This window comes from Solanum dulcamara, chromosome 12 (assembly GCF_947179165.1).
Source record: "Solanum dulcamara chromosome 12, daSolDulc1.2, whole genome shotgun sequence".
Lineage (NCBI taxonomy): Eukaryota > Viridiplantae > Streptophyta > Magnoliopsida > Solanales > Solanaceae > Solanum > Solanum dulcamara.
Window position 1 is genome coordinate 48,316,538 of NC_077248.1, and position 72,089 is coordinate 48,388,626.

The following is a 72,089-nucleotide window of genomic DNA, read 5'->3' on the forward strand; positions in this document are numbered from 1 at the left end:
CGGCTATTTCCGAGAGACCCTCAACTCAAAAAAAGCATAAAAATAGGTCAAATAAGGCTAAGAAGTTCAACATAATTGATGAAAAACAAACAAAGGTCAAATCATTAGAATGTTGACTCAAGTCAACACTTTCAAAGGTAAACAGAAGACAAAATGCAACACCACAAAATCCACCCTATCACCTTGGATCCAAACAAAAGGTTGTTCTATACCAAACTCGACATTTTAAAGCTAACAACTCTGACTAAATTCTCATTCGATCATGTTTACCAAGAATGTTGACCAAAGTCAAACATTAGCCAAACTTTCACAATTATCTCATCTAACTGCTCAAACTCACATCGAAATCCTCGAGACCCAAAGAAACTATGCCACTAATTCAAAATGGACCTTTCGGAGTTGATAAAACTAATGGATATCTCATATGCATCAATGTTTTCAGATGTTGACTAAAGTCAGTATTTTCACTTTAGAACCTATAAAAAAGGAAAAACTCTATCCAATCTCTCCCAACTATCTTGAGAAGTCTGCCACCTATCCTAGCACTATAAAAAAAACTATAAGAGAGTTATGGAAAAGGGAAAATAGTAAACACCACACAAGGCAATCAAATGATCATGAACATCATTACAACATCCACTATTAAAAGGACTTTCATCCTTGAAAGTTAAAGAGAAGAATGTACCTGAAGGTTCAAAAAGGTGAAGATATATAGTCCTCATGTCTTGCTCAGCCTCCCAAGTAGCCTTCTTGACATGATGATGCCTCCACTTAACCTTAGTGATAAGATCTCCTTAGACCTCAACTTCCTAACCTGCCTATCTAGAATTATCACAGGCTCTTCCTCGAATGCCAACAACTCATTAAGCTAGACCAAATCCTACTAAAGCTTGTGAGACTCATTAAGAACATACCATCTCAACATAGAAACATGAAAAACAAGGTAAACACCCAAAAGAGATGGAAGTATGGCTAACTCATAAGCAATCTCTCCAATGCACCTCAAATTCTTAAAAGGGCCAATGAATAGGGCTAAGATCCTCCCAAACCTCATCACTCCTTTCATGGAAGAACTTATAAAAACACAGGTCGCCAACCATGAAATCTAAAAGTTGTACCATCCAATCTACATAGCTCATTTTCCTACTCTAAGAAGTATGGAGTTGCTCTTAGATCACACAAACACTATCTATAAAATCAAGCAACAAGTTGGTGACCCACGGTCTAACCTTGAAAGTATCAAACCTACCCATTAGAGATCGACACCTCCTACCATACAATGCCTCAAATAGATCCATTTGAATACTCGAATAGTAGCTATTGTTATACGTAAACTCCACCAAATCTAAGAACTGGTCCTACTAACCTCATGAATAAATAACACAGACCCAAACTATGTCGTCTAAGACCTGAGTAGTCTTCTTAGACCGACCGTTAGTCTGTGGATGGAATGTTATACTAAGCTTAACTCTTGTACCCAACTACCGCAGAATAAATCTCCATAAATATGAAGTGAACTGAGTATCACATTCTAAAATGATAGAAACTGACACCTTATACAAATGGATAATCTCTCAAATATAGATTTGAGCTAACTTCTCTAAACTATCGAAAGTCTGAACCAGAAAGAAGTGAGCAGACTTAGTCAATCGATCTATGATGACCCAAGTAGCATCAAACCTTTGAAAGGTACGTAGCAACCTATCATGCAATCCATAGTTATGTGCTCCCACTTCCAATCCATAATGGGTAGCCGCTCGTTCAAAAACAACAGCTCATACTTCACCTGTTAATAATTCAGGCACCTAGCCACAAATACCATAATATAACTCTTTATCCTAAACCACTAGTAGTGTTGCCTCAGATCATGATACATCTTTGCTGCACCTAGATGAATACAGTATTTAGAACAATGACACTCCTCCAGAATTAGCCTAACCAAATCTCCAACTCTAGGACACAGATACGATTCTCAATCCTCAAAACACCCTCACGAACTAAGGTCACTTCATGGCCTCACTGCTAAGCACTCTATCTCAAATAACCCTCAACCTCGATCCCTTAGACTATTATGCCCGAATCTGCTCCATCAAAGAAGATCTAGCCTTTATATAAGTAAGAACCCTATCAGGCTCAAAAGGTCATGTCGAACCATCCTATTTGCTAAAGACTAAATATTCAAAGCCAAAGGTCTCTCATCCACCGCTAAGAAAGCCAAGCTGCCCATACTCACCGCTTATCGGCTCAAGGTATCTGCTACTATATTTTCCTTGCCTGGGTGATAGAGGATCTGAACATTATAGTCATTTAGTAACTATAGTCATTTGCATTGTCTTAGGTTAAGGTCCTTCAAACATAAAAAGTATTAAAGACTACGGTGATCAGTGAATGCCTTACAATAAACTTCATATAAGTAATGACTCCAAATATTTAATACGAAGACTACTGCCATCAACTCCAAAATATGAGTGGGATAGTTCTTCTTGGGAATCTTCAACTGCCTAGAAGCATATGAAATAACTCTTTCCTATTTCATCAACACAAAAAGCATCACAGTAGATCATAAACCCATGAACCTTAACAAGAAGAGTCAGAATCGGTGTTGAAGTCAACAAGGCCTTAATCTTCAAAAAACTTACCTCACACTTGTCAAATCACTAAAAAGGAACATTATTCTGAATCAATCTAGTCAAAGGTTCCGCAATCAAAGAAAATGCCTCTATAATTTGCATAAAATAGCTAGCTAACCCGATAAAACTCTGAACCTCGATAGGAGAAGTGTGTCTAGTCCAATCACAAAGTACCTCTATCTTTGCTGAATCCACCATAATCCCATCCTTGGAAATCATGTTCCCCAAGAATGGTAGAGACTTAAGCCAAAACTTAAACATAGTGAAATAGGCATATAACTACTGATCTCACAAGGTCTTGAGTACAATCCTTAGATGCTGCTAATAATGCTCCCTACTCCTAGAGTAGACTAGAATGTCATCGATGAATACTATTATGAAAGAGTTCCAAATAAGTATAAAATACATGGTTCATCAACTCCATGAATACTACAAGAGCAATAGTCAGCCAAAAGACATGACTAGAAACTCATAATGGTCGTACTAAGTCCTAAAAGCAGTCTTAGGGATGTCCACCACCCTAATACTCAACATATGGTAGCCCAATCTCAAGTCTATCTTAGAAAAAATTGATGCACCCTGAAGTTGTTCAAACAAATCATTAATACACGGCGCAAGATACTTGTTCTTGATTGTCATCTTATTTAGCTGCCTGTAGTTAATACATATATATAAGGTGCCATCCTTCTTCATAAACAGGAATGGAGTACCCCATAAAGACACACTCAGTGTAATGAACCCTTACTCAGGAGGTCTTAGATATGCTCCTTAAGCTCCCCCAACTTAATTGAAGCCATCCAATAGGGTGGGATAAACATTGGTTGCATGCCTGGCTCAATAATGCTGAAGTCAATATCACGATCAGGAGTAAGACTAGGTAGATTAGTAGGAATGTTAGATTGGTAGGAATGATATCAGATAACTCTCTAACAAATAACCTGACTCACAGAAAGAAGTGTTGGCACTATTTTCATAAATATATGCATAGTGGGCTAGATACCCTTTTCCTACCAACTGTTGCTCTCTTAGAAATTAGATCACACCCCTTGGCATATGGCTATCTGTACTCATCCATATAATAAGAGGGATACCAGGCATACACAATGTAACAGTCTTGGAAAAATAATCCAAGAATGCATGATGAGGATACAGATAATCCATGTCTAATATCAAGTCAAAATCCACCATATATAATATAATTAGATCCGCCCTATTATTATACCCCAAGATAGACACCAAATAAGATCAATGCACTTAATCCATGTAAGACCCCGTAAGTTGAAAAGTTGGAACCAAGGAGAAACATCTCAAAATTTTGAGCCTACTCATGTGAACATGTCACTCTACGGCTCATTGAGCTTATAGCTCATAAAGTTGAATCGTAGAGTGACCTCTCCAAAATAAATGGGATGTTGCCTCAGGAGAGGTTCTATGACTTAATAGGATGAGTCATCACCCTATTGATGGGTCATAGAAACCCCTTGTAACCCTTGTTCAGATGCATTGATTCAAAGATTCCTTAAGGCCAAGTCTACAACTTGCTAGGAAGGGTCATAGAAATAATGACAGGTCATAAGAACCACCCATCACAAAACTTTAGAGACCCCAAAATTTACAGGTTTTTGGGACCTCTAGGACGAGCCTTGTGAATGATCGATAGATAAGTTGACAGGCCATAAACCTTACCCGTTCAAAAATCTTAGAGACTCAATTTAATTATCTTTTCTCAGACCTATAGAACGAGTCATTTAGATGACTCATCATCCTTTTGACGACCCGTAGGAATAGTTTTGTAGGCTTAAAATTTGAAGTTTAGTGAAGGACAATTATGTCTTTTTCAAAGTTTGGTTCAATAAACCTAGACACTTTTATGTCCAAGTTTAGAGTCTATAAATATTTCATTCTTTAAAATCCCCTCCTATTCAATTCATTCTTCAAAAAATTTCACAGGAAAAGAAATCAAAGTCTCTCATAGTTTCTCTCCAAATTCAAGCTAGGGTTTTTAGATTTCTATAAGGTTTCTTCTAAATCCTAAGTAAATTCACTCATGGTATGTGGGGATTGATTCATGGGCTTTTTTCACCCATGAAGTCCCAAAGATTCCTTAAGTTTTCATTTAGTTTATAATTAATTATGAACCCTAGTTTTAATGAATTGCATTAGGCTGATTTGATTTCATTTTTAGATGTTATCAAGGATCATTATATGCAATTTCTCATTTAAATTGCATAATTTTAAGTTAAATTATATATGCCCATGCATAAAGTGGTTTTCAAGATAAGATCATGAGTTAAAGATGATTTTATGAGTTGATCATGAGTTGAATGATTTTCAGTGTAAGATTCTATAAGCTAAAGTTGAGATTATGATTTTAAAGTTGAAGATATGATAATGATCAAATTTAATATCAAAGATGTTTTAAAAATGGTGATAAGGACAATTCTCACCAAAGTTATAGATTCTTATGAATCACTAAGTTAGATGAGCTATTCCTAAATATTTTAAAGATGGATTGATAGGCAGTTACTATTTTTCCTTATAATGCTATGATCATGTTTTATGAGTTTTCCGTTGGGATATTGACTAAGCACCGAGAGGACTTATGATGGGATTCATTCCGGTAACGCAGTTAGTTATCCAAGAAAATCCTAGTAGCAACCTAAAGTCCAAAACTATGTTTCCCGCGTAGGTTGCCTTTATGGCGTAGCTATTGGATCCACATATAGTACAGTTTAGTTAAGTTGAGTTATCTATAAAGTATGCCCTAGTAAGGTAGCCTCCCCTATCTTGATGCAGGAGTCATCAGATTCCATGTAATTGCTCAATAGTCTTAGATGTCGGTTAAAGGTCGTATCCCACACAAGTTGAAGTTAAGTTATGAGATGTTAAGTTATGAGTTTATGATGAAGTTTTATGATATGAATTGACCATGAATTCCTTATGTTTTAAAATACGTTTAAGCTCTATTAATGTTCATTATTATTGGTCATGCATTTTATGGCATATTGATTATGTTCTTTTACTTGTTCATGCATTCCTCACATACATAGTATATTCAAATATACTAACGCATATTTTTTCTACATTATCCCATAATGTAGCGACGGACAACACTCACAACCATCCTACTCATGGTTAGAGATTGCCCTAGATTCTAGAGAAGTTGGTGAGTCTTCATTCTATTAAAGACATGAATTTTATTCATATTTCTATTGTTTCAACTCTCTTATTTTGTTAGGGTGATCTAGGAGCTTATCCTAAGCCCCCATTAAAGATTAGACTAGAGGCATGATTAGATGGCTTATGTTGTAGTTCAGTTTGGATGTATGTTGAGTTATTTTTCCCATAGACCCATTCCGTTATGATGATTACTTCTGCTTGTCTTTATATTATTCTTTACCTTATGTATGCAATGTGTGTTAGATGGTTTATGGTTGGTTTCCCTCGCATTCCAATTGATGTATCGCAGCTTGGCCCTAGTTTGGGTCGTGAAAAACTTGGTATTAGAGCATAAGGTTTAGAACAGTCCTAAGGAGTCTAACATGCCATATTAAGTAGAGTCTTATTCATTGGTGTGAAGCATGCCACATCTATAAATAGGAGGCTATAAACAATCTTAGCAAAGTCTCACTTCTTTCACGATCTATGTCATGCGGTAGAGTGGTTAAGTATTTTCCCTCTAACGCTTGTTCTTTGCAATGTTTAGAAGATGCCTCCACAATATACCCCACTAGGAGGAAAGTGGTTGAAGAGGAGAAACAAACTCTAAATGATCCTAAGAATGATCAAGTTTCAATGTCAAGTTCTGAGCAACCTTTCAAGTGCTTACTCAAGCCATTACAACTCAAGTAAACCTAAGGTGGTGGCTCTCATAAACCCAAATATGGGTATGATAGTGACAAAGTTTTTTGATTTCATAAGGATGAATCCTCCAGAGTTTTGGGGTTCTAAAGTTGATGAGGTACCACAAGATTTTATTGATTGCATCCATAAGATTGTTGAGATCATTGAAATCATAAGAGTTAGCCCGGTTGAGAGGGAAGAATTTGCTACATACCAATTGAGGGGTGTTTATTAAATTTAGTTTGATCAATGGAAAAGTGAGAGGCCTAAACAGGTGGAGCCCGTGACTTGAGATGTGTTCAAGAAGGTATTTCTTGATCGCTTTTTCCCATTAGAGTTGAGGTAGGCCAAAGTGCAAGAGTTCATCAATTTTCAGCAAGGTGGTATAAGTATGACGAAGTATGCCTTCAAGTTTACTAAATTATCAAAATATGTTCCATTCATGGTTGCTGACTCAAGAGCTCGTATGATCAAGTTCATATCGGGAGTGTCGAATATGATAGTGACAGAGTGCAAAATAGCTACGTTAATTCAGGAGATGGATATATCTAGACTCATGAGCAAGTAAAAGGTGATAAATTAAAGATGAAGAATAGGAAGTCCAAAAGGCCAAGGACCTATGGTAGTGAATTCTCTCATGCTAAGCCCAAAAGTGGTGGACGTCCTCATTTTCATCAAAAGTACTCCGACCAAGGGTCTTTTAATGCCACTACTCCAAGATTTGACAAGGATAGGGTGCAGTATCCTAAGCCTCAAGGAGGTGCTCCTATTTGCCAAGTTTCTCCTACATGCAAGAAGTGTGGTAGGAACCATAAGGTTTATATCTAGCTGGTTAAATGTGTGCTACCGGTGTAGTAGGCCAGATCATCATGCCAAGGATTGAAAGGTCAAAGATGTTCGTCCTCAAAGCCAAGTTGATCAAGGTACCCAAGTGCAACCAAAGGGTGGTCAATGCAATAATAGGTTTTATGCTCTTCATGGTAGGCAAGAGATGGTGAAGACACCTCATGTTGTTACTTCTATGTGATGGGTCTTTCACTATGATATTTATGCTTTACTTAATCCGGGTGCAAAATTGTCTTTTGTTTCCCCTTATGTGTCCATGAGAATTGATGTTAGTCCCAAAATATTGTTAGAGCCTTTATCCATTTATACTCTCATAGGTGAGTCGATTGTGGCAAAAAGAGTCTATAGAAGTTGTCCAGTTATGGTTTTCCATAAAGTTACCCCATGTTATCTAGTTGAGTTTGATATGACCTGTTTTGATGTTATCCTTGGTATGGATTGTCTCTATACATATTATGCTTCTATTGATTATAGAACTCGAGTGTTTAAGTTCAAATTCCCAAATGAGTCAGTCCTAGAATTGAAGGGTAGTAATTCTGTATTTAAAGATCAATTCATTTCCTACCTTAAAGCTTGAAAATGATCTCTAAGGGTTGTATATATCATCTTGTAAGGGTTGGGGATGAGAATTTCGAAGCTCTTATTCTAGAGTCGGTCCCCATTATTAATGAGTTTATAGATGTGTTTCCCGATGATTTACCCAGTATTCTTCCCGAAAGGGAAATTAACTTTGATATAGACCTTCTCTCGGATACCCAACCTATTTCTATTCCTCCTTACCGAATGGATCTGGCAGAGTTAAAGGAGTTGAAAGATTAATTGAAAGACTTGTTAGACAAGGGTTTTATTAGGACAAATATATCCCCATGGGGTGCTCCCGTATTTTTTGTTAAAAAGAAGGATGGTTCACTACGTATGTGCATTGACTACCACCAATTGAACAAGGTAACCATCAAGAATAAGTATTTAATTCTGAGGATAGTTGACTTGTTTGATCAATTACAAGGGGAGAGTTACTTCTCCAAAATAGATCTTTATTTTGGTTATCACCAATTGAGGGTGAGGGAGTGTGACGTTCCCAAAACGGTATTTTGGATAAGGTATGACCATTATGAGTTTGTAGTCATGTCATTCAATTTGACCAATGCTCCCGCAGCTTTCATAGATTTGATGAATAGGGTGTTCTAACAATATTTGGACATATTTGTAATTGTGTTTATTGATGATATATCCAAAATAAGTAAGAGCAACTAATCACTTGAGGATTGTGTTGCAAACTCTACGGAATAAATAATTATTTGCCAAATTCAATAAATGTGAGTTATTGTTAAGAGAGGTAGCTTTACATGGTAACATTGTGTCCAGTGAAAGGATTATGGTCAATCTTAAGAAAATCAAGGTGGTTAAGAATTGACTTATACCATTATCTCCCTCGGATATTAGGAGTTTCTTGGGCTTAGTCAAATACTATAGGAGATTTGTGTAAGGGTTTTCATCGATCTCGTCACCCTTGACCATATTGACTTAAAAAGAAGGTGAAATTTCAATGGTCGGAAGCTTGTGAAAAGAGTTTTCAAGAATTAAAGGATCTTCTCACTACCACTCCTATCTTGACCTTGTCGGAAGGTTCTAATGATTTCTTGGTATATTATGATGAATCAAGGGTAGGTCTTATTTATGTGTTGATGTAACATGGTAAGGTAAGAGCCTATGCTTCTAGGCAACTAAAGGTGCATGAACGGAATTATCCAACCCATGATCTTGAACTAGGAGCAATTGTGTTTGCTTTGATAATTTGGAGACACTATCTTTATAGTATCCATATTGATGTGTTCACCGACCATAAAAGTTTATAATATGTGTTTAAGAAAAAAGCCTTGAACATTCGGCAAAGGAGATGGATTGAATTATTGGAGGACTATGACATGAGTGTATTGTACTATTCAGGAAATGTTAATGTTGTCGCCGATGCACTAAGTAGATTGTCCATGAGTAGTGTGGCACATATTGAAAAAGATAAGAAAGAATTGATTAAAGATGTTCATAGATTAGCACGCTTAGGTGTGCAGTTGGTTGACTCCGATGATGGAGGTGTTCTTTTTCATAATGGTTTAGAATTATCTCTTATGACGGATGTTAAGACCAAATAGGACTATGATCCAATGTTAGTTGAGTTGAAGAAGTCAGTTGCCAAAAAAGCCATTGAGGATTTCTCCCAAGTGGAAGATGGTGTGCTACATTACAAAGGTCGTTTGTGTGTACCTAATGTGGATGGGATAAGAGAGTTGATATTGAATGAGGCTCATAGTTCTCAATATTTAATTCATCCGGGTTCCACCAAGATGTATTATCACTTGAGAGAAGTGTATTGGTGGAATGGAATGAAGAAGGACATAGCGAAGTTTGTATCCAAGTGTCCAAATTGCCAACAAGTTAAAGTAGAGCATCAACGACCGAGAGGTCTAGCCCAAGATATTGAAATTCCTACTTGGAAGTGGGAAGATATGAATATGGACTTTATAAAGTGTTTTCCTCGTACTAAGAAGCAACATAATTCTATTTTGGTTGTTGTAGATCATATGACTAAGTTGGCTCATTTTCTACTAGTTAAGACTTAATATGGTACCGAAGATTATGCCAAGTTGTATGTTTGTGAATTTGTAATACTTCATGGTTTTCCCTTATCCATCATATTGGATCGAGGGGCATAATTCACTTCACACTTTTGGAAGTTATTTTAAAAGGGTCTCAGTACAAAGGTTAAGTTAAGTACAGCTTTCCATTCTCAAATCGAAGGTCAAGCCAAAAAAATGATCCAAACTTAAGAGGATATGTTAAGGGCGTATGCTATTGACTTTATGGGAAGTTGGGATGAACACCTTCTATTGATTGAGTTTGCCTATAATAATAGTTATCACTATAGCATCCAAATAGCTCCTTTCGAAGTATTGTATGGGAGGAGATGTAGATCCTTAGTGGGGTGGTTTGAAGTAGGTGAGATGGACGTAATTGGACAAGATTTGGTGATGGATGCTATGGAAAACGTAAGAATCATAAGAGAGTGGTTGAAGATGACTCAAAGTCATTAAAAGTCCTATTTCAATGTTAGGAAAAGAGAGCTTGAATTTGAGGTGGATGATTGGGTCTATTTGAAGGTTTCACCCATGAAGGATGTAATGCATTTTGGCCAAAAAGGAAAATTGAGTCCTAGATACGTTGGAGCTTATAAGATATTGAGACGTATTGGTAAGGTGTCTTATGAGTTAGATTTGCCACTTGAGTTAGCTATGGTTCACCCGGTGTTTCATGTGTCTATGTTGAGAAAGTTCGTGGGTGATCCAAACTCCATTGTGACATTGAAAGATTTAAGTGTTGAGGAAAATTTGACTTATGAAGAAGTTCCTGTGGAAATCTTAGACTGGTAAGTTAAGAAGTTAAGGAACAAAGAAGTTGTGTCCGTCAAAGTGTTGTGGAGGAATTAACAAGTAGAAAGTGTTACTTGGGAGGCGGAGGCAGATATGGTGAATCGATACCCGTACCTCTTTCCCTCTTCTCAAGCCTAAGGTAGTAAGTTGTTCTTATTCAAGTTAACTGAAATCTTACATATTCAATTCCTCCTACGTCATTCATATGCATGCATGTTTATAAAAAGGTTAATTTTAAAGTCATGATTTTATGTTAAGTTGAAGTTTTCATGTTCCATGCATTTTACGATGTCATCATGTTCATGTTGTGTTGCTAGTTCTCTTTCTGTGTCCTTCTTATGATAAGTTAATCTCATTCAAGGAGGAATTTTTCCAAGGGAGAGATATTATAAGATCTCCTAAGTCGGAAAGTTGGAACCAAGGAGAAACATCTCAAAATTTTAAACCTACCCATTTGAATGAGTCACTCTATGGCTCGTAGAACTTTCTATGGCTCGTAAAGTTGAGTTGTAGAGTGACCCCTTTGGAAAAAATGCGATGTTTCCTCAGGAGAGAATCTACGACTCAGCATGATGAGTCATCGTCCTATTGACTGGTCATAGAAAACCCTCGTAACCCAAGTTCAGAGGCCTTGATTCAAATATTCCTCAGGGCCAAGTCTACGACTTTCCAGGATGGGTCATAGAAATAATGATGGGTCATAAGAACCACCCATCACAAAACTTCTGAGACCCTAGAATTTTCAAGTTTTTGGGACCGAGAGGATGAGCCTTATGAATGATCCGTAGAGAAGTTGACAGGACGTAAATCTTACTTGTTCGAAAACTTCAGAGACTCAATTTTATGCTCTTTTCATAGACCTGTAGGATGAGTTATTTAGAGGACTCATCATCCCTTCGATGATCCATAAGAACTGTTTCGTAGGCTTAAAATCCAAAGTTTAATAAAGGGCAATTGTGTCTTTTCTAAAGTTTGATTCAATGAATCTAGACACTTTTATGGCCAAGTTTAGAGTCTATAAATATTCAAATTCCCCTCTTATTCAATTCATTCTTAAAAGATTTTCTAAGGCAAAGAACTCAAAGTATCTATTAGTTTCTCGCCAAATTCAAGCTAGGTTTTCCAAATTTCTACAAGGTTTCTTCTCACTCCTAAGTCAATTCACTCAAGGTATGTGGGGATTGATTCATGGGCTCTTTTCACCCATGAAGTCCCAAGGATTCCTTAAGTTTTCATTCAATTTATAATTGATTATGAACCCCAGTTTTGATGAAATGTATTGGCCTGAATTGATTTTATTTTTAGATTTTATCAATGATCATTACGTGCATATTCTCATGTGAATTGAAATATTTCAAGTTAAATTATAGATGCCCATGCATAAAGTTGATTTCAAGCTAAGATCATGAGTTAAAGATGATTTTATGAGTTGATCATGAGTTGAATCATTTTCAATGTACGTTTCTATAAGCTAAAGTTGAGATCATGATTTTAAAGTTGAAGATATGATAATGATAAAAGTTAATATCAAAGATGTTTTAAAGATGGTGATAAGGATAATTCTCACCGAAGTTATAGATTCTTATGAATCACTAAGTCAGATGAGCTATTTCTAAATATTTTAAAAATGGATTGATAGGCAGTTACTATTTTTCCTTATCATGCTATGATCATATTTTATGAGTTTTCCATTGGGATATTGACTAAGCACCGAGAGGAATTCTAGATAGGATTCAGTCTGGTAACATAGTTAGTTACCCAAGAAAATCTTAGTAGCAACCTAAAGTCCCAAACTACATTGCCCGTGCAGATTGCCTTCATGGTCTAGTTAGTGGATCCACATATAGCACAATTGAGTTGAGTTGAGTTATCTATGGAGTATGCCCTGGCAAGGTAGCCTCCCCCGTATCAATGCAGGAGTCATCAAATTCAATATAATAGCTCGCATGGTCTTAAATGTCGGTTAAAGGTCATATCCCACACAAGTTGAAGTTAAGCTATGAGACGACAAGTTTTGAGTTTATGATGAAGTTTTATGATATGTATTGACCATGAGTTCCTTATGTTTTGAAATGCTTTTAAACTCTATTCATGTTCATTATGAATTGCCATGCATATTATGGCATATTGATTATGTTCTTTTACTTGTTCATGCATACCTCACATACTTAGTACATTCAAACATACTAATGCATATTTTGCCTATATTGTCTCATAATGTAGGGACGAACGACACTTACGACCATCTTACTCGTGGCTAGAGATTGTCCTAGATTCTAAAGAAGTTGGTGGGTCCTCATTCTATCGACGACATGACTTTTATTCATAGTTCTATTGTTTCGACTTTCCTCTTTTATTAGGGTGAGCTAGAAGCTTGTCCTAAGCCCCCGTCAAAGATTAGACTAGAGGCATGATTAGATGGCTTATGTTTTAGTCTGGTTTGGACGTATGTTGAGTTATTTTTACCTTAGACCCATTCCCTTATAATGATTACTTCTCATTATATTTATCTTGTTCTTTACCTTATGTAAGCAATGTATGCTAAGATGGCTTATGGTTGGGGTCCCTCGCATCCTGATTGTCGTGTCGCGGCTTGGACCTAGTTTAGGTCATGACAATCCACTACTAAAGAATCACCTACACTGTTAGCTACATGTATAGGTACATGCAAAACCTCACATAACATATCTAAATACATAGCATAATAAGGATACACATATATGAATAAGTAGACCTCAAATCAAACAAAGCATAAGCAGGCTGATGTAAGATGAAGATCGTACATATGATGAGGACATCCATAGCCTCTACCTCTTTACTGCCTGGAAAAACATACCTATGGCAGCATCCACCTCAACCACCGACTTGCCTGATTGATGACTACCTCAAATACCCTAGGGACCACCCCTTCTACCCTGTGCACCACTTTTAGTTAATTGAACCAAAGTTGTGGGGGCCTTAACCTACTAACCCTATCACTTACGGTAATTAATCATAAGTCACTCCCTAGATAAGTGTCCCACCATATCACACTTATAACATCCCTTACAAGAAGTAATCAGCAGAAATAACTCGGCTCAACTTGACTGACCATCACTAACTGAATACCCAGAATGTGAAGCTTGAGAAGTTTTCCCTCAACCCATGATGCCCTAATCATGAGCACTGGCAAAATAGTCGTCTTTAAGTTGTATCATTGCCTGAATTGGCCTACTAGGCAAAATCTATTATGGGTAACTATGGCCTCAGAAACCCCTACCACTGTATGGAGACCTGCTGAAACTGCCTTGCCGGTGAGGCCTCTTATTGCTTCCTCAGTAAGCATCACGATGTATAACCTCAATGGTGTGTACATGGTTTACTAGCTAAAGAAATAAGTAACCTAATGCTACCATATGCTCTATAGCTAACCAAAGGGGAAAATCTAACCTTCTAATGAACTTGTGCACCCGCTCATGCTCTGTTGGCCTAATCATGGTTACATACTAGGCTAGCTCATGAAATCATGTCTCATACTCTAAAACTGACATCGACTTTTGCAATAAACTAATAAACTCATCACGCAGCCTCTCCCTCAAGATACGAGGTATATACTTCTCCAAGAATACCTCAGAGAACTGGGCCCCTATCATCAGAGGTAACCTAGCTGGTCTGTACTCATGATAGGACCTCCACTACTATTTTTCTAGTCTATCCATTTGGAAAGCATTATAATCGATCCTGTGTAACTCAACCAACTCAAGGTTATGCAACCTTTCTAGGCAACTAACTAAAAATGTGTGGTCATCCTCGCCAGCAGCACTTGAGAACCTAAAGGACATAACCTAATGAAACATCCTATTATCTCTTGCTTCTTAGAATACATAACCCGCCTAACTTCTATAGGTTGAGAAACTGTCAAAACTGGTTGAACCACCAAGCGAGGAGTCACAATAATAGGTTATGCCTCTAGAACCTGAACACCATGTGCCCCTATCTAGGATGAAGTTTGGGCCTCATCTCTACCTTGGGGGCTAGCTAAAGTACTTATCAAAGCCCTGCCTAGGACATACCCTCTATGAAGCTAAGGATCCTAGCTAAAGTGTCTTGAATAATCAACATGGCAACAAAGCCTGGTTGAGGATGTTAGCCCCATACCATCTAGGTGATGTTGAATATTCTCAACCTCTATAATGGGCTATGGTACAGGTGCCCACTCCTAATTTGAGCTGGTGTTGCAGATTATGCTCAACCTCGACCTCTAGTTTATCTTCGACCTGTACTTCTAGCTGGGGCTCCATCTGTAGGTGCAAGAGGATTTCTCCCACCCATGAAAGATATCATCCTAGCCATCTGAGAAAGAATAAAACAAATAAAACTTAAAAGTTGCTAAAGTCAAGAACATATGATAAGAAATAAGACAACTGAAGTGTTTCTAAGAATGACCTATAGCCTTCCAAAGATAGGATATGAACGTCATCGTACCAATTCGCAAGACTCTACTAGGGACTTGCTCTTGTACTGGTAAGTCTGTTGAACCTAAAGATCTTATATCACGCTGTTAGGACCCAAAATCGGGCCATGATAGCTCTTAGTATAAATCCCCAAGTAGGAAACCCTTTATCGAAAGTAGAAGATAATAAATAACTAGAAAGTAATAAATGAAAGCAAATATAGAGATATAAGATAGCGCATATAAGTGACCGAGAAAGACAAACTATACACAAACCAATCCTCGAACATGGTGTTATAGGTACAACAGCATCTAAGTACGGAAAGGCTTTATACAACACTACTATCTAATCAAAATACAAAATACATAGACAGGTATAAAAGAAGGAAAAGAAGCAAGTCTTCGAATGCCAAAAACTCACCACAATCCAAATCTTTGATGACCATGGAAGATCCAACACTCAATAAGGGTGGCTCGTACTAGGTGTTGTATTCGAAAAGGATGCAAAAGTGTAGTATGAGTGCCATAACTTGGGGGTACTCAATAGGCATCATAGGTCGACCAAGCTTAGAAAGATTATATATATATATATATATATATATATATATATATATATATATATATTAAAAGAAGTACGATAGTGCTAATGCTACAGTCTAACTCTTCAAAGAGCGATATAAAAATAAGAAGGATAGTGAAAGTCATACAAATAAAAAGAAGTAGCACCCAAATACATGGATATCACAACCACGCTAATAAAACAAGATGATACAATGCAATGTGGACAATGCTTAAAAGTAGAAGCCTAGAAGAAACCTCAAGCCACCCAGAATGATACCTCAAACTTTTCAATAGATGAGATACAGTGAATACATAGCCCAAAATTTGATCAACGGGCCGCCTCAAAGTAACTCCTCGAGCTTCTCAATAAAAGTAAACCATCTTTTAGTTGAAAACCTCATAAGTTAAATTTTTTGTCTAAACTCGGGCCTTGAACGTAAAATCAATAGGTTTAAAGCAATTATCCCTTTTCAAGACACAAAACCTTAAAAATGGTATATTCCGTTCAAAAATAAGCTTCTTCAAGTTAAAAATAATAACTCACTCCCTCAGATCCTAATCAAGTAGAAATATTAACAAACTATTTAAATATCTCAGAACCATGTTTTCTCTTGTTCGCAATTACAATATGTTGAATAAGGATGTACCAAAGATCAAGGGTGAGCTAATTGATGTTCTTGGTTGACTCATCTCCTTTTGTATATCATTGTCTAGTCTTTTGTATTTGGAGACAGTCTGTATATTTTTTCTATATGTCTAGTATGTACTCGGAATTTTGTAGTAGCTTTTCACTAGCATCCACCAGGTTTTGGAATGAATTTCTTTTTGTCCTCGTTCTAGTGTTATATATATATATATATATATATATATATATTCTCCTATTTTCACTATTTTAACCTTAAATATATTTTTCTATGCTTCCATCTATTTCTTCTGCTCTCTAGATCCGTTATCATTTATTGTGGGCTAAGGGTTGGCTTACCTACTTGTGAAATTTGGTAGATACCATCATGGCCTGAAATATTGGATCGTCACAAGCATTTATGAAAAAAATTAAGACTTTTAAAATTTATGGTATAAAACAATCTTTAGATATTTGTGTGGTTGTAAATCATTTCATTAAGTGTAAAAGAAAATTTGAAAGTTAAGTTGTTTCTAATTATAGTAAGGTGACATTCTTTTTAGGAGGGACTAAAAACAAAAGGATGACACATAAAATGGGACAAAGGGAGTAATATTATTTCTTCATTTTATCTCTCTCTATTTCTTCATTTAGAAAAAAAATAGTGAGAAAATGAATTTACCCAATTTATGCATTTACTAGACTAGATTTTATTCATGTAGCACTAAGTACTACTTTAGAGGTGATTTTCGATCATTTGGTAAGTATAAAATACTCTATTTCGTCAATTGTTTATTTTGGTGAAGCTTCTGCCTTTCCAACATCCTTAATAGTAGTTATAGTTATTTCAATAATTGATAAGTTATTATATAAGAAGATTTTAAACTTATTGCAACAACTAATAAAGAAATTGTAATAATTGTTGCAATTGCTTCTTCAACTGTTGGAATTTCTTTATTAGTTGTTGCAGTAATTGAGTAATCTTTTGTATATTTTTTTCTAAATTTATAGCTACAACTAACAAGAAGTTACAACAACTTCTAAAGATGTTGTATGAAAGCTTCTGAAGTTATTGCAATAAATAATAATGAATTTGAAAAAAAATGTCGTAGTTACTACAATAATAATCCTAATTATTGAAGCAACATTGAAAGTTGTTGGATAACTTTATTAGTTTTCAATAATCCTCTCAATTACTACAACGACAACTAGAGTGATTGCCATACATGTTGGAGTTGTTGGATAACTTCTATAGTTTTTGGATGAAACAAAGACAAAAATTGAAGTTGTCTCCAACAACTTAATGAGTTTTCCCAACATCTTTTTGAGTTATTGCAACAACTATATCAATTGTTGCAATAATTCACTATGATGTTGCCACAACTTCATGAGTTGTTACAATAACTACTACAATTATTGCATTTTGTTACAATTTTGTATCTCGTATCACGATTAATATTTTAAGAAAATATCTTTAGGTACCTCAAAAACTATTATTGGAGTTCCAAATAACAATAGAAGTTAATTTTTATGGTGAATGGATTGAGTCCAACAATCATTATATTTGATGTTGGAAGAATAAGAATATGATAGAGACGATAATGATGAATATGAATAGAGATGTTTTTTATTATGATTTTTATCAATGTGACTTAAATTGTGATATGAATGATCTTTCTATCACTTATATGCATAGTTGTGGTGAAAAGTAGAGAGCAACTCCTTTTTAGAGAAAAAATTAAGTTAGTTTGTATATTTATTTAGAATGAAGGTAGATACATTTTAAGAGTATGTGTATTTAGAAGGTCGGTAGATAAACACAACTTGGCTTAAAACCAACAAGATATGTTAAATGATGAATGAAATGAGGTGACTATGGATAATGCATATAATAAAATAGGAGGTAAATAGATTTCTATACCTGAATTTCAAGAGCTACACCAGGAACAACACAATTAAACCCAGTCTATCCATGTTTAAGATGACAAAATGATTTTGTACAAGAGAATGCCATTCAAAAATAAGGAAGAACTAGTTGTTTTGTTGAAGCTTTCTTGCTTGAAGACAGATTTAGACTCAAGAAGATAATTGACTTACTTTTGATGTATTATGTCAGATATGCATATGCCAAGTATAAGTGGTGAATGAGAGCTATGAAGTTTCAAAGTTCTTATAGGTTTCATATAAGAAGTATGTAAAGTCGCACACATGTGATTTTGAGCATGTTATGATCCATGATCCATATACCATAATAGAAGTCATTGATAAATAATTCAAATATAGTTTTTGATAGAAGGATGTTTTCTCTCTTTTATAATAACAAGGCCAGCTAACATTCACCTCACGATAAAAATTTGCTCCATTCTGACAAATCTCTAGTAAGATTCGTGACTCCTATAAAAATAGTATCAGCTGTAAGATTCACTCCTTTACTTTCAAAATCTACCTCCCTCCAAAATTTCAAACTATAGGAGGTTAAGGTTCTCATACCAGAAGAAGTTTTGGATAAGTTAGTGAAACTACATGACCATGGAGAATCTAGAGTTACTATGGCAGCTCGTCTTCTACAATTCTCTAAAGTGACAATATCTGTGCAACCTATGCTGAAGATAAATCTCGACCTCCAAGAGAATCAAGCATCTCAAAAAGGTAAAGCCCTTTCTTATATTCCACCTACTACTAAACAAGGGAAGGTGTTTGTGACTATTGTTGCGGATGACCTCAAGGAGTAGGTTGATTACTGTTAAAAATCCATAATAGGGTATGTTGTTTGCAATACAATATACTTGAAGTCAATTTAGAACTATGTCTCTCATGCTTGAGATTTTGCTGCAAAGCCTGAAATCCTTGTGCATGATGTAGGCTACTTTAGTTTTCATTATAAGTCACCTGAGGATTGTAATAGGGTACAGGGTACTCACAGAGGTTACTTATACTTTCCATATCAACTCCTTATCATTCAAATATGGGAAATTTATTTCAAGTTCGATCCTAATAGTGTGCTACCTATTTCAGAGGTTATAAGTTTGTGTGCTACCATACGATTCATGACTTAATTGCATATAGGGTTATATGTTCTTATAATCTAATTAGGCATGCAATATATGCCTAGGATCTTGTATGAGTTCCATGTAAATGGGCTTCATTAATGAGTGTGCATGTATGTTGTTATATGTCTTTGTGTTTGATCGATATGGATCAAATGTACTATGATTGCTCATATTCTAGATGTCTATCAAGGTAATTCAGCTTGAGTAAATAGAAGAGGATAAGTTTTCCTTTTAAGTTGTGAACCATGTAGTATGATAATTTGGGGCATTCTTGCTTTGCTTTCTTGGTGGGCATAAATTATAGTCTTGGGAAGTGCATATGTTAGATTTAGTTGAGTTTTAGAGTTCCGAGAAAAGAGGTAGAGTGTCCCTTATAAGTTTAGATTTTAAGTATATGATATGCGTTGTTTCAATATTTGTTATATTGGGCCAGTTTTGATAAAACACTGTATCGTCCTAGGAAGTGTTTGGGATATACTTTTCTTTGTTTTAAGTTTCTAGGTAGTCCCGTTTAAAAGGAGACTCTGTCAAAATTTTGGTCCTTAAGACCTAATCTTGTGAATTTGATATTCATTTGAGGATGAATGTTCCTAAGAAGGGAAGGATGTAACACCCTCTAAGTTTGTACAAAATAAAATGACAAATTTATGTTTGACGAGCCAATTTATCATATTTCACATCAACTATCATTAAGATGTTGGGAGAATAATATTAAATGGGTGAATATATCGATTAACTATTATATAAAGTCACTTGAAATTCTTAGATGAAACTTAGAGGCCTTTTGTTTCTTTAGACCTACTCTTATAAGTCTGGTTCTCTTTCTTGCATCTCCCTCAAGGTCACTTCCGATTTGGGCGTTCTTGAGAACAAGTTGTCCTCATAATTTGCTTCTTGCTTACCTTTATAGTAACATCAAATGCGACACATTGATGATCATAGATTCTTAGTTGTCACTCCTGGGTAGAAACTTGCTCTATCTCTTGGGTTCTTGCCTGTCCTTTCCTTTGTGAGGATCATGGATAGGTATCACATATTTTCCATTAGAATACATGCTTAACTCCATGCAGTGAGCATGAGTAGCTAGATCTTTGAAATACTTTGGCTTAATTCCTTGTAAGATGAAAAGAAGTGCCCAATGCATTTCTTGGATACATATTTCTATTGCAGAAGCTTCACTGAATCTTTGTAGTTTAGGCTCGCATTTCTGCAATGATTGACAAAATAATTGATCTATCTTTCCTTTGGCAAGTATTTGTGATTTTTACCATGCTCACCTTATGCCTTGTGATGCAGAAGTGACTAAAAAACTTGTACTCTAGTTACTCTTAGCTATCAATTGATTTAGGCTTGAGATCTGTGTATTTATCAAAGGCATTTTCTTTCAGGGAGAGGATGAACTTATTAAAAACATAATCTGCATAGGTCTTGATGTTATACATGTCTCAACAAAGTTGTAACATGTTTCTTTGGATTTTCTTTGCCATCAAATTGTAGAAATTTGGGGGATTGATAACCAGTAGGCATCTTAAAGCTATCAATCCTTGTAGTATATGTCTTAGCATACATAAGGGAAGATCCAATGGAGACTTCATACTTATCTTTGATTATCTCTTTAATGAACTCTTATAGTCGATCGAGTGGCATTTTCCCTCCTAAAGAAACTAGCATCTCCTTGGTAATTGGTGCTTTCTTCACAAATGTTTAGCCTGTTGAACTTATATACCTTTTTCAGTCACATGGTTGGATTCTCCATCCATTAATCCATCCATATTTCTCATCAACTTATCAATGTAATACTCTTGGTTATGAACATCATTGGTCAATCCTTTAATCATCTTTGTTAGGTTTGCAAGTTGTTCTTCTAAGGATGAAACATTTGTTACCATTGTTTATAAGATCGTTGGGGATATCGGGGAGTAGCATAGATTGTCACACAATTTTCTATTCAAAGGGCTCATATCACGCGATGTGTGTGATAGGATCCGTTGATTAAATCATCATCTTTTCGGTGGAAGATTTCTTAGAACTAGAGATGTCATGTAGAGCTAGAGTCTTCTTGATTTTTTCAGCGACACTGCTTCCTCCTTCCGAAGCATTTGTAGAAGACCTTGATCCTTTTGTGGTTAAGGATCCAAAAATAAGAGTTGATATGAACAATACTTATTGTCGGATCATGGTGGCCTTGTTCCTTGTAGCAGCTCCAAAAATTCCATAGGTAACACCAAAGATGCTTTCCACTTCAAGAGAGAAATTGGAGTCTTAATAGTTGTGATAGAATTTGCAAATAATGAAATTAGTGTTGAAGAAATAATAATCAAGAACGAATAATATGACAATAATCATTGTATTTGATTTCAATATATGAGTGTTACAATCTCTACGAATCCTTTGATTCTTCTTTTCAAATATAAATTCAAGGACTTTTGAGCTTGATCTTGAATATGGTGGACTTGTTCTTGAGTTGTAATTGAATTCAAGGGCCTTTGAGTTTGAACTTGAATCTTGATGAATTTCTTGACTTGTATTTGAATCAAATGTCTTTTGATCTTGATCTTGAAACTGGGTATTGATATCCAGAACTTGTAGAGAAATGCTTGAGTGCTTGAATTTTTATAATTTATAGAGAAATCTACGACGTTTGATCCATAAGTTCTCTCTGACTTTTTGGTAGAATTCTGAAGTTCTTTTAATTATGAGGACCTCTATTTATAGATGTAGAATGGAAGAATTATTATGAGGACATGCTTTCTTCAGCCAATCAGATTTAAGTGACATGGTGATGTTTGATTGGTTGAAACATATCACTTGTACACATGTGACAAATTTTAATTTGTCATTGATTTGGCTAGACGTGTCATGTAATTTTGACGTGTGGCATGATCCTAATGGTATCACACCCTGTGTCTATGACTAAAATAAATGACTAAAGAGTTCCTCTGAATGCAAGGAGGTCTCACCATAAGCTGGAAGGAAACTGATCTTCAACAATACGCCTGTTGAGGATCTCTATCACCTGTATCTACATTATAAAGTGATGTAGTACCGAGTGACATTAGTACATGAAATTTATGGTATGTAAAATAGCTGAAAGGAAACTTACTCAAGAATACTCAATGGGATACAATACTGAAATAACTCAACTCAATAAATCATGCAATATAAGAATAAGATAATGTTTTACAAAATATAAGTAGTGAATCCAACTCAGTATAAAAATAATATTTTATTTCGAGAGTTTCTCTAACTAAAAACCATCACTATGAGCATTGTGATGATACAACAAACCATTTTCATTGCCACACCTGTATAATACCTTTCCAGGGTAAGGAACACAAACTCATCTCATAGATCCAATAAAAATCTGTATCACGAACAAAAGTGAGGAGTCACCTAAACCAACAATACGATCCTATCCTACGTTGGTGTTATACCCCGTACTTTTGTACCTTAAAAGGTTCTTAAGCTTCTTAGAAGTCACCATGTGATACGAATAATCTATAACGCTACCAAATAATTCTAAAGAAGGGAGAATGTGACACCCCATAGTAGGGAAGATTGGAAATATGGTTATAAGAATCTTGAAAAAGTTAGAGGCCAAGTAATGAGTCATAGGACTCGACTTATGTACGTAAGCTACCAAGTTGAAAATCTTACATTCTTAAGCTACTTGAGTTCATACCAAGCTTACGTAGCAAAGATTACATAAGTTCGTAAAGTAAGACAAGATTATGAACTCAAGAAGGAAAAGAAGGTGACATGTGACAGCAAGAGGGAGTGACACGTGGCATCAGATGGAAGTGACACATGGCAGCAGCTGAAGCAAGGGGATGGGTCCCCCATATGCCATGTGGCAGACCCTAAGTGGAGGAGGTGATGCATTGGCCCACTAAGGGCTTGACATGTGTCACCACTTAGGGGATGGCACATGTCACCCCCTAAGGTGACCTATATATATATATATTTTATGACTCATTAGTTTCATCTTTATCATTTAGTCATTCTTTTACCAAGAAAATTCTAGAAAAAAGGAGAAGAGAAACTCTAGCTAGAGAGGGAGAGAGCCACAGTTTTGGGAGGAGAAAAAGGTAAGTTCTCCAATTTTGTTCCATGAATTAATTATATAGGATAAACCATAAGGGTATGAATGTGTTATTAATGTAAATTTATGGTTTCAAGAAGCCCCAAAAGTGTAGCAAATAGCCACGAAGTTTCAGCCACGCTAGAAGAGCTTTCGAGGTGATTTTTGGCGAGTTTTGGCGAGTTTCGGACAAGGTAAGGCTTTTTTCCATTTAAATTGGAGTTTATGATGATTTTATGAGGTATATTACATGTCTTAAATAAGTTTGGAAGTGGAAAAATTACATAAGGATGCTTTACATTAGAAACGAACTAAATTAAAGTCTTTATAGTTAAATTGAAGTCAGGTAGTGTGTTGTAATTGTGGTGCTGCGGTTGTAGATGGTTTGGTTGCTTGGTGAAGGTATGGAAGGTATTTTAAAAATGGTTTGGGTGCTTCTAGTTGGAAATTGGAAAGTGAAAGGTTATTAATCTTATTATTACTCTCATGTTAAATAGGTTCAAAAGACGACGAAGAGAACGTGGTTAAGAGTAATTCATAAGAGGTATGTGAAGCTACCTTCTTTCTCTTGGCATGTTTTTGGCATAGGTATGTAAAGCTACACATTCCTTCTCTTGGCATGTTTTGAGATAAGTATTACATGATGTAAGTTTTGGGGTTTATCCTATCCATAAATCTCCGAGCATGATTTATGACTCTTAAGCAAAGAGAAAGTGGTGAGAAGATCGGGACCCTTCTTTCTCATCTCAAAGTCAACTTTCTACTTCCTAATGTTAGAACTTCCATAATAATAGAGCTATGGCTCTCAAGCCTTCTATATGATGGAGAGTAGTAAAAAAATGTGAAGCTATCTTCCTTTATTTGGCATGGTCTTTATGAAACAAATATATAATTTTTATATGCTTCCAAGTAAGTTCCTATTCTTAGATCCACTTGGATGGACAATGTTTTAGATTTCCAGAGGTTCTATTTTGATGCAATCCATAGTAACATTCAAAAGGTACTTGATATAGTGCTTGTCTTGATTTTTGAATGATAGCTCATTTTGACCATTCCATCGAGTCTCAGATATGATTTAAATTGCATTTAATTTCTCACTACTCTACTCATGGATGCCTTAATGCTTCCTTCACTAAGCCCGAGCCAGGAGATACATGATCGTACATACTTCTCTGCCTTGTTCGTATTGCCCTGATGTGAGGGGGCAGGTATGTCCTGTACATGGGTTATGGAGTTATGTTGTGCCATGTACACATATGTTGATATCTGATGATACGATATGATATGATATGGCCATCTGATATGATATGATCTGCTATGGAGATATTCCATACTCTGGAGTTATACTGTGCTATGGCACCAGTGACAGAATGGCGACCACATTTTATTCACCGAGTCTCCTAATGGGGTCGGATATGACATATATTTTTCCGCATGCATTATCTGTGTTTGTGATAAGTATTTTGACATTCTGGATATTTTGCTCATTTTCTGCACATTTTGTTCTGGTTATGACTTTATTTATTACACTCCATGCTTTAAATATTCAGTACATATTCTATACTGGCCCCCTTTCCTTAGGGGATGCATTATATGCCCACAGGTACAGACGTTGAGTTGCCGATCTACTTGCTTAGGATATCCACTCTGCTATTTGACAGTTCTCCTTTATCCGGAGCCCTATTTGGTACTAACTTTTCTATTGCATATTTGTACATGTTGGTCAAGGGTACGACGGGGCCCTGTCCCATCATATGATTAGGCTATTATTCTTTAGAGGTCTGTAGACTTGTGTTGTGTGTTCTGTATATATTTTGTGGGTCCTATATATGTGTTCCAGACTTTTATGTTCCGTGACGGCCTTAACGGCCTTCGTGTGCTATATCTGCTTTCATGTGCTCCTTAGTGACCTCTTTTGATTTCTATATTTGTTTCTTCAGATAACATGCTAACTGGGTCTAAGGGTACATATGGATGCCCAGCTCGGGCATTAGTCACGGCCTACGGAGTGGGTCATGACAAAAGTACTATCAGAGCGGTCCTTCCTTGGAGTGTCTACAGACCGTGTCTAGTAGAGTCTTGTTTATCGGTGTGTTGCATGCCACATCTATAAACAGGAGGCTAAAAGACATTTAGGATATTACCTTTCTTTCATAGCTAAGATTACGCGATAGATTCGAGTCATAGGAAATCTCCTTATATTAAATTTGGATGTTAACAGAAGGATGACAGCAACAAAAGGAAGTGACTGACGATATTGGAAGTCACAAGGCACGCAGGTAAGCAAAGGCACGAAAGATATCTGTTGGTTAAGGTATTGAAGTAGAACTGAAATGTAAAGTTGTAAATTGAAAGGAAGAGTAGACAGGAAAGTGTAACAGGGGAAGTTCCAGTAGACGTACGAGGTAAGTCCATTTTCATACTGTTGATTATGGTCGCCCTGTGTGGATGCAATATGATGTGATATGATACATATATATGTAACTTTATACATGTTGGCCCTGTAAGGCACTGTTGGTATTTTCTGCGTGTAGGTTTGAGATAGTAAAAAATACAGAGGAAACTCTACCCAAATTTTCCTAGAAATAAAAAGAGAATAAGATACAGGGGTGTAGTATGTCTTGAAATTTTGTGACCATAATAATGATGAGATTTGGCTAAACCATGAGTATGGATGACCTCGAGAAATAAGTTAATTACTTAATTGATGGCAATAGAAACTAGAAGGTCGATATTGATATGGTAAACCGAAGTTGGAAAAGACTTGTGACCCTAGGGAGATGATTTAGAGAAGATTGGTAGTTATGGATAGATATATTAAGGCACCAACGGAATTGATACACAGGGATAAACTGTGATGAACTATAATTAAAAGGAGTAACAGTGTGATTAAGACAAGAGTGCAAGGGAAACAGAATTATGACGGATATGAAGTACTAATAGGACAGCTTGGGAGATATTAAGGATAAGACTAACTAAGAAGGGTAAGTAACCCATAGAAAGAATTGTGAAAAAGGTTAAGAAGTGTTATACTATGCGGTGGAATACGAATAGGATATGATGTGAATATAACGAGGATTGTTATAAAAATAAGTAAAGCCTATGGAATAAATAAGAAAGAATTATCAAGTTCCATAGGGAAAGTTGCAAATAAAGATTATACGATAGTGGAAAGGATAGTGAGCACAAGGAAAGAAATAGTAACTGAAAGGAGTAAGCAAGAAGAAAGAGAGATGACAGTGTAACAATAGGTCGTGACATGTGTAGCCGAAGATACGAATGCTAAAAGTGATGGAAATATGAAAGACCAAGATGTAGAAGGATGAGCAATGAGATAGAATGGGTGTTAGGGAATAATTGGTATGATATAAATAAATATGGATGGACAGAATACATTTTGGAAATGAGAAAAAGGATTATGTGGAAGTAATGCGTTCTGAATAATACAGAGGTAGTATAAGATCCCTCTTGTGTGGAATAAAAGATAGACATTGACGGAATAAATGATAAGAGAAATCTACGAAAGCACCTAATATAGATATGATTAAATGAATATAGATACGGAACGAAAGGGGAACGTACAATATGAACTTAAAAGTGAAATACGACTACATGGTTATAAGGTAAGGCCCTGATTGAGGCGAACTTGGTATGTTGTTGAGAAAATTAAAAGCTGGTATTGGGTACACAGTAAGGGCAAGGGGTATAAGGTATAAAGGGGTGGTGCGTGCACATAATATCACCCCCGACAATAGTGGAATCCTTAAGAGGCAAAGACGGTAAACTTAAGGAATAAATGGTGCAATATACATTCATCCCAAGAAACAAAGGATATAGGTTGGGATAAAGTTACTCCTGTAAGAGAACCTTGGATAATTATCGTCGGAATACAAGTATTACCTAATTGAAATTGGAACGACTAAAAGTGCTAATTAACTTTTGATAAAGATAAGTGGAGTGTGGCCTTGGATGAGTTATTCTATGGTGTCACGATCGAACTCCGTAGGCTGCGACTGGGGTCCAACATAGACCCCCATATGCATATCTATCAGCTACACCTAAGTTGAACTGTGTGTGATGTGACACTATAGCCAAAAGCCTTAATAGTTGAAAACTTTTTCATGTACATGTAGCCTCTTTCATTCGCATCCTATCATGAAAGGGCACTCAAGCCGACGAGGCTGTCATAACATAAAAACATTTACAACCTATCGTATAGGCATGGTCGAGACAAACTTATAAACAACCCACATATACATATATCTACAGACCTCTAAGAATAGTAACAGCAACATATGGCAGGACAGGGCCCCCGCCGTACCCCTGGATAATTAAATACATATATATTACATCACTAGTATCCAAAAATTAGGCTCCAAAATAGTAGAGCACTCCCAATATCGCTGAGTGGAAACCCTAAGCTGGCGGATCTCCAAACTGAACATCTGTACCTACAGGCATGAAACGCAGCCCCCCGAAGAACAAGGGGTCAGTATGATATATGTACTGAGTATATAAAGCATAACAATACATAACTGAGCTGACAACTGAAGTAGGGATGCAGGAAACAAATATAACAGTTAACGAATTTCTCTACCTGCATCTTATGACATAAGGGCATGTATACCTTCCTTACATACCATACCTGGCCCCTATAGGACTTGGTGCTACAAGTGTGTCACTATATTTCCACATGCATGCCTATAGACTATATTCGGCCCTTCAGTGAGGGACTCAATGAAGTTGTCATTTCATCATTTATCATGCTCGGCCCTTCATAGGACGCGGTGAATGATCATTGCATCATATATCATGCCTGGCCCTTCATGGGACGCGGTGAATAATCATTGCATCATATATCATGTCTGGCCCTTCATGGGATATGGTGAATAATCATTTCATCATATATCATGCCCGGCCCTTCATGGTATGCGGTGAATTTATCATGCCCGGCCCTTCATGGGATGCGGTGAATTTATCATGCCCAGCCTTTCATGGGACGCGATGAATTTATCATGCCCGGCCCTTCATGGGATGCGGTAAATTTATCATTTTTGGCCCTTCATGGGATGCGATGAATTTATCATGCCCGGCTCTTCATAGGACACAGTAAATTTATCATGCCCGGCCCTTCATGGGACGCGGTGAGGGCGTATTAATAGCCTGCACGAGTAAAGTAACGAGGAACCATATGCAATTAGTTCATTCTTTGAGATTCAGTATAACAATCGTCATGGATTATCATTTGAGGATCAAAACTATCATTGTCTCACGTATCCTCTAACTTCCATTAGTGGCCACATCGATGGAGTCTCAAGAGTCCTAGGCTTTTATTAAGGTAATACCAAACGGCTTATGCAATCAGAGACACTTGTCATTATAGAGTTCTTAGGCATGGGAGCTCATAGATTCAATTAGTATTCATCATATAGGGACTCGAGGGTAGCAGTTCAACTACTTCAAGAACTTCGATATTAAGAATTGAATAGGAGTTATAGTTCATGCCTCCCATGCATCCGGTTACAATTTCTTATATAGAAGGCTTGAGGGTGATAGATCAGCTACCTTAAGAGCCTTAGCATTTAGAAGTGAACACGAGTCAGTAGTCTCTACATATATTACCTTTTATCCTATAGAAGCCTTAAAAAGGCAATAGCTCAACTATTACAGGAGTTCTACCATTACGAAGTGGATAAGAATTATAGACTGTACTTAGAGCTTTACGAATGGAACTATCCCCAAGTTCCATATACAAACCATTCATAACTTATATCTAAGACATGCCAAAATAAATAAGAATAGCTTTACCTACTTATGCCAAAAACATGCCAAGAGAAGGAATAAGCTTTACATACTTATTCCAAAAACATGCCAAAAGAAAGCTTCACATACCTATTATGGGTTAGTCTTTGTCCCAGTCGCCTTGTCGTCCCGTGAACCTAGGTAACATGAAATCAATACGAACATCAACCTCTTTAGATCTTTCATCTTCTTACATTACTTAAGAGTATTCATAAACCCCATTCCCTCGCTCACCTTCTCGACTAGTTCCTTAACTAGTTAAGGCGTTAACGAAAATCGGACAGCACCTCGCCTATAATGTGCCCTATACAAATTCCCAATCACGTCCCTAATATATACAGCCAACCAAAAACATAACCATAAGCTCGTATATATAGAAACCTTTGCAACATTATACATTACAACCTCCGAACGACTCGCTCGAAATTACGATATCCAAAATAGGGTTTCTAGTTTCTATTTTGCGAAACCTTTAATCATACGAAGCGTGAATAGTGTGGCTGCAACCAGAAACTTCCAAACCTATTTTATAACACATTTATACCCTGAAACACACACCACCCAACCAGCAGCAGCCTCCAAACACACCACGCCTCACTTCGACTACAATTTAACTACAGCGACTTCAATTTAGATTATTTCTTTCGCTGAGCATCCCCACGATTTTTTCATACTTACAGCAGTATAAAAGTTACATAATATACTCCATAAAAACCCCATAAATTCCAAATTTAAAGGAGAAACTTTACCTTACCCGAAATTGGCCAAACTAGCCAAAATCGCGCCTCGGAACCCTTCTTAGCACGCTGAAACTGTGTGGACTGGTTGCTGTCCATTTTGGCTGCACCAATATGTGATTTTATAATTCTAATACCTCCATATTATTATGGTATACGCTGGATAATTAATTTACGGAGCGAAATTGGGACTTACCTATTTGTTCTCCAAGTTGTCGCTACTTTCTCTCTAAGCTAGGGTTTGCTTTATTTTCTTTGCTTGCTGCGGAATATTTGGATAGGGAATGAAATTATGAGTCATTTAACATGTATATAAGGGCTGACTTGGATGTGACACATGTCATCCCCTTAGGGTAACACGTGTCAAGCCATGATTGGCCACCGTATCATGCTGCCAACTAGGGGCTGCCACGTGGCAGTGGGTTCCACCCCCCCTAAGTAGCTGCATCACCTACTTGACCCTAAGTAGGTGCATCACCTTCTTGATTGAGGTGCTGCCATGTGTCGCTCCTCCATTGGCTGCCACGTGTCGCTCCTCCATTGGCTGCCACGTGTCGTCTTTTCCCCTTCCTCATGGGTTCGTAATCTCATCTTATTTTAGGAGCCTATGTAATCCATGCTACGTAAGCTTGGTATGTCCTTAAGAAACTCAAGTGTATAAGACTTCTAAATTAGTAACTTACATAGGTAAATTGAGTCCTATGACTCATTACTTGGCCTCCAATTCCTTCCGGATTCTTATGACTCTATTTCCAACCTTCTCTACTATAGAGTATCACATTCTCCTTTCCTTGAAGTCGTTTGATAGTGTCGTAGCTTATCCGGCTCACATGATAATGTCTAAAGAACTTAAGATACATTCTGAGCTCGAGAGTGTGGGGTGTAACATCCTTCCCCCCTTTAGAACATTCGTCCTCGAATGTTGAATAAAACTTCCCTTAAGACTTTATACAAACTATAGGGAGATTTCCTTCTATTGCAATAACATATATTTTCATCCAAGTAATTAATATAGGAGTTCCAGGAGTGGTTTACCTGTAGATATTTGGAAATAGGTACGGATACCTGTGTTTCATATCCTCTTCAGTTTCCCAAGTTATTTCTTCATGATTCTTATTTCGCCACGGCACCTTGACAAAAGCTACGTCCTTAGTTTGCACCCCTTTTAATCTACCGATCCAGGATGGCAATAAGTTGCCCCTCATAGGATAACTCCCTATTACATAGACCTCCTCCTTGAGAAATATTCTAGGAGGGTCGTTTATATACTTGCGGAGTATTAATTTATGAAAACTGAATGTATTGCTTCAAATCGGATAGTAGGTCCCACTCATAGGCAGCTTTATCCATCATAACCCATATAAACTTATACTTCCGTAGAGTGTGAGGTCAGTTTGGACTATAACCTACCTTAATTGCCTTTTATTTCCGAGTCGGGATTCCCATCCCCCGTAACAAGCTATCAAGCCTCTGATGCTCCACTTCGTTTAAGCTATTATACAATTCCTCTTAATTCAACTTGTAACACCTTAGGTATGCTATCTTGCTCTTTTACTCAGATCTTCTTTCCAGTTTTACTACCAAACATTATGTTTTAATTCTTACACAAACGTGTGTAGGTACTTAGAGAAATTCAGAAAATTCCTTAGCATCGCTATACTAGCGGCTTACCTCCTTCAGTCGAGGTCAGGGCTCCACTATGGCTTCTACCCTTAATATCGATTATATCTTACTAGTTCTGCCTCGAACCATCTTATACTTTTCCTTAATCGATTCTAAATGTGTCCATCACACTACTATTACCGACTTCTTTTTATCGAGTAATCCCTTGACCTTACTCTTAATATGCCAATGTTCGTAGGCCACACAACTATTCTTGTGCTATTTGCATGAAGTGCGTTCCATTTTAGTCATAATCTCTTTTGCTCTTTGCTTACTCTGTTCCATATGTGCCATTGCACTAACACGCACTTACAATCTCTTTTTGTCATACTGGTTTCGTTACCTTTTTCACTTCCTAGGGGGTCACCCATCCCAGTGCTACTCTCACCCAAGCACGCTTAACTTCGGAGTTTTGACGGAATCTGGTGCAGTAGTGTGGGTATAATTGCATCCATCCCTTATGGATCGTTTGAAGTTTAAGCGTTCCTATTTATATACGATAGCGTCGGTTGATTTTTTCTTACGCTTGTACTTCTCTTGTCCACTTCCCCCCTTTTAGGGTGTACCCATGTCATCCTCTTTTTATTTTCAGTTATTCACCCGCGAATGATTCTACTCCAACATTTTTAACATGCTGCACCATGTCCACATCTTCTGTTAGATCGTCCATACGTTTGATTGCTCTTATAAGAACCCCTAGCACAACCATAGGGTGCTTTGGTATTCGTAATATATCATATAAAATCTCATCTGGCAGTTGGTACTTGAGTAACATCCATAATGTATTAGTGCATTCAAAGCCATATTTCATTCATCCCAATCAGTAATTGGCTCATGCCCATGATCGGTTCAAACTCTCCACTCGAGAGTACTTATACTTTGATGATCCGTGTTTCGAGCTTCATCATAACACTAGCCTGATTCTAATGGATACTATTTATTCTTCTAATAACCTCATAATGGAGCAGTTGTTCTGCAAATCTTTCAACTATAACTTGTCATAGTTTATCCCTATGTATCAATTCAGGCGATGCCTTACTATATTGTTTTATCCCAATCGATCAGTCTTCTCTAAGTTGTCTTCTTTGGCCTATAGGTCCTTCCCAACTTCATTCTACTATACCCATATCGACCTCCTAGTTTTTATTGCCATTAATTCAGCAATTAACTCATTTCTCGAGGTCAGCCATACTCGTTTAGTCAAATCTCATCATTGTTGTGAGCACAACCTTTCAAGACATACTACAACCCTGCATCTCATTCTCTTTTTTATTTCTAGAAAAAATTGAATAGAGTTTCCTCTGTATTTCTTAGTATCTCCACACTTGCACGCAGAAAATACCAATAATGACTCACAAGGCATATATATATAGTTATATCATCTCATATCGCAGCCACACAGGGCGCCCATAATTAGCAGTATGAAAATGGACTTACCTCATATGTCCACTCGAACAGTACCTATTGCACTTTCCTGTATACTTTTCCTTTCATTTTTCAGCTTTATATATCAATCGTATTGCAACGCCTTACCTGACATAGGTCCTTCGTGCCTTTGCTTACCTGCGTGCTTTGTAACTTTCAATATCGTCAGTTACTTTCTTCTATCGATATTGTCTTTCTGCTGAAATCACAAGTTAGTATGAGGAATTTCATTTCCTATGACTTAGCTCTATCGCACGATTCTAGCTATGAAAGAAAGTAACATCCTAAATATCCTGTAGACTCCTGTTTATAGATTTGGTGCACAACACACCGATAAACAAGGCTCTACTAGACACGGTTTGTAGATATTCCAAGGATGAACTGCTCTGATACCACTTCTGTCACAACCCAATCCCGTAGGCCGCGACTGGGTCCAACCTGGACCCCCTGTAACACCCCTTAAAATGTTATTGATTCATGGATCCTTTCATTCATGAAGTCCAAATGAATTTTCAAAATTTTCTATTTAATTCAAGCATGAAACTTTATGGATTTTCATATCATGATTTCAAATGCATAGATTATTAAATATTTGAAGTTTAATTACCTATCTTATATTGGTAAAGTTGCTGCCATGTGACCAGGAGGTCACGGGTTCAAGCCTTGGAAATAGCCTTTGGCAGAAATGCAAGGTAAGCCTGCGTATAATAGACCCTTGTGGTCAGGCCCTTCCCCGGACCCTGCGCATAGCGGGAGCCTTAGTGCACCGGTCTGCCCTTTAAATTACCTATCTTATATTAACTTATATTGGCTTTTAAATGCATTAAATTGTTAAGTTATCAAAAATCCTTATATGAAGGCATGAAAAGATTTTGATCATGTTCTAAAGTATTTTGATCATGTTCTAAAAGTATTTTGATCATGTTCTCTCATGCCTAAAGTATTTTGATCATGTTCTAAAGTATTTTGATCATGCTCTAAAGTATTTTGATCATGTTCTAAAAGTATTTTGATCATGTTCTCGCATGCCTAAAGTAATTTGGGTATAACTTTTCATAGGATGGTCCAAATTAGGTGATTAAAATTTTTGATACCCACAACATCATTACCTACAACTTTCATGAGAACATATATTAAGATTCAGAGTTTAAGTAGATCAAATAAATTGATCTTTGCAAGACATAGTGCTGTGAAAGAATGGAGTGTTTGTAGAATAAAATTCATATCTCAATGTAGAATGCTCCAAATTGGATGATTCTTAAACTAACTGAAACTAGACTTCTATATATACAATTCTTATGAAGACACCAAATCCTAATAAGGAATTTATCTTATTCAAACGTAGCTTCGAAAATGGATATTCCGTTAAAAGACATTTCATCTCACCTACCATACAAAGATCTAGAACCATTTGACATCATCCATGACATCAAAATTCTTAATTGAATTTTCAAGATCTTCCTTTATGATTATGTTTATTTATTGTTAGGTCCCTCCTCCACACCTATAAATACCCACCTTATTTCCTCATTTTATTCACCAAGCTTTCTTAAGCAACTCTTCTCTCTATATACTTCTTTACCCCTTCTCAAATATAGATTTAGTTTTAGTAGTATAAAAATACTACTCCGGTGATTCTTATACTCCGGATAGTACACAAAACAAATCGGCGAGAAGAAAAGGCTAGAGATCCAAGAGTGTTCCAATTTGAAGTAAAGCTTCCGATTTAAGGTATGTAAGGCTTCCATAGCATTGGATTGAGTTCGTCCATGCGCCCAATATTTAAATTCATTATAATTGAGTTATAGTTGAGTTTTATCCAAATCTTGAATTCTAAATGAATTAATTCTTCTTCTATTGAGTTAGATATATTTATGAATTGATATTATTATTGTTATCTCTCATATTGTTGGAATTATTGTTCATGGCTATTTTCCCATGAATCCTAATTGATTTGATGTTCATGAATATTTTTACACATGTTTTGAGTAAAGATGTTGGCTTTTTATTATTTTCATTGATAAAAAGAAAGTTATATGAATTAATACTATATATGTGTTTTATTGTGTTTTGAAAGAGCAAAAGAGTTGAGTTTGAATGAATTTGAGCAAATGATATTTTGAGCAAGATGTTTTGATGAGATGTAAATGATGTTTTTGGAAGTATAATGATTGATGAACATGAAATGAGATGAGTTTGATGATTTAAATTAAAGTCCAATGAGACTAGATGATGAGTTTAATATGAGTACATATTTTGGGAGTAGTATTGAGCACCGAGTTGGGTAAGAGTTTAATTGACTCAAACCCCAGAACTACGTAGCCAGCGTAGGATGGAGGCTATGCCTCTTAAGTCCTAAAAAGAGGACTTTGATGAGTGGAGACAAGATGGTGATGTCCTTTACCCTGGCAAGTTATTGGATGGATGTGGCAACGACATCGCTTTGTTGTATCATCGCTAGCTCATAAGTGATGGTTGTCAGTTAGAGAAACTCCCAACTGAGTAAGCATTGCTTATTACTATTATTTCTATTATTATATTTTAAACTTGCATTACATATTGATGTTGAGATGATGTTGAGTTCTGAGCTGAGTTTTATTGATAGGAGTTTCTTGATATTTGTCCTTACCTTCCTGCCATTTGACATACTCATACATTCCACGTACTGACGTCATTCGACCTGCATCGTTTTATGATGCAGATACAGGTGTTAGAGATCCTCAACAGGCGCATCGTTGAAGATCATTTCTTTTTGGCTATTTGGTGAGTCCTTCTTGTATTCGAAGGAACTGCTTATCTTTTTATTATTGTTGAGTGTGATGTTTATTTTGAGGTAGCCATGGACATATCATTGGCACCATCTAAGAGTATTAGAGGCTTCATAGACAGAGTCTGATGATGTAATCGGAGTAGTTCTCCTTAGAAACTACTTCTTCTAAGAATTATCTATTTTTCCTTTGATTATGACAAGCCCACATTAGTATTCTTAAGTCTTCCGTTGATGAATAAATAAGAAATGAGACCAAGTGGTTCTCTCAGAAGCTAGAAATGGTCTCTTAGTGCCGGTCACACCTAGGGTACCCTCTCGAGGCATGACAAACTTGGTATCAGAACACAGAGTTCAAGAGTCTTAGGGTATCTATGAAGCCATGTCTAGTAGAGTCTTGTTTATGGGTGTGTCGTGCACCACACTTATAATCAGGAGGCTATAGGACATTAGGAATTATTTCACTTCTTTCATAATCTGAGTTCGTGCGATAGAGTTTAACTCTATAAAAGCTTCTTTTCTAATTCGTGCGTTTACACATTTCAGACATGCCTCCTAAACGTTCAGCTAGTCAGAGGAACGCTGTCAGCACTGAGGTTCCACAGTCAGTGATGCCTCCACGGAGAACTAAGGGCCGACCTGCAAGGTTTACTGAGGTACCCCAAGTACCTACTATTCAGACCACTCCTACTTCTGAAGAAGATTTTCGAAGAGCGATTGCTATGCTCAACCAGTTGGTGGCTGCTCGAAATAGTCGCCAGAGTTCACCAACTCCTAGCTGTAGTTATCAAGAGTCGTCTGCTGCCACGAGGATCAGAGATTTTCTGAGAATGAATCCGCCAGTCTTCATGGGTTCCAACGTTGATGAAGACCCCCAAAATTCCATTGATGAGATGTGGAAAATACTAAAAGCGATGCATGCAAAGAGATTAAGGTGGTTGAATTGGTGTCTTATCAACTCAAGGATGTGGCAAATGTCTGGTATAACCAGTGGGAAGAAAGTAGAGGTGAGGATGCAGAGCCTGCTCTTTGGGATGAGTTTGAAAGAGCATTTCTTGATAACTTCTTTCCCCAAGAGCTACGTGAAGCAAAAATTGAGGAGTTTGTGAACCTCAAGCAAGAGAATATGACTGTGAAAGAGTATAGTTTGAAGTTTATTCAATTGTCCAAATATGCCCTAGAAATAATTCCTCATATGAGGTCTAAGATGAGGAAGTTTGTCTCTGGCCTAGGCAAACATGTAAAGAAAGAATGTAAGGCAATGTTAATGATTTCTGACATGGCTTTTTCTAGATTTATAGTGTATGCTCAGCATGTTGAGGATAACAAGAAAAAGGACCGAGAGGAACACCTAAGCAAGAAGGCTAAGTCTGCTGGGCATGAGAATGAGCAGAAGCAAAGGAAGGGTAACAAGTCTTTCTTTCAGAAAAGGTCTTCCAATTATGCACCTTCCCCAACAAATGCTTTTACACCTAATACCAGGTATGATCAAAGATCGCTAAGTCACCAAAACTTTCGATCTCAAGATTCTCATTCCCAATTAAGTATGGCTCAAGGTTCTAGAGGAAAACCACCATGTGCTAGATGTGGGAGGCTCCATTTAGGAGAGTGTCGTGTGGGCACCAATGCTTGCTATGGATGTGGAAAGACAGGTCACTTCCAGAATGAGTGTCCTTCAAAGAGGCAGGAAGATGGAAGTAGTAGAGCTCAGTTTTCTTCTGCAGCTCCACAGAATAGAGGTAATCATAGAGGTGCAGCTTCAAGTGCAGGTGGGGGAACCAACCGTCTGTATGCTATAGGTAGTCGCCAAGACCAAGAAAATGCACCCGATGTTGTTACTGGTATGCTCCGAGTCCTTTCTTTTGATGTGTATGCATTACTTGATCCTAGTGCTATATTATCTTTTGTGACTCCTTACTTGGCTAGTAAATTTGAGATCCTTCCTGAGTGTCTTCTTGAGCCTTTCAGCGTGTCTACTCCTGTTGGTGAGTCTATCTTAGCTGAGAGGGTCTATAGAAATTGTACTATATCAATCTATCATAGGGATACCATGGCTGACTTAGTTGAGTTGGACATGGTTGATTTTGATGTGATTCTTAGCATGGACTGGCTTTATTCTTGTTATGCTTCAGTTGATTGTAGGACCCGAATTGTCAAGTTTCAATTTCCAAACGAGCCTATCTTAGAGTGGAAGGGGAATTCTGTAGTGCCTAGGGGTAAATTTATTTCCTACCTTAAGGCCAGAAAATTAATCTCTAAGGGATGTATATATCATATAGTCCGAGTCAAAAATATTAATGATCAGACTCCATCTCTTGAGTTAGTTCCCATTGTGAATGAGTTTCCTGAAGTCTTTCCTGAGGATCTACCCAGAATTCCTCCTGATAGAGAGATAGACTTTGGTATTGATGTCCTTCCTGATACACAACCTATCTCCATTCCTCCTTATAGGATGGCTCCTACTGAGTTGAAAGAGTTGAAAGAACAGCTGAAAGACCTCCTAGATAAGGGATTTATTAGGCCAAGTGTCTCACCTTGGGGCGCTCTTGTCCTATTCATGAAAGAAAGATGGGTCCCTTAGAATATGCATTGATTACCGACAACTAAACAAGGTCACCATTAAAAACAAGTATCCTCTCCCCAGAATAGATGATTTATTTGACCAACTTCAGGGTGCCACATGCTTCTTTAAGATAGACCTCAGATCAGGCTATCACCAGTTAAAAGTGAGAGAATGTGACATCCTGAAGACGGCTTTCCGAACCCGCTATGGTCATTTTGAGTTTCTTATTATGTCCTTTGGATTGACAAATGCTCCAGCAGCTTTTATGGACCTCATGAACCGAGTATTCAAGCCATACCTAGATACGTTTGTAATTGTCTTTATCGATGATATTTTGGTCTACTCTAGAAGCAAGAGTGAGCATGCTAATCACCTTAGGATTGTCCTTCAAACTCTTAAGGAGGAGGAGTTGTATGCTAAGTTTTCAAAGTGTGAGTTTTGGCTTGAGTCTGTAGCATTCCTAGGCCATATTATATCTGGGGATGGAATCCAAGTTGATACTCAAAAGATTGAGGCAGTTAAAAACTGGCCCCGACCCATCTCTCTAACCGATATAAGGAGTTTCTTAGGTTTGGCTGGTTACTATAGGAGGTTTGTTGAGGGATTTTCATCCATATCCTCACCATTGACTAAGCTGACTCAGAAGAAGGCTAAGTTTTAATGGTCTGATGCTTGTGAGAAAAATTTTCAAGAGTTGAAAGCTAGATTGACTACTGCTTCAGTATTATCCCTACCCGAAGGAATGGATGGTTTTGTAATCTATTGTGATGCTTCAAGAGTTGAGTTGGGATGTGTATTGATGCAGAAAGGTAAGGTCATTGCCTATGCCTCCAGGCAGCTTAAGACTCATGAGAGGAACTACCCCACTCATGACCTTGAGTTGGCAGCTGTGGTATTTGCTCTTAAGATCTGGCGTCACTATCTTTATGGTGTACATGTGGATGTGTTCACAGACCATAAGATCTTACAGTATGTATTCAGCCAGAAGGAACTGAATTTGAGGCAGAGGAGATGGCTAGAGTTGCTCAAGGATTATGACATGAGCATTCTCTACCACCCAGGTAAAGCAAATGTAGTTGCTGATGCTCTTAGCAGGTTATCTATGGGGAGTACAACCCATGTGGAAGAGGAAAAGAAGGAGTTGGCAAAGGTAGTGCATAGACTTGCGCGTTTGGGAGTTCAACTTATTGACTCTAGTGAGGGTGGTATAATAGTACGAAATAGAGCTGAATCATCTCTAGTTATAGAGGTGAAAGAAAAGCAAGATTAGTATCCCATTCTTCTTCAACTGAAGGATGAGGTTCACAAGCAGAAGGTAATGGCTTTTACCAAAGGGGGAGATGGAGTGTTGAGATATCAAGAAAGATTATGTGTTCCAAGTGTTGATGGTATTCGAGAGAGAATCATGAAAGAAGCCCATAATTCTAAGTACTCCATCCATCCAGGTTCAACAAAGATGTATCATGACTTGAGAGAAGTATACTGGTGGAGTGGAATGAAGAGAGATATAGTAGAGTTTGTGTCTAAGTGCCCGAATTGCCAACAAGTTAAAGTTGAGAACCAAAAACCTTGTGGAGTAGCTCAGAATATAGAGATCTCGGAATGGAAGTGGGAAATGATCAATATGGACTTCATTACCGGTTTACCACGAACCCGCAAACAACATGAATCTATTTGGGTGATTGTGGATAGGATGACCAAATCAGCCCATTTCTTGCCGGTTAAGACTACGAACACTACAGAGGATTATGCCAAACTATATCTTAGAGAGATTGTTAGACTGCATGGAGTTCCTTTGTCTATCATCTCTGATAGGGGAGCTCAATTTACTGCTCAGTTTTGGAAGTCATTTCAGAAGGGCTTGGGTTCAAGAGTGAACCTTAGTACTGCTTTTCATCTGCAAACAGATGGCCAGGCAGAACGTACGATACAGACTTTGGAGGATATGTTAAGAGCCTGTGTCATTGACTTCAAAGGTAATTGGGATGATCATTTACATCTTATTGAGTTTGCATACAATAATAGTTTACATTCGAGTATTCAAATGGCTCCTTATGAAGCTCTGTATGGGAGGAGATGTAGATCACCAATTAGTTGGTTTGAAGTTGGTGAGGCTGAGTTGATTGGACCAGACTTGGTTCACCAAGCTATGGAGAAGGTGAAAACCATACAAGAGAGGTTGAGGACTGCTCAGAGTCACCAAAAATCCTACACTGATGTTAGGAGGAGAGATTTGGAGTTCGAAGTGTACAATTGGGTATACTTGAAAATTTCACCCATGAAGGGTGTGATGAGATTTGGAAAGAAAAGAAAGCTTAGTCCTCGCTACATTGGTCCTTATCAAATTATGAGGAGGGTAGGTAACGTAGCCTATGAATTGGAGTTGCCCCCAGAATTAGCTGCTATTCATCCCGTGTTTCACATCTCTATGCTTAAAAAGTGTTTGAGAGATCCTTCACTTGTTGTCCCAGCTGAGAGCATTGGGGTGAAAGAGAATTTGAGTTATGAGGAGATTCCAGTTCAAATTCTTGATCGTCAGGTTCGTAAATTAAGAACTAAAGAAGTGGCATCTGTGAAAGTCCTATGGCGAAATTAATTTGTTGAAGAGGCTACATGGGAAGCTGAAGAAGATATGAAGGCTAAATATCCTCATCTATTTGTGCCTTCGGATGACGATATTCAAGGTAATATTCCTTACTTCTACCTTTGAGTCGATGTGTATTCTTGAGTTTGAGTCATTGACCATGTGAGTATCGTAGTTTTTGAGAAATTGATATATTGATGATATTCTTTCTTGATGTCTCCTAGTGTCATCTTCATTCGAGGACGAATAATCCCATGGGGGAGATATTGTAACACCCCTTAAAATGTTATTGATTCATGGATCCTTTCATTCATGAAGTCCAAATGAATTATCAAAATTTTCTATTTAATTCAAGCATGAAACTTTATGGATTTTCATATCATGATTTCAAATGCATAGATTATTAAATATTTGAAGTTTAATTACCTATCTTATATTAACTTATATTGGCTTTTAAATGCATTAAATTATTGAGTTATCAAAAATCCTTATATGAAGGCATGAAAAGATTTTGATCATATTCTAAAGTATTTTGATCATGTTCTAAAAGTATTTTGATCATGTTCTCTCATGCCTAAAGTATTTTGATCATGTTCTAAAGTATTTTGATCATGTTCTAAAGTATTTTGATCATGTTCTAAAGTATTTTGATCATGTTCTAAAAGTATTTTGATCATGTTCTAAAAGTATTTTGATCATGTTCTCTCATGCCTAAAGTAATTTGGGCATAACTTTTCATAGGATGGTCCAAATTAGGTGATTCAAATTTCTAAGTAACCATAACATCATTACCTACAACTTTCAGGAAGAAAATATCTTAGGATTCGGAGTTTAAGTAGATCAAATAAATTGATCTTTGCAAGACATAGTGTTGTGACAGAATGGAGTGTTTGTAGAATAAAATTCATATCTCGATGTAGAATGCTCCAAATTGGATGATTCATGAACTAACTGAAACTAGACTTCTATATCTACAATTCTTATGAAGACACCAAATCCTAATAAGGAATTTATCTTATTCAAACGTAGCTTCGAAAATGGATATTCCGTTAAAAGACATTTCATCTCACCTACCATACAAAGATCTAGAACCATTTGACATCATCCATGACATCAAAATTCTTCATTGAATTTTCAAGATCATCCTTTATGATTATGTTTATTTATTGTTAGGTCCCTCCTCCACACCTATAAATACCCACCTTATTTCCTTATTTTATTCACCAAGCTTTCTTAAGCAACTCTTCTCTCTATATACTTCTTTACTCCTTCTCAAATATAGTGTTAGTTTTAGTAGTATAAAAATACTACTCCGGTGATTCTTATACTCCGGATAGTACACAAAACAAATCGGCGAGAAGAAAAGGCTAGGGATCCAAGAGTGTTCCAATTCGAAGTAAAGCTTCCGATTTAAGGTATGTAAGGCTTCCATAGCATCGAATTGAGTTCGTCCATGCGCCCAATATTTAAATTCATTATAATTGAGTTATAGTTGAGTTTTATCCAAATCTTGAATTCTAAATGAATTAATTCTTCTTCTATTGAGTTAGATATATTTATGCATTGATATCATTATTGCTATCTCTCATATTGTTGGAATTATTGTTCATGGCTACTTTCCCATGAATCCTAATTGATTTGATGTTCATGAATATTTTTACACATGTTTTGAGTAAAGATGTTGGCTTTTTATTATTTTCATTGATAAAAAGAAAGTTATATGAATTAATACTATATATGTGTTTTATTGAGTTTTGAAAGAGCAAAAGAGTTGAGTTTGAATGAATTTGAGCAAATAATATTTTGAGCAAGATGTTTTGATGAGATGTAAATGATGTTTTTGGAAGTATAATGATTGATGAACATGAAATGAGATGAGTTTGATGATTTAAATTAAAGTCCAATGAGACTAGATGATGAGTTTAATACGAGTACATATTTTGGGAGTAGTATTGAGCACCGAGTTGGATAAGAGTTTAATTGACTCAAACCCCAGAACTACATAGCCAGAGTAGGATGGAGGCTATGCCTCTTAAGTCCCAAAAAGAGGACTTTGATGAGTGGATCCAAGATGGTGATGTCCTTTACCCTGGCAAGATATTGGATGGATGTGGCAACGACATCGCTTCGTTGTATCATCGCTAGCTCATAAGTGATGGTTGTCGGTTAGAGAAACTCCCAACTGAGTAAGCATTGCTTATTACTATTATTTCTATTATTATATTTTAAACTTGCATTACATATTGATGTTGAGATGATGTTGAGTTCTGAGCTGAGTTTTATTGAGAGGAGTTTCTTGATAGCTGTCCTTACCTTCCTGCCATTTGACATACTCGTACATTCCACGTACTGACGTCATTCGACCTGCATCATTTTATGATGCAGATACAGGTGTTAGAGTTCCTCAACAGGCGCATCGTTGAAGATCATTTCTTTTCGGCTATTTGGTGAGTCCTTCTTGTATTCGAAGGAACTCCTTATCTTTTTATTATTGTTGAGTGTGATGTTTCTTTTGAGGTAGCCATGGACATATCATTGGCACCATCTAAGAGTATTAGAGGCTTCATAGACAGAGTCTGATGATGTAATCGGAGTAGTTCTCCTTAGAAACTACTTCTTCTAAGAATTATCTATTTTTCGTTTGATTATAACAAGCCCACATTAGTATTCTTAAGTCTTTCGCTGATGAATAAATAAGAAATAAGACCAAGTGGTTCTCTCAGAAGCCAGAAATGGTCTCTGAGTGCCGGCCACACCTAGGGTACCCTCTCGGGGCGTGACACCCCCCTATGCGTATCTATCAGCTACACCTAAGTTGAATCGTGTGTGATGTGACACTATACCCAAAAGCCTCAATAGTTGAAAACTTTTTCATGTACATGTAGTCTCTTTCATTCGCATCCTATAAAAGGTGACATGTGGCAGCAAGAGGGAGTGCCACGAGATTAGCAATGTTGGTTCACCATTTGTAGCTCAATTTGATGAACTAGCTCAATGAAATGACTTCAATTAAATTCATATTTATTGGACTTAAATAATTAATCTAACTATATAATCCACAATATTTAGTTGGACTAATATATTTTAAATTTAATATAATCTGAATAATTTTATGAATTATATCCAATAAATTTTAAATAATTACACATATTTTTCTTTAAAATAAAGTATTCAATAATTATAAATTGGTAACAAATATGGTTAAGAATAATCAATAACTTAATTATCCTTCAAATAACTAATATCTTAATTTGAAATAACCAATAAAAAGTTTTAATTATGAATTTAATGTTTTACTACCTCATATGAATATAATATGAAATTATGATTTGTTGCACTTTTAAATGATAAAAATTTATAAGAATTTAAAATCGTTTTTTTGGAATTGTTATTTAAACTAATGAATAGAAAATAAAGCTAATAAAATACGAAAGTGTTTTAACAACTAAGAAAAATTAAAAAAAAATAAAAGAATAAAAAATAAACAAAAGATAAGAAGTTGCAAAATTATATGAAAGCACGTCATAATAAACATGTGTGAAGGTTGAAATGAGAATAAGAAAAATGGAAGATAAATAGAGTGCGAGAAACAACACTAAAGATGTTTGAGAAAATAATATTAGAAATGTCACATCAGCTTATAATTACACTATAAATATATTACCAAATAATTATTTGGTCTAATTGTATGATTACTTCAATTACACATTAGATGACTTTCTAATCGGCTCTAAGTAAGGTTAGAATTACGCAAGCAAACTTGAAGGAGATCTTTGATTATTTTTTTCCAATCAAAATTCACTAGGCGGGATACCTAAGTTTGTTTTATTTAGTTTTTTAAAGCGAATTCCAACGGAAAAAGTAGAGTGGATTAGAATTACTTTACTACTAGTAAAATATTTGCGCTTCGTGTGGCTATATATATAGTGATGAATAGTGATTATATAGGGATTAGAATAGTGATGAGAATACATTGTTCCATATGCAAAACAAAAAAAAGTGATATCATAAAATTAATGTTTTATTTTTTCGTTATTTTTTATGAGTATAATAAAAATGGAACTCCTAATCATTATAATTCTTTTGATTGAAATGGAATAATTATATTAATTGTTCTCATAACAAAAAAGAGTAAGATAGTAAAAGATCAAATGAGTAGTATTATCAATACATCTAGCTAAGTTATTAATACAAACCAATTAAAAGTAGCTTAAAGTTATTAATATAAATCAATGTAAGAAAAACTTCTAGCAGAAGTAATTCCTAATTATGCTTCAAAAAATAATTTTCTTCTATCGTCTTCCTTTGCAAGTATATCCGCTGCCATATTATACTCCCTAGCTAGGTCAAGCTTTTCATCATATGCTACAAATTGAATAAATTTTTTTAACATAATTATGAATAAATAAAATATTATAACAGTTAAAAAATAATTATACTGAAAGAAAGAAAGAAATATAAACTATACAATATATCTACAAATTATTTTTTCAATTGTATTAACAATAAAACAATAGTCATCTCTTCAAATCCAATAAATATTGTAATCAAACTATAGCATATAATTATAATGTTAGTGTCAACCGCAAAACTAATTGTTAGATAAAACAATAACTATCATACTTGCTTGGAGGATGATGTTACATAGATTAATAAAATATTAAGAAAGCATGAAAGTACATAAAGTTAAAAGAAACACTTGAGAATGAAATGTTTCTTACATTCGTGTACTTCTTTTTTGTTATATATTAGTTAAATCACAAATCAATATAATGAATAAGAGAAAATATAATCTTGAATGTGAATATTCATGAAACTAAATATAAATTTTATAGGCAAAATAGAAGAAATGAAAAGAAAGACTTGAAAATAAAATATTTCTTATTTTCATATACTTCTTCTTTGTAACATGTTAATTCATTCACGGATCATTATGATGAAGAGGAGAAATGATATTTTGAATGTGAATGTGTATAAAACTAAATATTAATTTATGTAGGCATATAGAAGAATATCATTAGACACCATGAACTTACAAATAAAAATTTACCTTCATATACTTTTTTTTTGTTATATGTTAGTTAAATGACAAAGCAATATAATGAATAAGAGAAAAAATAATCTTGAATGTGAATCTTTATGGAACTAAATACGAATTTATATAGTCAAAATAGAGGAAATAAAAATAAAGACTTGAAAGTAAAATATTTTTACCTTCATATACTTTTTTTTTGTTACATGTTAGTTCATTCACAAATCAATATGATGAAGAGGAGAAATGATATCTCGAATGTGAATGTTTATAAAACTAAATATGAATTATATAGGCATATAAAGGAATATCATTAGATACCATAAACTTACCAATTAAAGTTTATTTTCATGTATTACAAATCAATATAATGAATAAGAGAAAAGATAATCTTGAATGTAAATGTTCATCAAACTAAATATGAATTTATATAAGCAAAATATAGGAAATGAAAAGAAAGAATTGAAAATAAGATATTTCTTACCTTCATATACTTTTTTTTGTTACATGTTAGTTCATTCACAAATCAATATTATGAAGAGGAGAAATGTTATCTTGAATGTGAATGTTCATAAAACTAAATATGAATTTATATGGGGATATAGAGGAATACCATTAGACACCATAAACTTACAAATTAAAGTTTGGAGATTATGAACATGAAAATTATGAAGGTTATGAATATTATCAAAAGTAAAAATTAAAGAGGTGTAAATCATGAGTAATTACTCCTTGTAAATAAATTAAATAATAAAAAGATAAATACTTAAAACATTATCATTTTTATGATTAGAAGAAAAAAAAGAAAAAAAGGAAAATAAATTTATTAAAAAATAGAATTAAATAGGTGTGAGTTATGGATAATTACTTCTTGTAAATTGGCATGTGAAAAGTTTGTTGTAAGTGTTTTTCCATTATTTTTTTTATTTGTAATGAATTAAGTAATTTACTTTTACAATATAGTAATTAATTTAAATAAGAAAAGGAAAAGCAAAAAAGGAGAAAAAAGATAAATGCAAATGGAAGCCATAAAGAGGTGTCACATCACCCTATTTATGTTTATATATATATATATTATCTTTCCTTTCACTTTTACTTGTCAATTTTGAACTTTGCATGTTTTTTAAAATATAAATGATTTTGAAAATAAATAATTAATATTGAGGGTAAATATGAAATAATAATATTTTTTTCTCGATATATTAAAAGTGAAAAGTAAAAATAAAAATTTATTTTGAAATATTGGACAAATAAAAGTAAAGAGAGAGTAATATGCAGAAGGGTGAAAAAGAAATTTCCTGTAACGTATGTTTATTTTCAACTGGATAATGCATAAGTACCGCATGAACTATGGTCGAAATCTCAACGACACACATTAACTTAACTAGAGTCTTTTAACCCCCCCTCTTACTATTTTAAAATGAAATAAATACATCCTAAAAATTGATGTGGCACAGAAAGTGTGCACACTCTCTTGAAGACAAGTGACGGGTGAAAAAATTGGACACAATGTCCTTTTTAATAGGTAACTTGATAATTAGTTACTACACATAATTATTGGTATGAAAACTTATATTTATTTAAATTTCTTTCTATGTAAACTATTTATTTTAATTTCTTCCTCACTTTAAACTTTTTATTTTTTTCTTTCATTAATTTTTTAACTTTTCACTTTTAATTATTTTTTAAAAACTATGTGGATTTTTTAAAAGGTTTCATTTAATTTAAACATTTTAATATTTTTATTTTTTATTTGATTTTTTCACTTATTTTTCTATTCATTCAAAATTACTAATTAAAATACAAGACATTTAAATTAAATTTGAAATCAAATCAAAAGGAAAGACAAAGAAAATAATAAGAGTAAATAAAATCAATAGAAAAATAGAAGAGAAAAGAAAATAAATGAAGGTAATTTTTTTTAAAAAAGTTTAAATACAAGGAATATTTTTAACTTTTTTTTATGCATATTGACTTAGTAAATACAAGATAAAGAAAATAATAAAAAAAGATAATTATTAAAACAAATTTCAGTGACATGACAGTGAGTGTGTATAAATACATTCAATTTACTTGGTTGATGGTGTCACATTAATACAAATGATTCATGAAAATGCGAAAAAGTTGAGTTCCATAAGTAATAAAATTTTAGTTAATTTAAGATGTATCGCTAAAATTTTGGTGATAGATCTGAGTAATTATCCATTATCTCTTTTCTATTCTTTCAAAAATAGCAATGTCCTTTCCTTTAGAAGGGTCGGCCTCGGCGAAAGCAAAAATTGTTCCAAAATCTAACACCATCTACTCCAGGCTTCTCGTTGTGTTCAGTAAGTTGAAATTAGGGAATCTCGCATGTGCATTTCGGTCGTAATTCTTTTGATACACTTACGATTAGGTTTTTGAGTTTTTATAGAGTGCACACCAACTGTTTGATGATTTTCCCCAACATTGACTAAACAGTGCAAATGATGCTCAGTGTACCAGTAAAAATCCAACTCCAAAGCAATAATTGCATTTTCCCACTGCAATCACATTTGTTACCTGGTAAATCCAGCAATAAACATACCATTTCTGTTATTTGCGGTAATCCGGGACCTCACAAATTGGTTCGAGATCGGAAGCTGGACAAACATGTTGTAAAGAACAACAATATTAGGTTCGTGCAGAAGCTTATAACACTGCTACTTTCAAAACCAAAGCATTTCATGCCTATCAATGTTCTCTCCAAATGCCGCGGCTATTTGACCCTTTCTAAACCTCGCTCTATTCTTTCAATGATTCAGCGTTATCCAACAATATTTGAACTCTTCACTATACCAACACCGCCTACACCGTTCAACGCCACTAAACCACTTTCCCAGCTCTGTGTTCGACTCACTCCGCCTGCTGCTACCCTCGTTCGTAAAGAATACGAATTGAAATCGGCCCATTCGGTTTTCTTGGCTGCTAAGTTACAGAAGCTTCTAATGCTTACGACGCATCATAGGCTATTGTTGTCCAAGCTAGTTCACATTGCGCCTGATCTTGGTTTGCCTGTTAATTTCCGGTCTCACCTTTGCAATGAGTTCCCTGATAAGTTTCGTGTTGTGGACACTTCTTATGGTCGTTCTCTTGAGCTTGTTTCTTGTGATCTAGCTATAGCTAATGCTTTACCGTCCCATGAAGTTGACCATGTTTCACTTGGATTGATTGTAGATAGGCCATTAAAGTTCAAGCATTTAAAACTTCGAAGAGGACTTAATTTGAAGAGACGGCATGAGGAGTATCTTATAAAGTTTAAAGAATTAGCGGATGTGTGTCCTTATAAGACAAAAGTGAATGATTTCTATAAAGAGTCGATTAATGCTGAGAAGAGGGCTTGTGCAGTGGTGAGAGAAGCTTTGGGGATGATGGTTGAGAAGAGGACTTTGGTTGATCACTTAACACATTTTAGAAAGGAGTTTGGCTTGCCAAACAGATTAAGGGCTATGCTAATAAGGCACCCTGAGTTGTTCTATGTGAGTATGAAGGGGCAGAGAGACTCTGTCTTTCTGGTAGAAGCCTATAATGATAGAGGCAAACTTTTGGAGACTGATGAAATGCTGGTCATAAAAGATCACCTGATGGAGCTTGTTAGGAAGGGGAAGCAAATGAGAAGAGAATCAACGAACGCTTTTGCAAAAGGTGATGTAAATGAGTATTTCAATCAAATGGGTGATGATGATGATGAGGTCAAAGATGACGACTACTTTGAACACTCTGATGGTTTAGATAAATTGTTTGAAGACTTTAATTCAGGGAATGGTACAGATAATGACGGAGATTTTGGTTTTGACGATGGCTCTGACTGTGATGAAAGCACCAAATTATGGGCTATCCGAGATGAAACACAGTTCTGGACAACTGAGGTGCAAAGTGATACCAGTGAAGATTCAGCACCTTGGTAGACTTGACTCCCGCTTCCCATTCTGGTGATTGCTACTTGTAGTTAACATGTGCATGTAAAGATTCTACTTTTCCTTTTTGTTTCTCAAGGTATTATTTTTCTTTCATGTCCTACAATATTTATTCATTGACTGAGTACATGGTATTTAAAAGAGTTGTGTTTAAGGATTTTCTCTATTGTTTTATTTTAATAAGCTCGTAGATTGTAAACTTTGCTACTAGGTGTGACTTGTAAGAGAGAATAAAGGGAGTGAGTGAAAGAAGAGTGGTATGGTGAGGAGATCAATTCATTAGGAAAATTGTACAGAAGCGATCGTTATATGAATCGATATTTTTTAACAAGTGATAACTCAAACATAGTAGAACCAAACTAATTCAAGGGATAATGGGATCCTTAAAAGAATTTCAAAACAATTGAGTGAATCAAAAATTAATAAGAGTCATTCGGCCATAGGAAAAACCGCTCTCTAGAAACGTCACCGCTAAAACAAAGAGTTGAACAGAAAATTCTTATTGAACTGATGAGAAGAAGTGTTACACCCAATAAAATTACCAAAATACCCCTAAATTAAAGAACGCTCAATAACGCATCTTCCTTAACTTTTTTGGCCGAAATATCGATCAAGGAGAAAAATTGTGTGGGAAAAAGGTCTTGGTTGAATTTTAGGCCAACCGGATCGAAAGATAAATTTTCGGAGTGAAATGACGAAAAACAGAGGAGTGCGCGCGGACCTAACGCGGACTTACACATCTCATCCTGGTTATTTTCTACGGGGTTAGAATTTGATCGAAAAAATTTCAGAAAAAAATGCGCTATGATGTTTTTATTTTAAGAAAGGGCATTCCGATCTTTTCTCCACCCATCCTATACTTAACCCACGACTGATATAGTTTCTTTTTGACCTTAAAAGAGTTCCTAAACGCATTCCTAAGTCTTTTACACTAAATTAACTTAAGAGTTAAGCTAAGGAGTGGAGAAGAGCAAGGATTCAAAAGATTCAAGAAAAATCTTGCAAGATTGATTGTCTTGTCTTCATCCCAGGTATGTAAGGCTAAACTAAAGCATGCACTCTGTTCTTCCATGTATCCCATGATTGTGATTGGTTGAATTGTGAATGAATTGAGTCCCCATGATAGTGTTTCTTGAGAATTTCGTTAAAGTTAACATATTTTTACATGGTATTGCGTAATTGATGTTTTCTACGAACTTATTTCTTGAATAAATGATTTTAAACTATTTACTTCATGAAACCTCATAATATTTTGACTAATATTTGATGTATATGCCTATGGATTGAGTCTAGAGCCTTGAATTTGTGAATGTATGATTGTGATTGGGATGAGAGCATGATGCTAGTGTTGATGAAACTTGATAGTCCTTTATATCTTCATAATTGAACTATAATGAATGGTCTCAACTGAATGTTGTCATAAATGAACTTCAGAAACTACTCTTAAATAAATGATTGAAAATGATTGTATAATTGATTGGTTGAAAGGATTGATCGGGTAGAATCCTGAACTGATAAGAGTCCATATGGGACTTATTAATTGATTTGATTGGGATTGATTGTCTTATGAGCATTGAGTCTTGGGAAGAGTATTGAGCACCGAATTGGATATGCATATAGTCACTACTTGAATCCCATGAACTACGTAGCCAGCGTAAGATGGAGGGTTAAACCCCTTAAGTCCTAAAACAATGGGCTTTGATAGATTTGGGATCCAATGATTGTGATTCATCCCTTACTATGGCAAAGTATTGGACGGGTATGACAACGACACTACTTCGTGGTACATCACCAGCTCATAGGTGATGGTTGTCGGTTAGAGAAACTCTCAATTAAGATATGATCTTGCATGATTGGATTGTTTGATTTAGATTGTGGGTGATTGAGTCGATTTTGAAAAGTTTCGCTATATTATAAATTTGCGTATCTTTTGAGTTGATTGATGAGATTGAGGTAAGCGTTGTTTAGTGTTCCTCTTTTCTGCCATTTTAAATACTCATACATTTCATGTACCGACGCCTATTGACCTGCATTATTTCATGATGTAGATACAGGTGCTAGAGATCATCAACAGGTGCTTTGTTGAAGATATACTTCTTTCCTGAGAGTGGTGAGACCTCCTTGCTTTTCAGAGGAATCATATTTATTTCATCTTTATTTCAACAATTTCTTTTGGGTAGCCATGAACTTGTCATTGGCACCATCTAGATAGTGATAGAGGCTTCATAGATAGATAGTGATGATATTGAGTCTTTGTTCTGGTTTTCAAACTTTTTGCTTGAGTTGAAGTTAAGTTGAGATTGGATTTAAATTGCTTTTTATTTCATCAAAATATTGAGTTGGTTAGCCCATTCGAATGCCTTTTAAATTGCATTGAGTCTTCCACTGAGTGCATGAATGAATGTGTGTTTGGACCAAGTGGTTCGTTTGGGGACCAATAATGGTCTTCAAGTGTCGGCCACACCTAGGGTACCCTCTCAGGACGTGACAAACTTGTCAGCACACAGAGTTCAAGAGTCATAGAGTGTCTAGAAAGACATGTCTAGTAGAGTCTTGCTTATGGGTGTGTCGTGCACCACACTTATAATTAGAAGGTTATAGGACATTAGGAATGGTCTCACTTCTTTTGTATTCTAAGTTCGTGTGATAGAGTTTAACTCTATCAAAGCACTTTTCTAGTTCATGTGTTTACACATTCCAGACAGTGCCTCCTAAATGTACCGCCAACCATAGGAACGCTGACAGAACTGAGGCTCCGTAGAGATGCCCTCACCAAGGACTAGGGGTCGACTGGCAAGATCTACTTAGTTGCTCAAGTGCCTATTACCCAGCCTGCACCAACTTCAGAGGCAGAGTTCCGAGGAGCGATTTCTGTGCTCATTCAGTTGGTAGCTGCCCATAATGGTAGTCACAATACACCAACTCCTAGCTCTAGTTCTCAAGAGTTGTCTGCTTCCACGAGGATTAGGGATTTTTTGAGAATAAATCCACCGATTTTCATAGGGGCTAAAGCTGATGAGGACCCCTAAAATTTCATTGATGATATGTAGAATATATTAAAAGAGATGCATGCTACTAAGATGGAGGGGGTTGAGTTGGTTTCCTATCAGCTCAAGGAAGTGAAAAATGTATAGTACAACCAGTGGGAGTAATGTAGAGGTGAGAATGTTGAACCTGCCATTTGAGATGAATTTGAGGGTGCTTTCCTTGATCACTTCTTCCCTAGAGAATTGAGATAAGCTAAGATAGAAAAGTTCATAAACCTGAAACAAGAGAGTCTTACAGTAAAGGAATATGGTCTAAAGTTCATCCAACTATCCAGATATGGTCCAGATATGATCTCAGCTTTGAGATCAAAGATGAGGAAGTTTGTCTCCGGCCTGGACAAACATGTGAAGAAAGAGTATAAGGCCTTGTTATTTATTTTTGATATGGATATTATCAGGTTGATGGTTTATGCTAAGCAGGTCGAGGATGATAAGAATAAAGATAGACAAGAGCGCTTGAGCAAGAAAGCCAAGTCATCTGGGCATGAGAATGAACAGAGACAAGGTAATGGCAATATGTCCTTCTTGTAGAAGAGGTCTTCTAACTATGCTCTATCTACTGCAAGTGCACCCGCCTCCAACCAAAGGTATGATCAAAGGGCCAAAACCATTAAAATTTTAGGGCCTAGGGTTCCCAATCCCAAGCTAGTATGGCTTCAGGTTCGAAAGGGAAACCACCATGTGGTAAGTGTGGAAAGCTCCACCTGGGCGAATGGAGAAGTAGGAGTAATAGTTGCTACAAATGTGGTAAGATAGGCCATTTTTCAGTGGGAGTAACCACCATGGGGTAACAGAGCCCAATCCTCTACTACAGTACCCCAGCTTGAGGTAATCAAATAGGTACTACTTCGGGCACCAACGGAGGTTCAAACTGTTTGTATGTCATGGGTAGTCGCAAAGATCAAGAGAACTCACTAAATATTGTCACTGGTATGATTTGAGTCTTTACTCTTGATTGTTATGTTTTGATGGATCCGAGTGCCACTTTATCATTTGTAACTCCTTATATGAATAGTAGATTTGATAGAATTTCTTAGTTTCTTCGTGAGCCTTTCAGTGTATCTACTCTTGTTGGTGAGTCTATCTTAGTTGAGAAGGTCTATAAGGATTGTATCATGCCAATCTATCTCAAGGATACCATGGTTGACTTAGCTGAGTTAGACATGGTTGATTTTAACGTGGTCCTTGACATAGACTGGCTTTATGCTTGTTATGCCTCTGTTGATTGTAGGACTCAAGTCGTTGAGTTCAATTTCCTGATTGGGTTACCATTAGTTGAAAGTGAGAGAAAGTGATATTTCGAAAATAGCCTTTCGGACCCGTTATGGCCATTTTGAGTTCTTAGTCATGTCCTTTGGATTGACTAATGCACCTACAACCTTTATGGATCTCATGAATTAGGTGTTCAACCCTTATCTTGATATGTTCGTGATTGTCTCACATTATATCTGAAGATGGTATTCGGGTTGATACCCAAAAAATTGAAGCAGTGAAGAATTGGCCCAGAGCTACCTCTCCAACTGATATAAGAAGCTTCTTGGGTTTGCCTGGGTATTACCAAAGGCTTGTAGAGGGATTCTCCTCTATATCATCACCCTTGATTAAGCTAACCCAAAAGAAGTCTAAGTTCCAATGGTCCAATGCTTGTGAGGAGAGTTTCCAGAAATTGAAGACCAAATTGACCACTGCTCCTCTTTTGACCTTGCCTGATGGAAAAGAGGGTTTTGTAATATATTGTGATGCATCTTGAGTTGGTTTGGGTTGTGTGTTGATGCAGAGGGGAAAAGTGATAGTTTATGCTTCTATATAGCTCAAGAAACATGAGAGAAATTACCAAACTCATGACCTTGAGCTGGCAGCTGTGGTATTTGTCCTTAAAATTTAGCGTCATTATTTGTATGGAGTGCATGTTGATGTGTTCACCTATCACAAGAGCTTGCAATATGTCTTCAGTTAGAGGGAGCTCAACCTGAGGCAGATGAGATGACTAGAGTTGCTCAAGGATTATGATATAAGCATTCTCTAGCACCTAGGTAAAGCTAATGTTGTTGCGGATGTTCTTAGCAGGTTGTATATGGGTAGCACTGCCCATATAGAGGAGGGAAATAAAGTATTGGATAAAGAGGTGCATAGATTAGCTCGATTGGGAGTTCAACTTGAGGAGAATAATGAAGGAGGAGTTAATGTTCAGAATGGGTCCGCATCATTCCTTGTGGCAGAGGTGAGGGAGAGGCAAGACCAAGATCCTGTCCTACTTCAGTTAAAGGAAGTTGTGCACAAACAGAAGGTGATGTTTTTCTCCAAAGGGGGAGATGGTATGTTAAGATACCAGGATAGATCATGTGTCCTGAATGTTGATGATGTTCGAGAAAGGATTATGGCCGAAGCTCATAGTTCCAAATACTTTATTCATCCTGGTTCTACGATGATGTACCATGACTTGAGAGAAGTCTATTGGTGTAGTGGAATGAAGAGAGATATTTCTGAGTGTATGAATGAGTGAATGGATATGTAATTGGATCCAATGGTTCTCTTGGGGACCAACAATGATATTCGAGTGCCGACCATGCCAAGTGCCTGAGTTGTCAACAGGCTAAAGTTGAGCATCAAATGCCATGTGGATTAGCTTAGAATATATACATTCCGGAGTGAAAGTGGGAATGATAAATATGGACTTTATTACAGGATTGCCGAGGTCCCGAAAGTAGCATGATTCAATTTAGGTTATTGTGGATAAGATAAAAAAAAATAAACCCACTTCTTGGCAGTTAAGACTACTAACACCACAGAGGACTACACAAGATTGTACATCCAAAAGATCGTCAGATTGTATGGGGTTCCCTTGTCTATCATCTCAGATAGATGAGCCCAATTCGCCTCTCAATTTTGGAGGTGTTTTCAAAAAGAACTGGGTTCAAAGGTGAATCTTAGTAAAACCTTTCATCCCAGACAGATAGCTAGACATAACGCACCATTTAGACATTGGAGGATATGTTGAGGTCATATGTACTTGACTTCAAAGGTAATTGGGATGAACACTTACCTCTCATTGAGTTTGCATACAACAACAACTATCATGCAAGTATTCAAATGACTCCATATGAAGCTTTGTATCGTAGAGATGTAGATCGCCAATTGGATGGTTTGAAGTTGGTGAAAGTGAGTTGATTAGGTCTGATTTTGTTCACCAAGCTATAGAGAAGGTGAAGGTTATTCGAGAGAGGCTGAAGACGGCCCAAAGCCACCATAAATCATATAATGATAGAGAAAGTGAGACTTAGAGTTTGAGGTGAATGATTGGGTGTACCTGAAAGTGCACCTATGATGGGTGTCATGAGGTTTGGGAAGAAGGAAAAGCTTAGTCCCTGATACATTGGCCCTTACCAGATTGTGAGGAGGATTGGGAGTGTCTCTTATGAGTTGTAGTTACCTTCTGAGTTAGCCGTTATTCATCCGGTATTTCACATCTCAATGTTGAAGAAATGTCTGGGAGATCCTTCATTGGTAGTCCCCATTGATAGTATTGGAGTTAAATGTAACCTAGAGAATTAAATGTATCCATTATGATTTGTGTGTTTTCTTTATAGTAACCAACCACATCCATCATGGCCTTGAAACTATCAGGTGAAAGGCAAGCCAGACCGCCAGCTTGAGCAATGTTGGATGCACCATTGAAGCTTGTACAAACAATAAGATTGAAGTCTTTTTCTACAGGAAATCCATCAGATATAAAAGTGCTTTAGGAATTGCAGTCCACCCTAAACGAACTTCAGTGAACCCAGCATACTTTGAAAATAATGAATCCTTAATGGCAACCTCTTTGGCTCCAGGAATCTCAAAGATGGACTTTGGACTATCATCACATATATACATAGCATATGCAGAATCATAAATAAGGATTGAGCCATTATCTTTAGCAAATTGCACCAATTTAGTCAGTGGCTCCCTTGATGCCACCGAACCAGTTGGATTATTAGGGGAACAGAAAAATATAATGTCTGTCCGAGGAACACTGGATGAATCAGGAAACAACCTATTTTCTGGAGTACATCTCATGTATGCAATATTCCTATACTTCTCTATATCCTTCTAAAATTGACCAATTTGACCCATAATAACACTCGAGTCTACATAAGACGGATATGATGGATTTGCACAGCCATAGTCACATTAGACCCAAAAAGAACTTGAAGTTGAGATATATCACTTTTGGTACCATCAGAAACAAAGATCTCATCTTCCTCTATTCCTACATTTGCATAATAGGTAGAAGCAATAGTGGCTCTAAGTTGTTTTTCTCCTTGCTCAACACCATAACCACTGTAACCATTTAATGTTGACAGTTCATGTGCTCTCTTTGCCATGGCAGAAGTTATGAATTCAGGAATGTGCTCAATAGTGTCACCAATTCCAAGGCTTATAATTTTAGCATTAGGGTGTTTCAACATATGTGCAGATCTCCTTCTTGCGATCTCAGGAAACAGATAACCAGCTTGAAGTTTAGCTAAGTTCTCATTGCGAGAGACCTTTGTCTTGAAAGAAGTTTTCTCCGTAAAGGGTGTTGCAACACATATGAAAACACCACTGGTTTTGCCTGGCATTGACACATTCTGATTCCTGAAATGGAGTTTGTTCTGACCCAACAAAGTAGAAGTGGATGAAGAGATTGATGTAGAAAGAGTTTGCTGAATAGATGCCATTGGAGTTGGCTCAGTCATATGGTCTTAATTAAAGTTGTAGGGAATGCGATTGGGGTTATTTATAAATTTAAATCACATAATTTGGACTAGTTTATGAAATGTTATGCCTAAAATACAGAAGCAGTATCATTTTCATTGAGAATTGAAACACCACAACGTTTTAGGGGGTGTTAGAAGGATGGTTCTCTTTGAATGTGTATTGATTATCGACTGTTGAACAAGGTCACAATTAAGAAAAAGTATCCCATTCCAAGGATTGATTATTTATTCGATCAACTTGAAAGAGCAAGCTACTTTCTAAAGATTGATCTTCGATTGAGTTATCATCAAATTCGAGTGAGGAAAAGTGATATTCTGAAGACCGCTTTTAGAACTCGGTACGGTCACTTTGAATTCTTGTTCATGTATTTTGGACTAATGAATGCCCCTGCATCTTTCATAGATTTGATGAATAGGGTTTTCAAATAATATTTGGATATGTTCATGATTGTCTTCATTGATGATATTTGATTTACTCACGGAGTGAAGAAGAGCATGTCGATCATTTTAGGATTGGGTTGCAGATTCTCAAGGATTGTTAGTTATATGCAATGTTTAGTAAGTGTGCATTTTGGCTGAGGTCAATTGCGCTCATTGGTAATATTGTTTTCGAAGAAAGAATTATGGTTGATCTAAAGAACACTGAGGTGGTAAAGAACTGGCCTAGACCATTTTCTTCTTCAGATATTAAAAGCTTTTTGGGCTTAACTAGATACTATAGAAGGTTTGTGGATGGATTCTCCTCCATTTCTTCACCTTTGACTAAGTTGACCCAAAGAAAGTTAAGTTTCAATGGTCGAAAGAATGTGAGAAAAGCTTCCAAGAGCTGAGGGATAGGCTTACCTCCACTACGGTGTTGATTTTATCGGAGGGTTTTGATGGGTTCTTTATTAATTGTGATGCTTCACGAGTTGGTCTTGATTGTATTCTAATACAAAATAGTAAAGTAATAGCATATGCTTTAAGGAAACTCAAGGTTCATGAGAAGAATTACCCAACTCATGACTTGGAGTTGGCGGTGGTGGTATTTTCTTTAAAGTTGTGGATACACTATCTTTATGGTGTCCATGTGCATATTTTCACCGATCATAAGAGTTTACAATATGTGCTCACTTAAAAAGACTTGAACCTTCGACAAAGTAGATGGCTTGAGCTGTTGAAGGATTATGACATAGTGTGCTATACCATCCTGGTAAGGTAGATGTGGTTACCGATGCTCTTAGTAGGTTGTCCATGAGCAGTGTTTCTCATATTTAGGATAAGAAGAAGGAGCTAGTTCGGGATGTGCATAGATTAGTCCATTTAGGTGTTTGATTGGTTGATTCTAAAGATGGTGGTGTTGTTGTGCAAAATAGTTCTGAATCATCTTTGTAGCAGATGTAAAGATAAAACAAGATAGTGATTCCGCTCTAATTGAATTGAAGAAAATGGTTTCCAAAAAAGTGATTGAGGCTTTCTCCCAAGGGGAGATGGTGTTTTGTGGTATCAACGCCGTTTGAAGGATATGATATTATCCGAGGCTCATAATTTATGGTACTTTATTCATCCCAGTTCCATAAAGATGTTTTGAGATTTGAGAAAAGTGTATTGGTGGAATGGTATGAACAGGGATATTACGAAATTCATGGTTAAGTGTTCTAATTGCCAACAAGTGAAAGTTGAGCATAAAAATTTAGGAGGTTTGGCTCAAGACATTGAGATTCCTACTTGAAAGTGGGAAGCTTAGAATATGGACTTTGTTACTGGTTTTCCCCATACTCGTAGCAAAATATGATTCCATTTAAGTGATTGTTGACTCATTTTCTCCCAATCAAGACATCATATTCAGCCGAGGATTATGCTAGATTATATATTCGAGAGTTGGTGAATCTTCATAGTGTTCCATTGTCTATTATTTTACATCTTAGTTTTTGAAATCTTTCCAAAAGGGTCTTGGTACCCAAGTGAAGTTTAGTACATCTTTTCACCCACAAACAGATGGTCAGGCTGAACGTACAATTCAGATATTAGAGAATATGTTAAGAGCATGCATAATAGATTTTAAAAGAAATTGAGATGATCATTTTCTACTACCAGGGTTTGCTTATAATAACAGTTATCACTCTAGCATAGAGATGGATCTATTTGAGGATTTCTATGGTAGGTGGTATAGATCCCCTATTAGTTGGTTTGAGGTTGGTAAAGTTTCTTTGATAGGAATAAAGTTGTTATTTGAGTCTATGGATAAATTTAGGCTTATTAGAGAAGGATTGAAAATGGCCTAAAGTCGACAAAAGTCTTATTCAGATATGAGAACAAGAGAACTTGAATTTGAGGTTAATGATTGGGTTTACTTGAAAATATCACCTATAAAGGGTGTGATGCATTTTGGTAAGAAAAGGAAGCTAAGTCCCTGCTATGTAGGCCCATATCAGATTTTGAGGTGAATTGGTAAGGTGGCTTATGAGTTAGATTTGCCTTCAGATTTGGCATCGGTACATCTGGTGTTCCATGTGTCATTGTTGAGGAGGTTTGTTGGTGATTCTAGTTTCATTGTGCCTTTGTATAGCATTAAGGTCAGTTAAGGTGTTATGGAGGAACTAAGAGGTTGAGGGTGCTATATGGGAAGTCAAAGACGATATGATGTCTCGATATCCTCATCGCTTTACTTCTGTGCCTAGTATAGGCACTTAGTTCCTTCATCATCCAATCAACACAAATCATGTATTTCAATTGTTTTCATGGTTTCATGTGCATCTTCATGAAATGAATTTTAAAGTTATATTTTGTATGAGGTTAAAAATTTCATATTTTATGCATTATCGAGATATTTTGAATTCATGTTGGGATGTTATGTTCCTTTCCTATTCCATTCATTCTAGCTTGAGTTCTATTCGAGGATGAACATTCCCAAGGGGGAGATATTGTAAGACCCCAGAAGTTGGAAAGATAGGACACGAGGAACAAAAGAGGAAATTTCTGAAAAATGCAGCTTTTGGTACCAGGTGATGACCACTAAGGCCATCATGGCCCGTAGTCAGCACCACGCCTCGTGTTGAGCCACCATAGTGGTGGTTCTGAAACTTAGTCCTATAGGAAAGGCGCAAATATAAGGGTCCACGGGTCATGGTACCCTCCATGGTACCCCCCCCCCCCCCGTAAGGCTTTTAAAAAACTTTCCAAGGAAGGGACCACGATTGACCACCACGAGACGTGTAGCCTTTCAGGGATCGTGATGGGTTCCATGGTGGTTTCTCTTGCATACCCTTCTGTCGGTCTTATATTATGCTCCATGTTAACAGACCGTAGTAACCTGCATGGACCGTGAAGGTCTTCATGGAGGAACTACTAGATCTTCCCCTGCAGACCCTGATATTTACAAGTTCAAGTCTATCTTCATGGAAGACCACCACGGACCGTGGAGCCCTTTACGGGATGTGGTGGGTCCTCTGAGCAGCCTAGTTTTTGGTTTTAATGAAGAGTATTCTGTTCATTCCCTACGTTTTTATTAAAGTATGTGGACGTTTTATGGACTAAATGCATTAGGTAATTTTCCTAAATACTTCTAAGTCTATTTTTTCCCTTATTAACTCCGTCATGACCCGAGAATAGGTCCTAGTCATGACACAGCGAATAAGGAACCAAAAAGTAGCTCAAATAAGCCTCTTAGAAGTCTTTTAGCCTTAAATTGGTAATGAAAAAAATAAACAAGCGGAAATCATAATAGTAAATTTTTAACTTACATAGGTCCAAAAATAGAATTAATGGGGCTAAGACAAATCCCTAGCTCACCCTCAAAAAAATAGAATGAAATGCCATAGTAATTATCTAAAGGTATCAACATATGATAAGCTAGAAAGATAAAGAAGTATTGTTCCTTGAATATGGAAACTCACCAAAAGTAGCCTTCAAATGAAATCTCAACTAGCAACGTAGAGGAAAACGGGGAGGAACATCAGTTCCTACATGGTGATATCATGTAGGCAAAATTATCTGTTAGTACTTTGAATGTACCAAGTATGTAGGCATGCAATACAATGTAAAACATTTTGTACATTTATAAGGTAAAGAACATAAATGAGTGTTGCATGAGAAATCAAGTAGATAGAATTTAAATCATACATATGTGGATATATACATGCATGACTAATCATGTAAATAACATTAGAAACATTCATTTGTGGGAAGTTAACTATAAACAGCATTAAAACCATGTGAGCTATTACATGGAATCCAACATAACCCCCTACGTTCGCCGGGGAGTCTACTTGCCTAGGGTAGAAGTCTGACAACTTTACATTCATTCTTTAATTTTAACTTTAAGGGCTTACATGGATCCACTAGCCTATGCCTACAAGGGATCTTATGTTGGCACATAGTTAATGAGACAGGGGCTGCTACTAGGATTTCCTTACCGAATCCCACCTCAATGCCCCATTCGGTGCTAAGTCAATCCCACAGAATAGCTTAATACTTCAATATAGTCATATAATATAGCGTGAGAATTCAAAACATCACATTCGGTAGAATAACTCATTAAGACGGTTGGTGATTCAAACATGCAATAATTGTCCTTATTGTATAAAGAATCCATCATTCATGTCATTTCATCATTCTTTGATTTCAAAAGACTCTCGTTCGATCATAGACATTTCTTTCACAAATATTCATTTTGAGTCAAAGTTTTCAAGTCAAACTTCATTGAAAACATAGTAAAACTAGATGGGTTCTATTCACTTCAACTTTCAAACATGTATGTAAATAGACTTATGCGTAAATACTATGCAAACTATCAATCCATATATACATCAATCCATACATATGAAATTATTTTGCATCAAAATAGACCAATAATCATTAGTTTAACCATGACTCATGCTATTACATAGAAATAAGAATTACTTATAAGAAAAATCTTATTTAAAATTAAGAGATTTAGTTGAAAGAGTTTTGGACTCCATGGGTAGAAGAACCTATGGATAAACACCCACATACCTTAGAGTAAAGCTTGAAGAAAATTGGGTAAATAAACATAATTTATCATATAATCAAAATACTTTAGGCATGAGATTGGAAGGAATACTCTCATTTAATCCTTACATACTTGGAATCCGAAGCTTGACTCAGAATCGAAGATCTTAATGAACACTCTTAAACCCTAGCCTTTTCTCCTTGTCGGAGGGTTTTGTGTACTACCTGGAGTATATGAATCAGCAAAATAGTATTTCTATACTTCTAAAAACTAAAATTATATTTTAGAATGAGTAAAGAAGTGTATACAGAGAAGAGCTGCATGAGAAAGCTTGATGAATATAATGAGGAAATAAGGTATGTATTTATAGGTATGAAGGAAGTACCTAACAATAAATAAAATAATTAGAAAGAATGATCTTGAAAAATCAATGGTGGATCGTGATTTCATTGATGATGTCAAATTGAAGATTTTGATTCCATGGGTGATGTTATGGGTCTAGATCTTCCATCGTTGGTGAGATGAATTATTTTTATATGGAATACCCTTTTTCGGAGCTACGTTTAAACAAGATACCTTCCTAATTAGGATTTGATGTCCCATATGAATAGTAGATCTAGAAGTCTACTTTCATGTCATTCAAGAATCAACTGAATTGGATCATCCTACAGTTAGAAATAAAATTTCTTCTACAAATACTCTATTTCATCACTACACCAGGTCATGCAAAAATTAATTTATTTGACCTACTTAGCTTCCGAATCTTAAGCTATGGTTTTCAAAAAAGTTGTAGAGAATGATGTCGGGGATCTTCAACAACTAGAATCACCAACTTTGACAATCCTATAAAGAGTTATGCCCAAAATACAGAAGTAATATTATTTTTCTTTGAGAATTGGAACACCACATAGAACGTTTTAGGGGTGTGTTACAATATCTCCTCCTTGGGAACATTCATCCTCAAATGAGACAAGACTTAGCTTGAGTAGAGTAGAGTGTAAACCAATAACCCATTATTAATGTAATAGTTCTATTTAAAACATCGTTCAAAACATATATCATAATTATGCATGCATATGAAAAGAAAAGTTGAAATACAAGGATTTCAAGTAATTGAGCAAAGACAACTTAATACCTTAAGCTTGAGTAGAGGGAAAAAGATGAGGGTATCACTTCATCATATCCACTTTCGCTTCCCATGCAGCACTTTCGACTTGTTTATTCCTCGAAAGGACTTTGATGGATACAACTTCCTTGTTCCTCAACCCCTTGACTTGCCGGTCAAAAATTTCAATTGGAACCTCTTCATAGGTCAAGTTTTCTTCAATATTCACTACTTCCAAAGCAAAATGGAACATGGATCACATAAACACTTCCTCAACACATGGAATAATAGATGAACCATAGCCATTTCTAATGGCAACTCCAACTCATATGCAACTTGCAAACATATATCAAGATTCTATAAGGCCCCACATACCTAGGGCTCAACTTTCCCTTCTTGCCAAACCGAACTACACCCTTGATGGGTGAAACCTTCAAGTATACCCAATCTTCCACACTAAACTCAAGATCCCTTCTCCTAGTATTAGAATAGGACTTTTGACAACTTTGAGCCACCTTCAAACTTTCTCTAATGAATCTCACCTTTTTCAAAGCATCAAGCACCAAATCAGGACCCAACAAGGTCATCTCACCCACTTTGAACCAACCAACCGGAGACCTACATCATCTCCCACACAAAGCCTCAAACAGTTTCATCCCAATACTTGAGTGGTAGATATTGTTTTAAGCGAACTTAATAAGGGGTAGATGGTCATCAAACTTCCCTTGTATTCCAAAATACAATCCCTCAATATCTCCTCTAGTATTTGAATTGTCCACTCGGCATGCCCATCAGTTTGAGGGTGGAATGCAGTACTTAGCTTCACTTTAGTACCAAGTCCTCATTGAAATTATTTCCAAAAATGAGAAGTGAATTGGGTACCATAATCTAAAATAATTGACAACGGCACACCATGCAACCTTACCAATTCTCGAATATATAATTTAGATAATCCTCGGCCCTATAAAAAGTCTTGATTGGTAAATAGTGAGCCCACTTTGTCATCCTATCAATAATCAACCAAATTGAGTCATGATTTTTCTGAGTATAAAGCAATCCTACTACAAAATCCATGTTCACATCTTTCCACTTCTAAGTGGGGTTTTCAATGTCTTATGCTAGGCCACCTGACTTTTGATGTTTGGCCTTGACTTGTTGACAATTTGGCCCCTTGGCCACAAACTTTGCTACATCCCTCTTCATACCACCCTACCAAACACTTCCTTCAAATCCCTATACATTTTTGTCACACTGGGATGAATAGAATATGAGGAATTATGATCCTCCTTCAAAATCAAACCCCTTAGGTCATCCACGTCAAGAACACATAACCGACCTTGGAGTCCTCCATCTCCCCTTGTGAAAATATTTCTACTTTATTCACTTTCACCAATTTCTTCAACTCCACCAATGTTGGATCAAATTCTTGTTTTGACTTAACATCTACTACCAAAGATGATTCGTACCTATTTTGCACATACACGGCACTATCATTGGAACCACTCAACTTCACTCCCAATCTAGCCTATCGGTGAACATCCCTTACCAACTCCCTCTTCTCTTTATCAACATGAGCCACACTCCCCATAGACACCCTACTAAGCGCATCAGTAACAACATTAGCATTACTGAGATGATAATGTACACTCATGTCATAATCCTTGAGGATTTTAAGCCACCTTGTTTTTCTTATGTTGAGGTACTTTTGTGTGAACATATATTAGAGACTTTTGTGATCAGTAAATACATCTACATGTACCCCATAGAGGTAATGCCTCCAAATCTTTAGAGAAAACACAATGTCCTCTAACTCAAGATCATAGGTAGGGTAGTTATGCTCATGTACTTTCAATTGCCTAGAAGCATAGGCTATAACCTTGCCATTTTACATCAAAACACAACCTAAACTGACCCTCAAAACATCACAATATACAATGAACCCTTCTACTCTTTTTGATAGAATCACGATAGGAGCGGAGGTAAGTCGATTTTTCAAAGTTTAGAAACTCCTCTCACACTCATCCGTCCATAGGAACTTTGACTTCTTTGGGGTCAATCTACTCAAAGGAGATGAAATAGAATAGAACCCTTGGACGAACCTTTTATAATACCCAGCTAGACCCAAAAAGCTCATAATGTCCGAAGAAGAAATTGGTTTAGGCCAATTCCGTACCGCCTCCATCTTCTTAGGATCAATCTTTATTCCCTCTCCGGACACTATGTAACCAAGGAAAGCCACTTCTTTCAACCAAAATTCACACTTACTAAACTTGGCAAACAATTTCCTATCCCTTAAAGTTTGAAGCACAATTCTCAAATGACCTTTATATTCTTCCTCACCCCGAGAGTAAATCAAGATATCGTCAATGAAAACTACTACAAATATATTAAGGTAGGGCTTGAACACCCTATTTATTAGATCCATAAACACAACCGGTGCATTCGTCAATCCAAACGACATCACCAAAACCTCAAAATGACATACCTTGTTCAAAATATCATATTGGAATATCACACTCACTTACTCTTAATTGATGATAGCCCAACCTGAGATAAATCTTTGAAAAATGACTTTCCCCTTACAATTGGTCAACTAAATCATCAATCCTAGGAATTGTATATTTGTTCTTAATGGTCACCTTGTATAATTGACGGTAGTCTATCCACATCCAACCCATCCTTCTTTCTCAAAAATAACATGGGAGCACCCTATGGTGAAACACTTTGCCTTATGAATCCTTTTTCCAACAAGTCCTTTAATTGTTCTTTTAACTCCTTTAATTCCATCAGGGCCATTTAGTAGGGAGGAATATAGATAGGTTGGGTATCGAGGAGGAGATCAATACCAAAATCAACTTCCCTTTTGGGAGGGACACTAGAGAGGTAATCGGGAAAGACATCCAAAAACTCCTTAACCATAGGGACTGACTAAAGTGAAGGACTTTCAGATTTGACATCCCTAACCCTTACAATATGAGAAATACAACCCTTGGAAATTAATTTTCGGTCCTTAAGAAAAGAAATGAACCTACCCTTTACTACCGAATCATGACCCGTACATTCAAGAATAGGCACACTTGAGAATTGAAACTTGAATCTACAATTTCTACAATATATAGAAGAATATGATGCATGCAACTAATCCATCCTAAGAATAATATCAAAATCTACCATGTCAAGATCAATGAGATCACAAGGAACAAATTTGTGCTAGATAAACACGGGACAACCCTTATAGATTTTTCTAGCAACAACCGTCTCACAAATGGGGGTAGATAATAAATAGGGTTTGAATAACATTTCGGCTAAAACATCATACCTAATAGCAAGAAATGAAGTAACAAATGACAAATTGACACCCGTATCTAACAATGCGTACACATCAAAATAAAAAAACTTTAATATACTAATGATGACATCGAGTGCTTCCTAAACTTCTTATCTCCCATACATAACATAAAATTGGTTGATGCGTTGGCCACTCCCTTGAGATTATTCACCATGAATAATTTGGCCTTGAGGGTTACTTTCACCACTTCTACAATATCTAGTTTGGTGAGCGGGTTTATCACCCTTGAATCATGCATTGGAGCCAAATAAGTATTCCTCTTTGTGAGTCTTCCAACAATTCTTGTAAGCGGGGAGAGCTTGAGCACCCACATTCTCCCTTGGAACCAGAGGATTGGAACTTTTTTCCTTGTTGAACCTTGGAAGAGGAGTATTGATGAGACCTTGCCCCATGAATCATTTCCCACCTTATCCCTTTCCCCTACCACTATAACTGAACTTTTTGTGCGTAAACTCTCCACCATCACCTCTGGCTTTCTTAAACACTCTTGACCTCTCCTTCAATTTCTCATCCTCAATTTTTTCCGTATATGTCATAAGTCGGGAGATGTCCATCTCTTTGGACACCAAACTAGAAATATCGGAGATGGATTTGTTCATTCTTTCCCTTGGGTCAGAAACTATAAAAGGAGCATACTTAGACAATTTGGTGAATTTAAGGGCATACTCCCTCACACTCATGCTCCCTTGGCGAAGATTAATGAACTCTTGAGTCTTTGCCTCCCTTAGCTCTAAAGAACAGAAGCAATCTAAGAAGGAACCCTTAAAATCTTCCCACTCTATGGTTCCCATACCTTCAACCCTTTCAACCACCCATTATTCAAACCAAACTCTTGCTACACCCTTGCGTTGAAGCCACTAGTGTGGCTTTTTCATTTGGTGGTACTCCTATAATTTCCACAATCTAATAAACTTCCTCAATAAAGTCCATTAGATCCTCATCTACCTTGGAACCATCAAACTCGGATGGATTCATCCTCATAAATTCCCGAATCCTAGTAGCTAGAGTAGGCATTTGCGGAGGAAGAGAAACAACACATTGATTAGCTTGGTTGGACACGACATGCTCTAACAAAGTGATAAAATTTCAGAACTTCATATGTGTAACTCCCTCATCATGTGGAATCTTAGGAATTAGAGGATCTTAGTCCTCATTAACATCTATTGCTCTAGGTGGAGGTACACTTCTTGGAGGCATTATCTAGAGAACACGAAAACTCTAAGGCATGACATAAATTATGAGAGAAGGGAAAGATTTCCTAAATGCCTCATAGTCTCTTATTCAGAATTGTGATGTGCTTTACAACCATGAACAAGACCTTATTCAATGCGGTATGTTGGACTTTGAGGACCATTCAAAACCTCAAGTTTTGATACCAAATTTTGTCACAACTCGAGCTAAGGGCCTAGATGTGACAAAGTGAATGAGGAATATTAAAGTACCTCAAACAAGACTCTTAGAATTCTTTTAGACTTTCATAGGTAATGAAAATAAATAAACAAGCATAAACTATAATAGTAAATTTTCAACTTACAAAGGTCCAACAATACCTCTAAAATTTTAGATTTAATGGGGATAAGAAAAGTCCCTAGCTCACCCTCACTCAAAATAGAATAAAATGCCATAGAAAGTGTCTAAAGGTTCTCAAAATATCATAATCTGGAAAGATAAAAGAGTATTGTTACCGGAACATGGGAACTCACCAAAAGTAGTCTTCAAATGAAATCTCAACTAGCTACGTGGAGGAGAATAAGGAGGAGCACTGGTTCCTACATGATGATACCATGTAGGCAAAAGTATGTGTTAGTACTATGAATGTACAATGTATGTAGGCATGCAATATAATATAAAATATTTAGGAAATTTATAAGGTAAAGTACATAAATGAGTGCATGCATGAGAAATCAAGTAGATAGCATTTAAATCATACATATATGGATATATACATGCATGAGTAATCATGCAAATAACATTTGAAATGTTCATTTGTGGTAAGTTAACTATAATCAACATTAAGACCATGTGAGCTATTAAATGGAATCCAACATAACCCCCTACGTTGGACGGGGAGTCTACTTGCCTTGGGTAGAACTTCATCAACTTTACATTCATTCTTTAACTTTAACTTTAAGGGCTTTCGAGGATTCACTAGCCTACGCCTAAAAGGGATCCTATGTTGGCACATAGTTAATGAGACAAGGGTTTTCTACTAGGATTTCCTTACCGAATCCCACCTCAATGCCCCATTCGGTACTAAGTCAATCCCATAGAATAACTTAATACTTCAATGTAGTCATAGCATATAGCATAAGAATTCAAAACATCACATTCGGTAGAATAGCTTATTAAGACCATTGGTGATTCAAACATGCAATAATTATCCTTATTGCATAAAGAATCCATCATTCATATCATTTCATCATTCTTTTATTTTGAAAGACTCTGTTTTGATCATAAATATTGCTTTCACAAATATTCATTTGGAGTCAAAGTTTTCAAGTGAAACTTCATTGAAAATATAGTAAAACTAGATGGGTTCTATTCACTTCAACTTTCAAACATGTATGTTAATAGACTTATGCATAAATACTATGAAACCCACCAATTTAATCATGCTTTAAAAAACCCATCATGAATTTCAAGTACCTTTATAGAACTAAGTAGAGAAAATACTTGCAAACCATCAATCCATATACATGAAATTATTTTGCATCAAAATAAACCAATAATAATTCATTTAATCATGATTCATGCTATTAAGTAAAAATAAGAATTACCTATAAGAAAATCTTATTTGAAATCAAGAGATTTAGTTGAAAGAGTTTTGGACTCCATGGATGGAAGAACCCATGGATAAACACCCACATACCTTAGAGTCAAAAAAAAGGGACAGCCAGGTGCACTAAAGCTCCCTCTATGCGCAGGGTCCGGGAAAAGGTCCGACCACAAGGGTCTATTATACGCAGCTTTACCTTGCATTTCTTCTAGAGGCTGTTTCCAAGGTTTGACCCATGACCTCCTGGTTATATGGCAACAACTTTACTATTTACTAAAACGCTCTCCTTCTTGAAGAAAATTGGGTAAATAAATATAATTTATAATATAATCATAATACTTTAGACTTGAGAGTGGAAGGAATACTCTCGTTGAAGCCTTACATACCTGAAGTCCAGAGCTTTACTCAGAATCAAAGATCTTAATGAACACTTGTCACGATCCGACCTAGGACCTACTCATAACATAGAGATTGAAACCCCGAAGGACTCCAACCAAGCTTCTTGTATATATCATAAGCATATATTAGGTAAAGCAAAAGTGAATACCTCATAAGAGAGTCGAAACCATGAATAGTAAATGAAGATATCACATGACAACATAGACTCAAAATATTTATTCAACTAGATGCCTCTACATATGAGTATGGGAGGGGTATAAGACATGTCCCTATCTCACCCTCAATATGAAATATAACAAAAGTCTTTGAAACAATAACTAACTCGATGACTAGTCCCAGATAAATGAGGACTCAGTACAAGCACCGCCGATAGAAAAGCTTGACTAGCCATATAGAGGAATATGATCTTCAACCTCAACTCCTATATTATGAGATAATGTAAGGAAAAAGTATGCATTAGTACGTTGGAATCTACTAAGTATGTAGGCAATGCAATGCATAGAAAACCATGTTTATACAAATGTCCATTTTAAATAGCATGATAGGAGAAGTAGTAAAACTCATAAGTAATCTTTAAAAAGGATCAATGCATAATAAACCGCAAGAGTATCATATAAAGTACAAGATAGGATTAGTAATTTAGAACATAAAAAGGGCCATTCATATGTGGGATAGGAACCATAACCGATAATAAGACCATGCGAGCTATAATATTGAATCCCAATATTGCCCCTACATGGGAGGAAAGGGGGAGACTACCTGCCAACATAGACTCATATATGCCTAAGTAGATCTCTAAGCAGTTATGTGAACCGGGTACTCACTCCTAGTTCTTAGACTTGGGTACTCACCTTCAAGCCTTGATATTTTGGGTACTTACCTCGTAGAGATTTGGGTATTCGCCTATAATCCCTTTATACCTACGGGGGTACGTATTTATGTGACAAGAGAGTTTATATAAGGACCCCGTACTTCGAACTCCACCTCAAGTCCACAGTCGATGCTAAGTCAAATTCCACGGAATATATACATACCATAGAAATCATAATGACATATATCATAGTCATGATCATAGGTTTGAAAATCATAGAGTAGCTCATTTTTATAACATACTTGTAATGTGGGAATTGTCCTTTCATCATTACAATCATACTTACATAGACATGATTCATACTTAGAGATTCATGATCATAGCTTATACTTGAAATTAGGGTAAGACATGAATGCATGATCAATTGATTTGAAAAATCATGAAATTGACTTTAAAATATGCATGATCATAAACTTTATATCAGCCCATACATAATTCATACCAATAATATCCCTTGGAAATATAATTCAAAATACTTATAATTTACATCATTAACCATAGAAATCATAATAGGAGTATTCATAAAAAAAATCTTCAATTTAATGCAATAACCATCAATTTATATCAAAATAGACTCATAATCATTCTTTGAATCATAATTCATACAATAAGAATAAAGATCATAAAACCCATAAAATACCATACTTTAATTTGATAGAAAACCTTGAGAAATTGATTGGGCTTCAGGGATAAAATAATTCATGAATCAATACCCACATACCTTAAGTGAGAACACCAAATAATTTGGAAGAACTTAAGAGTTTTGATGGAAAGCAGAGTGATTTTACTTGAAGTCTTCAATAGAGTACTTGAGAGTTTGTTGTAGAGAGAGAAATATTTGAGTAGGTGAATTGT

The 72,089-nt window shown here is 36.1% G+C and overlaps 1 protein-coding gene and 1 pseudogene across 1 annotated transcript; one reads left to right on the forward strand and one right to left on the reverse strand.

The window, feature by feature from the left end:
• Positions 1-48,180: 48,180 nt before the first annotated feature.
• Positions 48,181-50,281, forward strand: LOC129876389 (protein WHAT'S THIS FACTOR 1, chloroplastic). Its single transcript, XM_055951819.1, has one exon. It carries the CDS (start codon positions 48,528-48,530, stop codon positions 49,986-49,988), a length of 1,461 nt encoding a protein of 486 aa, XP_055807794.1. The 5' UTR covers positions 48,181-48,527; the 3' UTR covers positions 49,989-50,281.
• Positions 50,282-56,573: 6,292 nt separating this feature from the next.
• LOC129875743 (LL-diaminopimelate aminotransferase, chloroplastic-like) lies at positions 56,574-57,745 on the reverse strand (annotated as a pseudogene).
• Between the last annotated feature and the right edge of the window lie 14,344 nt (positions 57,746-72,089).

Excerpts from the sequence above, each read along its gene's own strand:
- LOC129876389 (XM_055951819.1), top strand. The coding sequence starts at position 48,528 with ATGATGCTCAGTGTACCAGTAAAAATCCAACTCCAAAGCAATAATTGC.